Here is a 72,089-nt window from a genome sequence, read left to right as displayed (position 1 = left end):
GAGCACTTGGCTTAAAAGTTGCTGCCCTTCAAGCAAAACTTTCATGATGAGCTTGAACACTGCTCCTGCAGAAAAAAATACAGAATACTTCAGTCTTGTTTTTTTGATACTAAAGACTTCTGCTGCACTTCAGTTAGTTGTTTGTCCTGAGGGTTTTATGTGTGAGGTGGAAGACAGTGCACTATTTCAGGCTTGTATAATATCACCCTTTTGTAAAGACTTAAGGAGTTCTGTTCACTCTCCATGTTGAGTTTTGTTTATTTGAGTATATGTTGAAAGCTGGAAAACATATAGCACTTGTACTGAAGGTAAACCCTTTGCAGAATGGGACATCTACCCATGTTTAATCAAGTCAGAAAACTGGGAAAATTCCCAGCAGTAATTTCATTTAAGTTCTTAATTTTAGTCCTTTCCATTTTTGCCTGTTGCACATTGACTTTTTCAATGCAAATAAATGAACTTTTCAACTTCTACATATAAGGAAAAATCTAATGATGTATATCTAGGCACCACTGTTCATATTACTATTTGTCCATCAGCGGGTTTTTTAGCAAGAAAATAGAGCAAAGCACTCAGCATTCTACTTTACATACAAGAAATTGTTAAGAGGAAGTGGCTATTAATGCAAATGAAATAATTGAGGGTACAAAAATTGTTCTTGTTTCAAAATAAGACTCTCACGGAGATTTTATTCAAGCAGGTATTCAAATTTTTTTTTCTTGTAAATATTGCATCAAATCTGTCACTATATAGACACTTCTGAGAAGTATGGATGTACTAGGTGCAAAGGGATGGCTCTTGCCTTATCATCAAAACATTCAGGGAACAAGATGAGTTTACCAAGAAATTGCCACCACTGTGCATGTAGCTGAGTGTTGTAGATCTCAGTTTAAGTCTAAGTAGGTCCATTCTACCAGCCTGATATGAGAATACATATGTGCAGTCTTTTTGAGAACAGTGCCATAATTATAAATGATGTGTGTTTGAGGTGCATTCCAAAAGCCATTCTGCAAAAACACTACTTGAATTTTAAACCTCATGAGATTCAATTAAAGGAGATTAAGATTACCCCTAAAAAACTTGTAGCAGTTGAGTTTCCCTGAAATGTGCTCTCAAGGCTTATTATTCAAAAGATGGGTGACCTTAGATAATTCACTTTTTACTTTTTGCAAAGCACATTCATGTTTCTAAGTAGACTTTGCCTTGACGGTTTATTAAAGAACTAGTAATATTAGCAAATTCTGACAATTGGTGCTTAAAAGTATGTGTTTTCTGACCACAATGCTATGGTCACTTAAACTGCAGTATAAAATTTTAGAGTTCAGCACTCTGAACATGCAGTAAGTAGCTTAAAGTTCATTATGAGCAGCATGATAAAGAAATGGATCTTTCTTTCAACTAGAATGACTTCATAGCATCATCTGAAATTACTATTCCACAGCTACAAAATCTGCTAGTTTTCTGCAATATTACCTTCTGCAGGAAAATATTTCAGCTACTCTGGACTTGGAACCTTCCAGCTCTGTGCTGTAATGTCATAACTATTCAAGTCAGACTAACGTGTTCCCTTTGCCCAACTAGGAATTAGTACTGAAGATTTAGATAACCTTCTGTGGCTGATGAAAAATATAAATGTAGGAAATGCGAAGCTGTAGACCATGCCCTGGAAGGGTAGGGCAAGAGGGCTTACTAGCTGAAGATTTAGCTAAAAGTCAAGTGGAGTGAGGAAAGTGGCTGGAAGATGAAATAGTGAAATACTATCAAATTTTTCTGCATCCTTCAAGCTGAGGATCTCTGGCTGGTTAATAAACACTGACATCATTCTGAAGTGGGAAAAATTCCTTTAAAAGGACATTTTATGGAGAGAAATTTTGGATGTTGTTGCTGTCTTGATCCAAAATATCTCCCCTTTCACTGAGATTTGTGCTTAAAGCTTTGAGGGATGGGACAGTACTGGTTGGGTTAATATGTATGATGAAGTATAATTGGTTAATATAACAAAGAGAGGAGATTATGTGCATCAATAACTGGAAAATGTACTGGAATGTCGAATGTAGATTATATTATTCTTACATTAGTTCTTCATAAATTGTTATATTAAGCATGACTCTTGTCCTTTTTTGTCATGCCACATGCTTTACTACCCTGAATTTCAATTATCTAGTTGCATTAGAAGCTTTTTCATAGTTAGTCCCAATTTTCTTTCTGAAGGACTAATTCTGTGTGTTTACTAAACTTTGCAAAGTTACACTTTGTTCTTTATTGTAAGTCAAACATCTCTGCTTCTGGCACTGTGTAGCTCTTTTATTCCAGCCTGAATGGTCTATGTACTCTCTCCTCCCATTTATTTAAATACATTTATTTAAATAAATTTATTTAAATAAATGGGAGAGCTTTCTTTTCATCTGTGGTTACTACACTAATATAATATTCCCTTTGGCTTTTTTAATTAACTTCAGAAGGCTAAACTTTTATCTACCAGTTCTTTGGCTATCATGGGTTTTTTTTGTATTTGTCCTAAAATCTCTGGGAAAGCAGTATGAAAGCTGCAGTACTGGTATTTGAGTAAAATATTTGCTCACTGTCCTTTTTCCTAGCATTGATTTGAGTTTTATAAATTGTACAGTTCACATCAACAGTTTTGTAAAGCTAGTATAGGTGGTCAGCATGGAAGCTTCAGTTGCTGATGACTTCTGTAGGGGTGAAGGCTTTTTAACCTTCCTTTCATGTAAAATTTTATCTACGACTTCCAAAAATCTGAGTTACTCTCCAAGAAAAGCCAGTAACATTTACAGTGCATATACAGTTGTAATAGTCTCCAACTATGGCATGCCTATGCCTTGCATCATATGTATGCCTATAGTTGAACAAAACTATGAGGGTTCACATAGCAGAATAGTAGAATAATTCATAACATCAAAAATACCGTCTAGTTTTTGAAAAACTAAGGAGGCGGACTTTGATCTGTAGCTATTTTAAGTGTGTGAACACATGGGCTGAGATATTCTTATCTAATCATACTGGAGGTGATTTTCCAAGGGCAGTCACAAACTATTTCACATTGTTCTTAGCTAGAATGGACAGATCCTAGAAAAGATAGAGCGTAAAGGGTGGTAACAAAACTATTTGTCTCAGACGTGGGGATGAAAGTACTTAAGACAAGAGGTCACATTCTGTACAGAGAATTACTGTTTCTTGATAAGTCTGATTCTTGTTAGTGGCTCAGCTCTTAAAATAATCCTGGAAAGCAATGGGAACCAGAGCACTGTTGCAAAATTGATTTGGATGTGCTCTGCCGGTTATAGCAAATATACTGCAAAGGTAACCAAAAGTCACAGCAGAAGGCTCACATTCATTAATCCAGTTCTTTTTGTTAAAAAGACCTTTAAAAATAAAATAATCTAAACCCACAAAGATACAAATATGGAGAACACTGATCTCTTTATCCTACTTACAATTATAAAATACCAACTTTTGTAGCTTTTCCATGAGTATTAAGAAGGGCAGAGTTTTTTTAACATAGCACTGAACTTCTATTTGACAGATTTAATTAAGCCAATAGGGTATAGTAGACTGATTCTCAATAGCCCACTTTAATGTAGACCAAAGTTTTGTGATGGAAAGACAAAGACAGACCCTGGCCTTGAGAGAGAAATCTACATACGTGTAGTATTTGACCAGCTCAGACCCCTGCACTTATGATGCTGACAGGAAAATAGGAAGTACTGACATCACTCTGTTCAGACAGTCCTTTCTGTGGATCCAGCTGGACACTGGAGAGAGCCTGTTTTTATTTAGGGTAGTATGAATTTTAGTGTTAGAACAGAAAGGTTTATACAGTTGTATGAACTAGAGATTTTTATTGTAAGAGAGTTTAGAAACTGTTTAGTGAGACCAGCTTCAAACTTTAGAGCAAAACTTTACTAAATTCAAGCATTAACAAAAGAGTATGTTTTGCCTGTAATGATAATTCAACTACTGTATGCATCAAACTGGCCTTTGAGCACATCTTACGCTAGCTGCACATATACAATATCTGAGAATTGATGAGCTAGGTTCTTAGAGCTGGTGGTAGTTGTCCTTGATGCTCTTAATCAAGGAAGTCAATCAGGCTTTAATTCTGATAGAATTCAGAAATAGAGTGTATTTCTTTTTCTCCTCTTCATTCTTAGTTTTATACTTCTTGCTGTCCTATACAATGGAGGATATCACCTGCTCTTTGTCTTGTTTATGGATTTTTTTCAGACATTTTTCTTAGATATTTGGCAGGATATCCCACTTCTTTACAGTCCTGTGTACTTATCTTGTTCTGTATCTTGTAATTTTAACTCTAATGCCTCCAAAATGCAACTACATTGATGATCTGAACAATGGGATCAGGTGCACCCTCAGTCAGTTTGCAGACAACATCAAGCTGTGCGGGAATGTTGATCTGCTGGAAGGTGTGAAGGCTCTGCAGAAGAATCTGGACAGGTTGGATGAATGGGCTGAGGTCAGTGGTATGAGGTTGAGTAAGGGCGAATGCCAGGTGCTGCATTTGGGTCACAACAACCCTCTGCAGCAGTACAGTCTGGGGGCAGAGTGGCTGGGAAGTGGTACATCAGAGCCAGGACCTGAAGGTGCTGGTTGACAGCCAGCTGAACATGAGCCAGCAGTATGCCCAGGTAGCCAAGAAGGCCAATGGCATCCTGGCTTGTGTCAAAAATACTGTGGCCAGAAGGACCAGACTGTGATTTTCCCTCTTGGCACTGGTGAGGCCACACCTCAAGTCCTGTGTCCAGTTCTGGGCCCCTCACTACAAGAAAGTGCTGGAGTGAGGTGCTGGAGTGAGGTGCTGGAGTGAGTCCAGGCAAGGGGAAGGAAGCTGGTTGAAGAGTGTAGAGAGTGAGTCATATGAGCAGGGAGTGAGGGACATGGGGGTGTTTAGCCTGGAGAAAAGAAGGAGACCTTATTGTTCACTACAGCTACCTGAAAGGAGGTTGTAGCCTGGTGGAGGTCAGCCTCTTCTCCCAGACAACAAGTGACAAGAGGACATGGCCTCCAGCTGCACCTTGGGAGCTTCAGATTAGACATCAGGAAGAACATCTTCACAGAAAGGGTTGTAAAGCATTGGAATGGACCATCCAGGAAGATGCTGGAGTCACCTTCCCTGGAAGTGTTCAAGAAACAACTGGATGTGGCCTAGTTGACAAGGTGGTGATTGTTCAAAGGCTGGACTCGATGATCTTGGAGATCTATTCCAACCTAAATGGTTCTGTGATTCTATATATAATTTTATTTGCCCTTTTGATGGCCATATTGCCTGTAATTACATAAAACAGGGGGTTTTTGGCTACATTGTAATTTACAAGTTATTTGTGTGCTGTTTGCTATGGTTTCTGTAAAATTAACAGTAGCTTGCCTGAAATATAAATATTAAATATATCCCAATTGCATGTATTTACAGACATCACAGCCCTGTGCTTTTAGTTATGCAGGGAGAAATAGAAAACCTTCTGTATATTGAATGTAAGAATTCAATTAATTTGAATCTCACCCTAATAGTACTCAAGAGGAGAGCACTTCTCTCATAAAATGAAGGTGAATTCAATGATGTTTTGATGTAGTTGAATCACAACCCCAGATAAAGAGGAGAAATTGTAAAAACCATTAAAATAATACTCACTTGACAGGTTGGCTAGAAAGTAGATCAGGGCTTTTGATGAATAATTGATGAATAATGACCAGAACATGAACTCCCTGGATAATGTTGTGGTTAAAATCTTCATCTCCTTTTAAGTTCTAATAACAGCAGATGGGTTTACTTCTATGTGTTGCAAAGACCATGGAATGCTGTGCCTACATTTTCTGAAAGAACTGAAGTGTGAAGAGGTAACTAATATGCTTTAAAAACAAAGATTTCTCTCCAAGAGGATTTTTAAGTCCACTGCTAAACTGGGAAATAAGATAAAGCTCTGTCTTACTCAGAGCCTGTATATAATATCTAGGCTCAGGGAATTTGTATCTATATGGGCTCTGAACCGATATACACACCAAAATAATATGAAAATACCTGATAGTCACCTCATCAAAAATGCAAATTTCAAATTGTCTATTATGAGGAAAGTGTTAATTCATGTTTAAATGTCTTTATTAGTAGCTGTGGTCAACTTGCTTATGGAGAAGCTGCTGGCAAGAGGAAACTTAAACTCAAGACCAAATTATGACTATTTAAATATATACAAGCTCTTCTCATAGCAACTATTCCTGTTTTACATCACATGTATAATGAGATAATGCAAAAATTCAGTGAATTGAAGGTTAAATTCCCCTTTTAAAATATTTTGGCAGCAAGTGCCTCTGCTTCTTTTCTTCTGACATAGAATAGTAAGTGAAACAGTCAGCAAAACTGTGGGATGTCTTAATCCTTCCTTTGCAGTTATTAGAAATGTAACTTTAGTGTCAAACATAATGAAACTTGAAGGTGGCTATAATTTGCAAAATTATGCTTCCAATTACTTTTTTTTACAATTGATAACTTAAAGAAACAAACTCATACCTTCTTATACAAGACAAAAACAGGCACAAACATGCACGCATTTGACTGTTTTTCTATACTTTTCTACATGTACCACCTACTGGATATAATGTGCTATATAACTGAGAAAGTTTATATAAAGATTCAGCAAGCCTTAAGATATCTTCCACATGGGCAGATCAGAAGAGAAAAATTTTTTTGTGCTTTATATTTTAAATATTAAAATTAAAAAATTATGTAGTGATAGTTGTTTCATGAGACTTTTGTAAATACCTTGACATCTCCATACTGCTTCTTCTAGCATGTAGCAATTTAGAATTGTAGTCCTGTGATGCTAAAATCCATTACCTTAGAACTCTCTTGACAGCTTGTAATGGACAAGGTCAGCTAAATTTTGCCTATTTCAACAGTCAGTTAGACATACTTGATTCAGTCTTTCAAACCTGATTTTGAGGTTGTTTTTTGTTCTTCACACTGTTATGGAATCCAGTAAATTATGTGCACAAACATTTTCTTTGTTTTATCAATACTGTCATTTCAAAAATCCCACTAACGTTACAGCCATTTTTCAAATTTTCTTACAACTTTTCTAGTTCAGTGTCTGTTCAAGAATACTGAATATGTAAGACTATATCCTGAAGAAGGATGTAAATCAGGCTTTTTCTTGAAGCCATGATTTCTCTAATTAAGCACTGTTTTTTCTACACTGCTACAAAGAATCACTTGCCAAAACCCTTGGTCACAGAAACAGCAATTCTTAATTTCTAGGATAAACTGGATTTCTATTAAGGCAAGTTCTGTCTTCTCTATACAGATCAATATGATTATCTACACAAGGAGAATAGCCTTTCTAGGTCAGATTCACACTCAACAGAGCCAATAATAGAAGCATTTGCTGTGTCCTTGTTCTATTTAGGCCTGAGGAAATACAGCCTTTCCTTAGCTTTTAACACAAGTGAGGTGCATCAGGAGGGTGAGCAAAACAAGACAGACCTTGAAAGCCAAGCAGACAGTACGACTTAATTCTTTCTACGCACATACTGAAGTCAATTCTACAGCATATGCTAAAATAGATACCTATCAGCCAAAGAATCATGTAGCTTTCTTCAGTGAGGAAGAGCTACCCCAGGGAACACACTGAGGGCAGGACCATACTTGATTCCCTGCACTTCTGAGCAGAGAAAAATTCCATGTTTGTGACTTAGGTTTTTCTGGTAGTGTTCATTCAACTAATTTCAGTTAAATAATAAAACTTCTCCTTCTTGTATAGCAGCATGATAAAATATTAGGAAATTAAATAACTTGACTCAGTCTCCCCTTGCCATCAGTTTTAGTTCACTGTTTTGTCTTACACAATACTTTCATTGTTGTGTTTTGACTTCTGCAAGACAAGTTCTCCTTTCTGCGTTCAGGAAGATGGCCTTTCATGTTTCCACGGACCAGTGAAGGAACAAGAGCAAGGAAGGGCCTACCTGGAAGGGCCAGTCCCAGGCTTCAATCTGCTTGAAGGGCTGTGAATACATTGTAGCCTTGAATACTTGAGAGAATGCACACACTAAGCAGAACTCTCCAAGAGCCTGTGTCTAACCACTGAGCTGTTCTATACAGGCTGACATCTGAAGGCAGCGCTACTGTGCTGCGCTTTGGGACTCGAATTTCTGTGTATATCAGTGAGCCAACTGTCTCTAGCCCCAAGCTGATATGTGTGAAATTCAGTCTGAACACAAGAAAACTTCTGTAATGAGAGTGATTAAACACTGGAAAAGACTGCCCATAGAAGCTGAAAATCTCCATCCTTGTAGCTGTTAGACCCAACTGGCATAGAACAGAAAAACCTGCTCTAGCTGATCCCACTTGAGCAGGCTGCTGCTCTGGATGAGCTCCTAAAGTCCCTTCCAACCTCATTGTTGTTGTGATAACATGAATAAGTTATAGAGATCTTTGGGGTTGAAGAAGGAGTGGAAGGGAACTAAAAGAGAATGTAATGCATTCAAGAAGCGCAGTTCTTTCATATAGTTGCTCCTGTAGTTGCTTTTGCCCAAAATCTTAGTAGTGGTAGAAACAAAATTAGTACAGCTGATGTGAGAACAAAGCAAATATTCCAGTGTCCTCATCTGGGGATGAATTACCTGGTATTATTTGACACTTGTAACCACAAAACACCACTGTACTTACAACACTCTTAGGCATTGGAGGAAAATTTCTACAGTGACTTTTCATATTATGTTGGAATTTTGCAACTTGAAGATATCAAAAACAATTCTTAAAACATTAGGGAATGTAGTGTACTTTTTGAGTTGTAATTGGAGAGTATGCTCCAAGCTAAATTTTTTTCAGCTCAAACAAGATGTGGGCTTACTGAGGGAATATTCAATAGCAAAACTGTTGCTATCGAACAGAAAACTAAATTAAACCACTCTTCAGTTTTCTAGTCCTTTGAGCTCATGTTTTCAAATCATCTTGTCTAGCTTCTTCTAGCTATTTGAGTGCATAGTAGTGCCAAGCAGATGCTCTCTGTGTTGTCTCTAGTTTCTAGAGGCAGTACGGAATTTATGCAACAAATTTTAAAATATAATACTAATATGTATTTTTGACAATGTGTTTGATATGTTAGCACTTCTAAATAACATTGCGTGCCTCTTGCAGAAGGCACAAATCATTTGTTTTGTACAATAACAAGCATGCTCTTAGCACTTGGTAACCTGAATAAACCAAAAATTAAATAATCCTTAAGGATTCATGGTATAGAAAAGCTGGCAGTAGTATTATGTTCAAGCTTATATTATTTTAGAGCACTTGCGAGGATAGAAATAAATAATTTGAATTTATCTTCTGTACAGCGAATGTGCTTAGCACAACTGCGCTCTTTAAGTCACTCCTAATTTTACAAAGTACAATTTTAAAGGTATTTATATGTTAACAAATGTAGTTGGGTGTAGCTGTCTCTAAGGTGGCCCTGCTGCTATACTTAGGAAATGCTTTCTCCTGGAAATATAATCTAGATTTCTCATTTTTGCCACTGAGTAATTATGCATAATTACTTTAACTCCCAACTGTTTTTCTTGCCTAGTCTGTCCTTAAAAGAATAGCATTTCTCAGTTTTCAAAGGATGAAGTGTAACAGCTTACATACAAGTAGTAATTCCTGTGTGGATTATGAGGTTTCTGTAACAGCTAGGAAGGAAATACTGATGTGTGAAAAATTGAGTGACATAAGTATTCTCATGCCTTCCAGGTTTTTTCTGTCATCACTTTTTTCTCTTGGGCTGGCATCTCCTAATGTATGAGGCCTGAGTATATTGCTTGGCTGCGACAACTCTAAAAGTATAAGAACTAAATCTGGTTTAACTGTGATTATTTTCTCAAACTTTTAAAGAAAATAGAAGTATACCACACACCATCTATATTCCTGCTCCTAATGAGACAAAGTTCTTCAGGATTTACCAGAAATGGGATTTTCTGTACTTGTCATCTGAACAAATATAGTTATGGACTGAAGAATTCAATAGTACTATGTGTGTTCCTCCTAGGAAAGCTCTGCTTCTAGTTCATGAAGCCTAAATGCTTTAGCAAGGATGTAACAGGCTTTAAAAATGTAATTATCAAATGTCTCTCTTTGAGTGCGGTTGAAACGGCTCCCCAGTGAGGCAGCTACTTCTGTTGTGTTTGCTCATATTCCTGCACAGATTGCATACAAGCTCTTGCACACACTTGCACACTCGTGAGAACACTGACTGCACATACACTACAATCCACTGCCTGGGAGTAGGCAGGGGCTTGCTCAAACTCAGTACTTCCTCTGAGGTGGAGCTTTATGGTTATTTGTCTGAAGTGGCAGCTTTATTTCCACAGTTCAGAGAACTCAGAGGATCTTTTATTGCTACTGTTCATGCTGATTAGTGTAGCTAATTGAAATTTGTGTTAGTGACTTGAGCTTATTTAAAAAAAAAAATTCCCGTCCTCAGTTCATTAATCAGTTATGTCAATTTAATGTTTTCAGTAATGAACTCAAAAGCCCCAAAGCTTCTCTAGTAAATACCTGTAGTCTAATAGCACTTTTGTAGAAAGCAGGTTTTTTTCATTTCTTTGCTTTATGCTGAATCTTAAAATGAGACCTAGAAAATCTGACAAAATCCTAAGAAACAAGTCACTTGTAAAACTTGTACAACGGCAGCTAAAGTTATTGGTAGTATAATTAATTCCAAGGTTATATTTCCTTTTTTCTCTATTTTGCTTTAATTGAAAGGAACTGTATAGTAAAAGATACCAGATATGTACTGAAGCCTTTTAACTGCCTTAAGGTTTGTTAATTCTCTGTGGAGAACTGACAGTTACTTGGTATTAAGTGAATCTGCTCGCTCCCTCTGATACATAGATCACAGGCTGGAATGAACTTTGTGCTGCTTCTCGTAGGGACTCCCTGGAGAACACCTCTTTCCAGATTGGCTGAAACTCTATAGTGCTCTTACTATGGGAACTGAATTTATGTGCAATTTTATGTTATTAAGCTGTTGAGTGAAACCATCTAGTTATCCTATGCCTTGTATTTCAGATCAATATAGTATTTTTCATGAACTTGCGATGAATCCCAAATTGTGCTCTTAAGGAATGGCAGACGTAGTATGAGCTGGGGGATGTCTTGTAGGATCAGTGAGATAAGCTGGTTAATCTGTAGCCTAACCATGCAAAACCTACCGAGACTGAATCTGATGAACTTAGGTTCAGACCATGCTAGTACCAAGGCACTTTTTGCATAGCTTGAATCGTGCTGGTTTGCAGTATGCAACCTAAACATATTTCCTCTACTGACTGAGGACCATGGGCAAATGGTAGCAACAGAGAACATCAGGATTTTTCTCAAGGGTATGGTTGTGATTATATTGGTAATGGGTTGACAGTTGGACTAGATGATTTTAAAGGTTTCTTCCAACCTTGATTCCATGATTCTCTGTGATACCTCTGGTGCCAGACTACCCTGTTTTAAGCTGCCTTATTTGGCCTGCACATTCTATAAGATGTGTGAACAGCAAACTGATTCTAGAACATTAGGACCCTTTTGAAATTTCCCAACCTTTGCTTGAATATAGGAGATCAGGAGCGAAAAAAGCAAGAAAAAACAATCCAAAGTTCAAAATCAAAATCTTTTTACCTTTCAGTCAAATTCTAAAGCTCTGAGGAAGCTCAACAGAGTGAAAACAAACTATTCAAGCCTCCTTAAGAAAAAACCAAAAACCTCCCATATCTGGTTTCTAGAATTCAGACATTCTCTTGTTTTACCTTCTGCTTTTTCTTCCTAAATTGGGTTAAGGTATTCAGACCTAATCTTCTGTTGAGTAGTTTATTCTATTATGATAGTACAGGAAGAATGTAAATGATGAAAGTGCTCCAAGTGCCCTAATCCCGCACTCAGGGGTCACTTATCATGGGGACTCTACTAATAATGTGGATTCCTGGTGAGTAGTAATTGACATTTTATCAGTTTCCAGTAGCATTTGAGCATACCATATGAGTATGAATAAAAGAATATTTTCACATTTTAAACACTTATTAAGATTGTGCTCAGAAGTTACAAGACCTAATTAACTGTTTATCTCTGAACTGGAATATATTCCTGTAATGAAGAATCCTCTACCGAGTAAATTCCTATGGTTTTTGTAATTATACTGGGTATCCATTAGCCTAAAGGTGATCTTGACTGAGGTTACTCAAATGCATTGAACACTTCTCCCCCTATCTGCACCTAAAACTTGGTCAGTACAGCTTTAGCTGTCTTCCCTGGTGACATTTATCAACAGCACTCTGGTTTTGTTGTCTAATTTGTGTTCTGTGCGTTCTCACAATTCATAACTACTTTCTATTAATCCAAGTGAAGACTGCAGAAAAGATCTAGCTAGAAATTGCTCTCCAAACATGTAATACAAATACCACTTTGCTATTCTAAACTACTTGGAATGCCTTCCTCTTGAACAATGAAGTGGGCTGGGGCACTTGTATTGCATCTCGAAGTACCCTTCTATCTCATGTGAAATTAGTTCATTTACATTTTTTAAACTGCAAGGGTCAAAAATGCTTGTTTGAATATCAAGCTTCATCTAAGATATGTGGTCACAAATTTTTAAATAATTATTTTAGTACTTCAGGCTCAGAATTTTAAAAAAAGTTAAAGGCAGTGCTTCAACATCAGGTGACCCTTGAGGGTTTTTTGTGTGTTTTTTTGGTGTGGGTGATTTTTTGTTTTGGTTTTTTTTGTCCTTGGGCACATCCTATTTGCAATACAAGGAACATTATTTTAAAAAAAAAGAAAAACCACAAACAAAAACAAAACCAAAGACTTTTAACATGCTTGGGCAGATTAATCATAAAGTATTTGAAACCTTGAATTGTGACACAAATCAAAGTTAATGACAACTGGTGAATTCTAGGGTTTCTGGTTTAGTAGAAAGAGGACAGAATCATCTTCTGAAACTTCCCCTAAATCTGATTTATAGTTGATCTTGAAATAATTTCATTCTGTGAGAGAGGCCTATCTTTGGTTTTCTTTCTAATGTAAATAAAAAAAGAAGTGTAAAAATTGTTGGCTTTGCAGAACCGTTTTAGCTACATAATGCTGTATTGGGTGGCTATACAAAAGGAAAATCTGCCTGTGGAATATTAAAGGCAGTCTTATATTTCCTAGATTACTTCTGTGCAATATATGCTTGCTTTGTCAACTAAGATAAACACCTGTAAATCACAAAAGTTTGCAACAGGTGTAGTAAATTTAGGATTTATCTTGGTTTATTATCAGTTTGGTTAAAATGCCTGTCTTCTGCCACATCTCAAAACAGTTGTCTTGGAATACTTAACACTAAATAATGGGGCAGTGGTGCTCATCTTTTGGAAGTTCAGGACTTCTTGAGTGTTTAGTAGGTCCAGTTTGTTTCTTTCATTTCTGCATAGAAGATAGGTCTTGTACTTCAGTATTTACTAGTTTCTTAGAGGAAATGTTGAATTTTTTTGCTGTCAACATCACATAGTCCCTCTGCTTTTTGTCAGGTCTTGTCTGACCTCTCACTGGCCCGGACAATAAGGCAGTCCACTGGGGCTGTTGCTGTTGGGGGAATACCAGTCATTCGGGGCTTTCCAGGGCAGAGGACATTCCATAAAACTTGATCAGCACAATACAAGCCAAAGTAAATTTGGTGTGTTTTCTGTCAAAGCTTCAGTTGCCCAACTTGATGAATTACAGGATTGCAACATAACTGGCATTTAAAAAGACTTAGGGAGACTGTCTAGTCCAATCCACTCTGCTCAAAGCTGGATAAGCTGCAGCAGGTTGCTCAGAATCATGTCCAGACAGATTTTGAGCATCTCCAAGACTGGAGATTCCACAACCTCACTGGGCAACTTCTTCCAGTGCTCAATCACTGTAAAGTTTTAAAAAGGAATTCCTTGCTTCAATTTGTGCTTTTTGCTACTAAGACAAGGGGAAGGAACACTGCAACCATATACTTAGGGAGGTTTTACTCATTATTTTTCAAAACCATGCTTGTTACTTTTCTGTATTTTAATGGTCACTTACAGAATAAATGCTTCCAGTGCAGTGCTTTCTGTCTTGTAGACTCAGCTGACCATTTTATATCAGTGACACAGGCTTCACCTTTAGGATGTAGTACTTCAAATTTGGTAACTGTTTTGAGTTTTCTTGAGAGCAATGCCTGTGCTGTAATGCAGACTAACTTTTTCATCCACTGTCATAATGAAGGCCATTACTACCTTTTCTAGTGCAGACCCTAGGATGTAGATACTTTCGCATGTCATGAATCTCAGTTCTCATGGTATGGTCCTGAATTGTGAGTTCTTTACAGTTTGCAAGATTGCAATGCTCATGTCCGAATAGCTATGGGTACAATACATTTTGAGATTGCACACTGTTTAAAAATGACAGCCAAAACCTAAAAGCAAACAGAAAACTTGTATCACTGCAGGGAACCTCAGGGATGGACCTAGTAGATCATAAAATGGGTGTGCTGGTGTATTCATGTATTTTGTCCCTGCAATCTACCTTGCTATTTTGGTGCAAGTGAATGGAGTATATCATATCCAATAACTACTATGTAAAAAGAATTAGGATTTAGTATGCCAAAACAAGAAAGTATTCTTACTTTTTGAGAAACGCAGGCCACTACATCTTCTGTTATTAAAACTACCATTGCTCAATTTCTCACATTATCACTGAGGCAATTGCACATAGAAATACAGCCAGAGTATTTCAGATATGGGTGGCGTTTTCAGGATTGGGAGTAGAGATGTGGAGTTGCTGCCATGCCACTGACTACCTGCTGTGAAACCTGACATGCATTTGGCTTCATCCTTGGAACTGCTTCTGTAAAAGCTGTGCTTCTAAGAATGGTTGGAATGAGCTGCTCAGCCAGGAATGCTGATTTGCCCAGCATAGTGATATACTCCCAAGGAAAGCTTCTTTTGTGTTTAAGGGATGCAGATTAACACAGATAAGAATTTGTAGTAAGCCATCTAATACCAGTTGTCAGTTACTTACTTAAACATTTATTACATGAAAATGCAACACAAAAGGCTGGATATAATTATGGACTTTTGGGATCTACACATTTAAATTTCAGTCCTACAAAGCTGCTGTATCTTTCTCTATATGTGCTCTCTTCCCTCCATCCATATTAACTTCACTACTAGAAAGGATATTTCTCTTACCTCAAATATCCAAATAGCCTGTCTCTCCTCAAGACAAAACAGGTACTCTCTGTGTTCATATGTGTGATTGCTTGAGCATAAACAAACAGATTTTAGTGCATTTAAATTTCGTATTTCAGTGCTCTGAAATGACTATATTCTTTTAAAAATACATTTAGAATGGTATAATGTCATTGTGCAGTGGTGATTACTGAAAGCCTTCAGGATTGCTTAATTTCCATGTGCATCACTCAGCACTGGAAGCTTGCTGAGGCTGAACCTTGTTAGTAAGTGTAAATGTTTGTTAATGAGATTAACTTACAAATCGCAGCTATGGTTTACTAGAAAATGCTTCATAAAGCATTGCTTCTTAAATAAAGCTCTTAAAATATTAGCATGAGTGGAGGAAGACCACAAGGATCCATCTGGAATGAGGAAACTGCCAAGCATCTGCTATGTCAGAATTCCGGTTTATGATGCTTAGCCATAGACAAGGACTCTTGGCCATAATTTATGATATTGGTGGCTAGAGCTACCTGTCAGAAATTATGCCTTCAGTAATCCAATTACATCACTGAAGATAAGAGTCCATGGTCAGGGCAGTTTCCAGCTTAGGAAAGGCTCTTTCAATTTTTATGGCTTTTGCCAATAAAAGTTTTTCATGAAACATCATAAGTAAACAGCTTTGTGATGGATTGTACCAGTGTGGCTGTATCTGTAATCATAATACTGGGCATCCTGTAGTAAGACTTCAAGTCAGTAGAAGATGGAGCTCTCTTCTCATGGGAGGGGGCATGTTGTTGCTTCATTACTTTACACTGGAAAGACAGAACTCTGGAGGAGAGTTCCTTTTAAGCAGGACTAAGTGTAGTTGCGCACTTGAGGGTTTTTCTAGTGATGTTTTACATATAGTTTTTGAGCTTAGAGTCAAGACTAACTAGGTTGAAATAATCAGTGAGGGGGTGAATTACCTTTAGGCTTAAAGTTTTTCAAAGAGGAAAGAGGTTTTTTGCTACTCTTTCCCAGCCATATCCCGTTCCCTGAAGCAGAGTAGGTAGAGTGCACATAAAAGAAATGCTATATATTAATGTTGCCTGGTAATCTATTTGCTGTGCCAGAAATCATAGCACTAAAAGCTTTGTGGCATCTTATTTTTCTGACCCTTAACAGCTGCTGTACTGCTTGAAAAAAAAAAAAAAAAGAATTACAGTTCAAATTCTCAGTAATTTTGTACAGCTAAAAATGTTTGTCTTCTGTTAAGGTTTGGGAGCTGGCCTCTTGAGAGGGGCAGGGAAAAAAGAAAATTAGTTAATTGCTTTAAAGAGAATAATTAAATTCAGAGATGAAGTTTAGTGTTTATTTTCATCTCATGCTGAATGTGCAAGCTCTCCCAAAAATGAAGAATTGATACTTTATGCAGCAGGTAAGAGATGAAAAATACAAATCTAAATTCACTCATTGATTTAAAGTAATTAATTCATCTGGTTTTGTGGTGTTTCAGTAAATGTCATCATTGCTTTATTAATACATTTAGAATAATTTTTTCAGAGAGTATAATATATCCATACACTATTTTTTTGCAACAAGTACTTAATAGGCAATTGTTATACAGATTAAATACTCTCCCCATTTACACTTGTTGTTGAGCTATGAGTGTTGTGAGGGAGTGAATTTTTTCTGCATCTTAAATCAATTGATTAATTTGATTTCAGTAATACCTAGATCGACCTCACTACTTAAAATTGTACCTCTCATTACATGCAATTGGAAAAAAAAAAAAAAGAAAGCACTGGCTAAAGGCAGTGATTTTGCAGAGATGGGACCTGGGATGGTATTGGGCCTGTAGGATGTTTTCTGTGATCATGTGAATCTGTGTGACCATAATTCAAATCTCATTGTAAAATGAGACCTAGCCTTTTAGAAAATAAATGTACTGGTAAAATGTGGTGGAAGTCATCCAGAAAGAAAATGAAACTCTACAATGTTACTTTTACAAGCACTTTAATAACTCCTACCCTGGAGGAGTAGGCTAGATACCCAGTGAATGTTTTGCATTGTATTAACAATCCAGATATTTTTAATTAAAAGTGTAACTGTTTCAAGCGTGTATGTAATGATATTTAAGAAAATTAAATTATCTATTTGGAAAAGACAAGCTTCTTTCTAAGTTTGTTTTAGGATTGCATCAGCTTTCAGTTATGCCACAGCTTTTTATAGCTTGACCAGTGCTAATGATCTCATTCTCTTAACCTGATAATAATAATAATGGAATACCTTGATTAACTTGAATGGCAGCTGATATTTGATATGGTGGTTAAAATTAACCACACTGCAACAAGTTGCTTCCCTGTGCTTTTTCTTACCTTATACAACCAAATAACTAGAATAAGATGATTCTGGTAAAAACAAACAAACAAAAAAAAAAAATCTGGGAGTGTCATAATAGGGCTGTGTATAATTTCTTTAGAAAGAAATCTGCCCTCTTTGTTTTTCAGAACACTTAAAAATAAGTGAGACCAATCCAGTACAGACAACGTGGCCAAAAATACCATCAGTATTTTCACATCTCTCCACAGACCATGTATAGTGCAGGCAAGAGAAGCATTGCTGCTTTCAAGGATATCAGAACTCCCCTGAGAGGGAAAAGACTGGACAAATTTTTCTGTAAAGGCAAATTGCAAAATGGGTACACTGAAATGTGGATAACTCCTTCAAAGCAGATAAAATAGGTTTAGAGTTCTTAGAGGTCCTTTCTTTTGGCTGCCTTTAGCTTAGTTTGACATAGATGGGGAAAAGTTAATGTGCTCTTACCAGTTCTTCAGGTCTACTGCTTGCTCTGACGTCAGTTCCCTCCTGTTTCATGCCCCAACCCAACCAAAACAAACAGGCAGGACTTGTCAGATTGGTAAGCAGATACCTGCTTATGTTTCTGTATTTGCTGCATGCTTTGAAATGCTGGAAATGTAGTGTGCAAATATAAATTTATACCGTTAAATAGACAAGACACTATGAGAAGATATTGTTATGGCTAAGCTTCTTTTTAAAATGCTTTTCTGCACCTAAGTGTACTTTTTGCCATCAGTTCACTGGAGGATGAGGCCATTAAGAAGTGCAGACTCTTCAATAGCTTCTAGTAACTAGCAGAAGGAATCTTAACTGCATCATCTGCTATTTAACTACAGTCTAAGTATCCTTATAGTGATATGTAAATCAGCATGAAATTATGAAAGACAAATAAGATGGTAGCCTTTTAGAGTATCTGGAAAACTTGCAGGAAAGTGTAAAAGGAGACACTGATTTCTCTTGATGAAAGAGAAAATTCATGAGATCTCAATGATAAACATGAGTTAATACAATTCTGAAGTGTGTGAAACTTGAGGCTACTAAAACTGGTGCAAGACTTGCAGAAATTCAGAATAGGTTCTTTTGAGTTCAGCACATCAAACACTGACTTCTCATCATACAGTTTTCTATACACTGAGCTAGCTACTTACACAGTTAGGGCTCCTACCTACCACTTAACCAAATGTTAGTGCTAATTCTGGCATCTCCTGTAGGTGGAAGCCCCTCCAGTAGAAGAAGCTCAGTTGTTTTTCTGTTCTCTTCTGAGGTATGCTCTTAGCAAGCCAGTCTTTCAACAGACTATATATAAATTAAGCTGATGAGTCTCAGAAGTGCGCATATCACTCTGTTTATAGACCTTCAATGAATGCTAATTCATTGACAAAGTGTGAAAGTGTAACTTTACAGCTAAAAAGACTAGGAGTCAGCTCATTCGTTTGGAATGTACAGTATGTGATTATATAACTTCCTGAACTGGTGACATCACTGATGACCAATCAAAGAAACAATACTTCTGACTATTATTTCTATTTGTAATATTCCAAATATCAAAGATGAGACTAAATATTTGGCTTGGCATTTTTATGGTAGAGTTATAAACAAAAATTGCTTTGATGTTTCTGAATATGTCTGATTTGGGCAACTAAAAGTGCTGTAAAGTTTCGAAACTAAGTTCTGACTGCACTGGGCTTTCCGGACGAAACAGTAGGAAACTGTTTTAAAAAGTAACTATTCTCTGGAGTCTGAGTGCTTGGAAGCAGTGACACCTTTTAGCTCAGCTGATGTAATGGACACATACTACTCAGGATGTGGCCAGTAATGAATGGATGTTTTTCATAAGTATCTAGTGTTCTAAAATAACATCGGCGTGTGTCAAGCTACAGCAAGTGATAAAAAAATAAATAATTCAGCTAAGTTAGCCCTTCAGAACCTTGGAATTTTACTTTAGATTCTGGCTTCCTTGAAAACTCCTTATGTTTATCACTAGATTTAATGCTACTGTCATTTAAAACACTAGAGCTTTCCATTTGCTTAGACCACAGTAACAGATTTAGAGTTCCTTAGAAAGAAGGCATACAGCATCACTCAAATTTTATTTCCTCATTGTAGAATGCCTGTTGTAGTCCTAAAGACAAGGAACTAGCTCTGAATATTTTCCAGCTTTCAGTGGAAGTGTTGGAAGCCCACCTAGGTGCTGTGCTCCCACAAGTTTTTGGCTCATAGCAGCGTTCTCAAAGTGTATACATTACTGCAGTGTAAATCTTCAATTGCACAAAGCAGGTGGTTATAGGCAAGCTTGGTCATTGGGGTCCTGCTGGTAGTACCAAGGGCACGTGTTATTGGTACAATATGAAGGAGAAGAGATGGGATGGCTGTATCCACTACATACCTTTTGTGCAGGGTCTGATGCTAGCTGTTCCTCTTCAGGAAATAAGGAGCAAAGAGCTCATGTTAGGAAATACAGTGACTTCCCTGGCCTTCCTATGAGTGCATCTAAGTGAAAAGATTTCTCTCTTTCCAACATAATTTATCTTATTGTTTGGTGTGAGATCTCTCTCCTGTCATTTATCTGTCTTAAGGGATAGAATATGGCTAATGCATAGACACCAAACCATTTTGATGTGGCTTTATCCATAACAATTTATGTGCTTCAGGGTAGTCATGAAAGCTCCCTGATAATTCACTGTGGTGCAATTGTCTAGAGCATCCCCTGGCAAAGGCAGTTAACTCTCTTGTAAACTTGTTTTCAAATACTGCACAAGAGAGAAGTGCAAGTTCTCTGTTTTTTGAAAATTGTCTTGCATCAGTATGGAACAGTAGCTGAGTTTTATTTGGAGCCTGGGAATACACATACACCCACACAGCACTCCCTTGAAAGGTGTTAACTGTGCAGAATTAGAATAACTGCTCAGTTCAGAGTTACCAGTAATTCAATTGTAGCTGCTAATTGTGACTAATAGTTTTTATCAAGAGCTATGAAAGTTCACACAGCTACTCTTGTTGAACAGAGTTCACACTTACTTACTCTAGGAACACAAATCCTGACACCTTATGACAATATCTAGATCCTGTTATTTATTGTTATTCTGTGTCTATCACTTCACGTATTTCTGCTAATAGGTCTGATTAATAAAGGTATATAAAATGTAAAGGCAAATATAAAAAATGGGAGAAGAATCCTGAAAATCATGACCTGTTCCATATAATTTTTTTTCACATTACCTTATTGTGACACATATATGTTCACCTGTTAATTTACCAAGTGTAGGTACTTTAGAAAATAAATGTATATGAAGCAGTGAAAGAGTTTACTGTTCAAAATTTACTCATGTGATTTCTGAATGCTCTACTGAGGTTTCTTGTCACTTTTTAAAAAAATAATTTTATTACTATTCAGGAAATCAAATTACTAGAAATCAAGAAATTTAATGAAAATTTAGGAAAGAAAAAAGAAACCAAAACAAAAAGAGCCCAAACCAAGCCTGTCTGATTATTTAACAAGATGTACCCTTTACACATTTTGCTGCTTAAAATTTTTACTGTAGTAGGAAAACTTAGTTAAGGACCTGATGTCAATGCACAGATTTGGAATCTTGTTTTTTTAATTTTCCCCTCAAATATCTCCCTAAATTCTAAATCTGATAGAAGGAAGTCTTCAGGTTTATACAGTGAAACTCTACCTCCCTCCAGCTCTTGGAAATTGCTTTTCTCATAGTGAAATAAAAATCACCATACTATAACTTTGAATATTCTCTGTGCTGTGAATCATGCTTTTCAGATCCTTTTAGTAACAAAGAACTCTTTTTCTTTCAATAAAAATAATTGGTTCCACCTACATTTTCTTTGGGGACTCCGTGATTACTGTCAGAACAGAAACCTCAAGTGTATCTCAAGGTACACCTCAAATACTTTTTAAAAATAAACTCCATTAGTAATTAGCTGTAAGTAAAGTTACAGTGCCAACGTACTGAAAACGATTGGTTGTGAAATACGTTTTTCATTGCAATCTACAAAACTGTACTGAATGGATGAAAATGAAATTTTTTTTTTTTGGTGTGTTGTAAGACTGACTCAGTGCCACTTCTTTTCTTGATACTCCAGGTCTAAAATGGAAATTGACAAGAAAGTACATAAGCTGGCAACTGAGATTTGTCCTTATTCAAATCCCATTATTCATTCCATAGTCAATAAAATTTTCATTGTTCTTGAATTTTATTTTTGTATATATTTGCATCCCTCATCATTCATAGTATTAATTATGAAGTCTTACTTTTCCAGTTGTGTATTTAGTTATTCTTAGCAGGGATACTAGGTGTTGAGGAACAGTTCAGCTTTCACCACTATATTTTTATTCTGACAGAGCCATGGACACTCTGCACCAAAAAGATTACAAGATGGTTCTTACTATTAGGGGAGTTTTTTACTTTTTCTGAATTCTTATAGCTTGTTTCCCATGGTTGTAACTAGATCTTTAAATTTAGAAATAAGTTCTGGATGAACTCAGAGAAATAACATAAACTTACAGCCTTATGTGTCAGCATAACTGTCCTTTAAAAGCACATCAATTAGATGATCTAGTCTGGCCTGGACCAATTTGGTAGATTAGGATTTAATAAGTGGGAAGAGAATAATAAATCTGTGTAGAAAATGTGCATCCTGAGTTCTAGACTTCAAGAGTGGCTCTGGCTGTGGCCCTCCACCTTCAGGGCTTTCCTAGCCTAAGAGTAAGTGGCCTGGAACCATAAAGCTGTGGTTCAGGACCTAAAGTTGTGATACAGCTAAGGTACTGCTAACTTGGTAACCACCTGTGCCTTTGCAGTGAAAAAGTGGCAGTGTGACAGAGTCCTGTCATGTGATTTGTTGCTGCCACTGACAGAAGATTCAGTATTTGGGATTGGGCCTGGCTGCCAACTTCAGGGTCAGCAGTTACTGTACAATGCCTTTCTCCTTCCCCCTTCTGGAATGCTGACAAAAGGTGGACAAAATAAATGTTTTGTGTTTTCTGTGTATGGATAAAGGACTTGTACAGGCTGGAGGTGGACAGATAGCATGCCCAATCTTTTTCTTCTGTATCCTTGAATTTAGAGCCAGAACCTAGTAGTGTGAGGATTCGAACAGTGGAATTGGCACTAGGAGTGCACCTTACAGTCAATTGTGCAAATGCAAGTTGGCTATGTGCTCCTAACTGGGAAATGGAATTCTGTTTCAGTTTGGACTGATACACTAGAAATACCAGTTCTGTCTCACATATTTTCAAAACTCTGGGCTCTTGTTTCACTTAGAAGCTTGAACATTTCCTCAATTTTGACCTTGAGCAATGGAAAAAAAAACCCAGCTTGGTACTCGTAAAAAAAGTTGCTATTCAGAGTTTCTCTTCTTAAAATATATGCCACTGGAGAAGGAGAAAGTGATACGTTATTAAGTTTTCTGAAAATTCATTAAAAAGGAGGAATATATTTGGAATTATTCTTCACACCAAAATGCAATAAGATTTCTCCTGTCTGTTCCTGACTATTTGCTTTAGTCATGTTGAATACAAAATCAAGTTTATTGATTGTACATCGAAGTTTTCAAGTGGGAAGTTAAAATTCAAAAAGCTGCTACTGGAAGCAGTGATGGGTTTAGAGGAAAGCAACTGGGGCCAATTGATTAGGGCCTTGACCAAGCTAAAGGAGGTCATAGTGCAAATCATGTATCTCACCATGTGGACTGATGCAGGAACCTGGGGCTGCCACTGATGTGATGTCAGATCACAGGGAATCTCTGGGGAGCTGGGCAGAAGAATGGCAAAAAAATCAGGAAGGTGAGATTTCTTGATGTTGCAGCCATTGGCCCATAAGATGATTTTGGGCAGATTGCTTGTCTGTGCTTACTTACCTATCTCAAAAGTGGCAATATTTTTGTCTTTGAAGAGCTTCTTCATTGTTCTAACATTGTTCAGATTTTTTTCAGCTTCAGGTATTTTGAAGTTACTGAAAATATTTAGCTCTAGAAAAGTTGATCTGTTTTAATACTAGCTAGCTAGACACAAAAAAGGTTGAATGAATGTTGCAACTGAGTCCCAGACACTGATAATTATAAGTAGGTTGTGGATACATACATTTCACATCTAGTGAAACCCTTATACAGGATTGGTAAATTGAGTGTTACTGAGATCAGCCTGGCTCTGGTGAATTGGATGAGTAACAGCTGGATTTACAATTTCAGAGATGTTATAGAAACCTTGCACCCTCATCCTGATTGTCATTTCTCAATTTAAAGTCAGGTTTTTCTGTTAATTTTTGGCACTGCAACATCTTTCTATTCCTAAATAAAAGATTAGCTATTCAGAAAGGATACCAGGATTGTTATATTTCTTGTCTTGTTTTGTCACTCTGTGAGAAGACATAATAACCTCCTCCTTGTTCAGATACATTCAGGAGAAACCAGATGAAACATGGCATTTGCATGAGTTCTGGGTAAAGTTATAGGCCTGTCACAAAACAGTCATGTGATTCTGGGCCACTTTCCTGTAGTCAGTCAGAACGATTTGTTAACCTTCCTGCTTTTAAACTTTAAAGTTGTTTTACTGGAATTAAAAGTAGTTACTCTACCTGGTAAGCATGAGACTGCTGTTGGCTTACACTAAGCAAAGTGCTGTTAACTAAAGGTGGTCAGTTACAAATTAAAAGCAAAATAGGTTTTTTTAGTTTGCTTGTTGCAGTTATTGACCCTTGTGCTTCAAAATAGTTTTGGATTGATTCACAAATATCCTTGTGTTTCTGCTGAGGAGAACTAAGAAAAGTTTTGGTGTTTCCCTTTGTGAGTATCATGTTGCATACTACTGCTTACTAACTTCTGCAATACCAGGAGCCAGAGTTCGGTGTGCTTTGTGAAGCTTGAACAGCACAATTCTGCAGTGCACTTGGGCAAGAAAGGAAAGAAAGCTGACAACTGTTATGCACCAGGACTACTTGTCTGGATAACTATTTTTCTCCCTGTTTCGCTAGTCTAAAGTCTTACTAATCAAAACTACCATTATCTGGAGAGCCCAAGTGATCAATTTCTTTCCCTAACAAAATTTATTTATAGAAACATGACCCTGAAACATCTGAGGAAATTAGAAATTTTCCCCAGAACTGCTGCTTTGGCACGAAACTTTTGTAGTATTACTTAAAGAATTTCAGGGAATGGAAATGCCCAGGTGAGCTTTATAATCCCCTGGACATAGCATTCCTCAGCACCAAGAAGAGTGGTGGTGTCAGGATTCTCCACTGCAATCTCTCAATACTGTTTCACTACTGAATGTATGTACATGTAGGCAAAAGCTGGAGCTGATGGTATTTAAACTGACTGCTGCAGAACTGCCTATCATAACTGCAAATGAACTATTTATACTCCAACAAAATTAAGTTTATACATAACCTTAATAACTGACTGGTAATCACTGCAAAGCAAGGGCTTTTTGCTATTATAATGTATATATCTAAAATTGCATACAGTGAAGCCTCACTTAATTTGTTAACACTCTTTCATTTAGGGATTTTGTTTGAAAAAGCTAACTTCTTAAGTAGTAGTACATGGGTCTATGGATTTCTTCCATTATCAGAGTTCTGAGTTAAAATTTAAGGCAAGGCTGCTTGCAACTGACCTGCCTCATCCCTGTAAACTCCACTTTTTGAAAAGCCAGTAAGAGGATCTGAGTTGTGGAATTTTCATTTCACTTAATGCACAATAAAATTCTCAAGGGACATACTAAATAACAAACAACTTTTTTTCTTCGAGCACTGAGTATCCTGGTAACAAATCAGTTATCAGACAATATGTAACAGATCTCTGGTTGGATTTTTCAGCAAGAATAATAATTATAATATGGTATGATAATTTTCATCATTTAGAAGGGTATTTCATGAGACTCTGAGACAAAATTCACTAACTTTTGAGGTACTATATATTTTTAAACTACCCAATCTAACATTTATTTTCCAGATACCTTGACATAACTGTCTGTCTTACACCTTCTATGTGCAGTTTTTGTTCAATTGTTTTGTTTAGTGTATCAAATAAATTAAGTTACATGTCCTGTAGAAACTGAAAACTTTCTGAGGGAGTTCAAAACTGAGTTGGAATTTTGTGAAATAGTTGTTCTTTTTAGCTCTTCAAATGCAGAGAAGCTCATACTGCCAAGTCACCTATTAAGTGCTTAAACAGTAGCCTTTATCGACGTTTTCTCAGCATTGCAGACATCTAGCATTACACTATCTAATGCCTTACAATTTACCTATTTTAAAAAGACATCTGCTGTGCTGTGTTGTTGAACATTGCCAAGTTTGATTGCTAGCCAAGACCTGCTTGTCCTTTAGTCACTGACAAATTCGTGACTGTGTTCCAGAGATGTGACAGATAATCAGCTGCCTCACGGTGTTGGTAAAAGGTAACCCTGACCTTTCCTACAAATAATTAGTGTCAATTATACTCCCCACCTACATCCTTTGCACCACAGTGCCGGAAAAAAATCAGGCTTTTCCTTATTTTGTTCTAATAACAAAAGTAAAATTTAGCAATCCCGTGCCAGAATTTTCTGCATAATTTGAATATTGAAATATATCAATCTGGGAAACTACTGTAGATTTTATTTGCTTAGGTATTCTACCTCTTCTGTGGATGTTAGGATCCTGATTTCAAAAAAGATAAGGTACTTGAAAGAAATTTCAGATGAGGAACAAATCAACTGAAGTGGTCTTGGGTAGATGTCAACTTTACCTGTTCGTTATTGGCAGAACACTTGAAACTTATTATTACACCAAACCAAGTAGTTTGTACACTGAACTCATTTCATTTCACAGACATTAACTGAGTAGCTCTGAAGATCCCAAGAGCGTTGTTAGCACCCTTCTGAAACTTTGCGTCAGACTGACCTTTCCATGACGTTTCCTTTTTATGATAAGCAAGAATGTCTTTGCGATCCTACTCCTGAAAAGTCAGTTACAAAGGGCAGAAGGCTGGCACTTGTGATTCTGAATTCCTTTGGTTCGTGCCTCTGGACGTGTGTGAGGATGAAACTGCATACAGCTGTGCTACGTGGCTAATTAGCTCGAAACTGGATTTTGCCTCCCAAGTACCTTTTATGTGGTTGAAAACTCTGAAGTTGTTCTATATATCAGATGCAGCCTGATGTAGTATAGAAATATACAGTTCATAAGGCTTTTCTGCCATTGGTGCAAAAACCATTTATTGAGTACAGACAGCACTTAAATTGCAAGTTTATGTTATTTCATTTCTCAGAAATGGTGATAAAAGGAAGAATTGTGTACAGGGGTTTACTCCCTCAGTGGTCTTACGCCTTTCATTTACTATTTACTGTGAAAGAGACCAATTAAGGCCTTGATCCAGCAGAATCATAGTTCCACTTTCTATTACCAAGCATTTGTCCTCTATTAAATATTCTTTCTAGAACTGACATTGTCTTCCTTTGTCTTCTTTAAGCTCAAAAATACAAATTCTCTTCTTTGCCTGTATTTTTTTATGGAAAGGGTAATTATATCAACTCTGTCAACTGCATGGGCAAGAAGCTATAAAACATAAGCATTGCAAAACAATTGAGTTACCTGATTCAGCTTAGTGCAATGCATGCTCCTTCTTATCTACTTTATCCTGTCTTTCTTTGGAGTCACATAGGTCGTTTATTCTGACCAAGGAGGGAAATAACATTGGACACCACCTTTCACAGTGAGTGGTGAGTGCCCAAGGCACAACTGCGTTAACTGGTAGTGTAGCGTTAATCTTGGATTTAGCCTGCTAAAGAGTTGGAAGACAGGCTGTCAAGTACTAGGGGTGTTTCACTGTGCTGTTTTTACTCTTTCACACTTATTTTGTTAGTAGGGTAGTTTCATTGGATCTTGACTCCCTTAACAAGTGATACTTTTTGTTATAACTGTATAAATTCATCAGTCCAAACCTCAGATCATCAGTGGGTGGGCAGTATCTGCTTTTAATCTGTATGTGGTGCTGTCCTTTAAAATCCTCACCCTGTTTTTCCCCTGCTTTCAAGTATATTAGTTACTATGGAAACAACATCAGTGTTGTGAGCTTCTAAATCTTGAGTACATTTGAGTAGTCTTGTTTTCTTTCCTCTTGTTTATATACAGTGGTTCTTTTGCTCCCACACTATATCTACAGCTTATTTCAGAAAGTGGTGCTAAGCAAACTCTCCACTGCTGCTTTTAAACTTAAATTCTAGGAGTCTGTAGTATCCAACCATTCCCATATCAGAGATTCTGATGCTACTTTTTGTGTTTCTGCTGATATTAGTCTGATTCTATTCAGAGAAATCAAAGATCTAATTTTTTGTGCCAGAGAGTAATAAATACCTATAGTAATTGAAAAACAAAAACTTGGTCAATTGTTTTCTCTTGTATCACAAAATGGTTGAGGTTGGAAGGGACCTCTGGAGATTGTCTGGCCCAACCCCCCCGCTTTAGCAAGACCACTTAGAGCCAATTGTCCAGGATGATATCCAGAAGGCTTTCGAGTATCTTGTGTAACAGAGACACAACACCCACTGGGCAACTTGTGGCAGTGCTCAGTCACCCTCACATTAAAAAAGTGTTTTCTGATGTTCAGACAGACTTTTCTGTGTTTCGGTTTGTGCTCGTTGTCTCTGATCCTGGATACCACTGCATGCAACCTGCAGTCAGTGTGCACACCCTCCCTTCAGGTGTGTGCAGATAGATGAGATTCTGGCCCCGGCCCCCCACCAACCCTCTCCCAGCTGTCACTGGGCTAAACAGTCTCTCAGCTGTTCCTCCTAGGAGGGATGGCTCTCTGAGTCCATGGTATGGCCCTTTGCTGGAGTCTCTAGAGTGTCACCGGCTCCTTGTAAAGGGAAGCCCAGAACTGGACACAGTACTGCAGCTCTGCAGGGGTGGCCTCACCAGCACCGGACAGAGGAGAAGGATCACATTCCTATTTGAATATTTCACCTTTCCCCCTCTCTAGTGTGAAGTCTAGATGAAGTTTCTATGATAAACTCTTAATGTAAGTGAGGTACCTGACAGAAAACTGGCAGCAGACTTTTAAAAATAATCATGCTTCATAAGTTTATACCTATTGCTCGAACACTATTCAAGACCAAAACTTAAGACAGAGTTGAAAGTCACTTCAGGCCAAAAGGAAGTGAATGTTAAATTAAGTTTAAGAAGCCAAACCATGGCTTAAACTAGAAGACAATTGTAATCCAGAAATACTGTAACAAAAAAAAAGTTGATTCACTTCCTAGAATAAAGGATATATCTGGCAGGTGATCTGCTAAAGTTCCTAATGTGTTATGTTATACTCTAGAGAAAATAAGCTACCAAAAAAGTACAAACAGTTAACCTCTAAGTGGAGGTAGATGCTGCTGTTTGTTTAAGCAATTCTGGAATGCTTTGGCATTGTTTCACTTCCTAGCACAAAAGAAGAAATGACCTCTTCATGAAAAGAATGCTGTGGATAAGCTGGTTAGTACCTTATCAACTCTGCTATTGTAGTTATGCCAGCCAGACATGTTAGTGTGACTTAGACATACCCTGCTATGGTATTTATACTTTGTCAGAAGTGTTTTGAGATTGATTTGTGACCTCATCTGGCATAGAGAGATGCTGCCAAGTTCTCTGAATTGATAAAAATTAAGTCCACCTTCCAAGTTTATTTAAAACTTCCTGGCTTCAAAGAACTTGGAAAAATATGTGGGTTTGCTACCTTTATCATACTTATTTGCTGCTGATGTTCCCATTCATCTGCTCTTCCCGAATCTTATTGCTTCTCACAAATGATGATCTGAAATACCATAGCTACTGGCATTTCTTTCAGATACTTTTGAGCTTAGGTTTTAAACAGTAATTTTTCCCAGGGGATAGTGAAAATAAGAAAATGCTGCATTCAAGGTGTGTGGATTCTAACTGTAATGAAGGCCAGATCTTTAAATGTTCTCTGGTTAGCTCTGAGGAGAGTCAGAGACAGATAGGACTAGCCCAACATGGTCTCTATCACTTAATACGCCAATCTAATCAGGCAAGAACAACTCTTTTGAGATGAGAGCCACAAGTATGGTCATGTCTAGAGAAGTGTTCTCTATTTTTAGTAAGCTGATTCTCAGCATTGTGCAATGTTGAAAGTAATGGGTGGGAGAGCTGGAAAGTGATAATTTGGGGTTGATTTTTACTTAATTTCTTCTTTGTTTTTCCTATGCCAGATTGAACAAAATTAGATTGGTCAGAAGTAAATTAAAAAGCATACTTACTATTTTCTGGGTAGTAGTGCAAGGGGCAGAAAAACACAACAAAATACAGGTGGCTGAAAGGGATTGAGGCTATAGGGAAAAAGGAATATAGACAGGGACAAACAAATCTTTTTTTAAAAAAAGACCAACAACCCCCATCCTAATTATTAGCAATGACTCAGCTATTTCTAGACAGTTCAAGTTGTACAGAAATAGAACAGTTTGAATTGATTCTTGTTGGTTTGGGTCTTTGTGCCAAACAGGCCTGAGGTAGGATTCAAGAGGAGGTCTAGGTCAGTTGTAAAACTCTCTTGCAAGGTATTTGCAAGAACTGTGGGCAGCATGTGAAAATCAATGTTCCTGCCCCATCTTCCCACCAACAAACTCCTCTTCCTGCCATTTTTTTTCAATTTCTCACAACTGATATTGTATAAATGTAGTGATTAGATGTTAAGAATTGTTTCTCAAAATGGAGAAGAGGAATACATATCCTAATTACTAGAGCATGAAATAGCAGTCCATTAAAGTAGTTATAATAAGGGGTGGGAGACAAAGTGGTGTGAAGCAAGCTTTTGAAATGAAGGGACAGCAAATTGGGAATACAAGGGCCTGAGGCTTTCCAGCAGCTGCTCTCAAGGAGCTACAAAGCTGAAGCAGTGATTTAAGAAAGAGGAAGTGATGCCAGTGGAGAAGGTGCAGTTCAGCAGGACAGTGGCAATAGTCCAAGGATGTGGCTTTCGGTTTTAGGTAAGGAGAAGGTGGTGAAGGATCACAATAGAGGAGTAGGTAAAAGTTTCAGATTTATGCATTATAAATGGAGGAAAGAGGAGACTTGGAGACTGAAAGCTTATCTTTCTAAATATCTAAAAGTGATGTTTGAGAAATACTCACAAATTTGCAGCATAGAGGAGTTGGCTGTTGGTGTCTAAGCAGGGGCAATAACCATTGTCCTGGATATTTGTTTATTTGCTTCCTCTATAAATTGCAATATGTGAGGAACCTGTTATTGAGAAGTTAATAAAATTTTCACTTAAGAAATCTCTTTGCCCTACTCTCATAGAAGAGATGGGAAAACAGCTCCTTTTCATTATGTAGCTATCAATCTCAAATTTATACTTTTATACACAAGTGTAGAAAATGCAATAAGACTTCATAATATATACTGCCAAGTTTGGTTTTCCAATAAATTGGGAAGCAAAAAATTTCTAGCACTGTCAGCAATTCAGGCCTCTGAGCATTTTGACAGAGCATTGCTGCTGAGACTGGTATTTGATGTTCACAGGAACTCAGGCTTGTAGGGATCTCCAATTTATAATGGAGACGAAACTTGGTTTTTTTGGGTTCTGGAAACTAGGCGGCCTGGGGTGTTCTTCGAAACTTAATCTGAACTCTTGCTTAGGGCTATGAATTAATGTAGTTATTTAATAGAACAGTCAGTACATGACGCAATCAGGACTGGAAAACTTTCAAGTACAAATTGACAAGATAATCTATTAATTGTCTTGGCAATATCCTTGGCATTCTCTGTAAGCACAGTGCATTTCAGTAGCAGTTTCTCTTTTTTTGTTTTGCTTTAGGTCACAGAGGACCTCTTGGTGGTATTTCCAAAATTCTGAGGATAACTTTAAGACATTTCCTTTCTGTGCGTTAGTCTTGTTTTTGAAGGTTTGTTATTTTTTCTTAAAACTGCACATTTAAGCATTCATTTTTGGGAGAACCTTGAATATTATGTCTTTTTGAGCTCAAGGTCACATTTCTTCTCTCAAATACCATCCTAAAAATCTGAAAATGGAACATTTATCCATACTATAATTCTCCTGATTTAAAATCTACTCAATACATTGTAAAACTTGAGATGTTTTCTCGGGATAAGTGAAAAAAAAGTTGCATATGTGTTATGGTATATATATATGTATACGTATAACTTTTTAACTTATATAATATGTTAAATAATCCAATTTCATAGGCAAGCAAACAGAAAAGAAAAATAATGAGTCTATTTCAGATTCTATTTCATCTTACTTAAAATGCAGCAGAAATTAATCCAAAACTGTATGTCCAAACAGCTAAAAAGCAGCTTAATTTAATTTTATAATATTTTGTATTTTAAATTAGGCAGTTATACCTCCACTGTTGCCTTTTTACTAAATTATATCAGAAAGTAAAACACTAAATGTGGGATAGGAAATAGTGTGGAAATTGCTCCAGGAATTCAGCAGCATCTTTAACACTGGTGTAAAACATGAGGGATCTAGTCTTATTAGGTTAAGACTCTTTCATCTCTAATTAAAGGGCTTCAGGGTTTCCCTTTAAAGTTTTTAAATATTTGTTTTAAAGAAAATCAGTTACTTCTCTCTTCTCTCCTATGTTATGGCTGTACTACATATAATGAGGAATGTGTCTCAAAGGGCAACTGTGAATAAAACAATATACTTCCTGTGATAAGAATTTCCCAAATACACTCAAGAAATTGTTCCTGCAATGCTCTTGTGATTGTTTTATTTAAATGCATGACACACCTTAAATACTGAAATCAACTCATTGCTCTATTCAATCTAGATAGAATTCTCTGACAGCATCTTTGCCAAGTATCTGGTTGAATTCACAGTACAGAAAATTGGTCAGAGCTGTTATTGGTGAGAACCTGAAAATACAAAGCCAATAGCTAGAGTTGCCCTCAGTGTTCAGTAGCTGGAGGAGCTACAAACAAGTTTGACCCTGGACAAAAGTAACTCTTTCTGTCTGAATTCCGGTTCACTCTTCTACAGGTTGTGTCTCGGGCAGTTAATTATAGTAATGTCCTGGGAACTGGATATCGGAGCTTTTTTCATAGGCTTCTCATCACCTGGAACCTTGGAAAAACAATGTTAACTAGTCTGTACTTCAGCATACCCACCTACAAGTATTCATTGTGTTTATCTACTGCTTTGCATTTAAGCAAGTTGACCAAACAATATAAAAAAAATTAGTCTTTTTAAATTTGAGACCTTTGATAGATGATGATTTCTTTATTATTAGAACAGTCCAATTTGCCTTCATAAATCTTTTTCATTTCAATATATCATCAAGTGATTACAGAAATTGAATGAGGGTCAGAAAGATCTGTAATTGTTAATGATATTCAGGATTGCTGAACACTAGGTGTTTTCCTACTTGGATAGTTAATGTATGTAGGAATAATTGAAATGCAATGCAATAAATATAATGCTGATTTTAATACAGTAATCGCTTCTTAACTTAGGATCTGTTCTTTTGACATTTCCTGTCCAAGAGTGACAATGCTTTTTAATATTTATTATAGTTCATGCTTTTAAAACAGAGTTAGAATGCAAATTAATTATTCATAAACAAAGAATTTTTATTAATTGTATGCAAATCACAGTTCTTGGGTTGATTTAAGAATTAAATGTTGCCTTAATGGAGGTATATGTTTTATGGAGCTGGTTTGAGACAGCTGGAAACCACTTTGTGAAGGAAAATAGCAGGACAGGCTGAACTACAGTGGTGAACGATATGCCGATACAAGTATTGCAGATAAGGCTGAGAACAATGCTTGTTATTCCTGTCTCAAAACTGAAGATGGTTAGCAATGTTCTGGTGAAGAATTGGTGAATACTAGTTTTCTTTCAGCTCTGATCGTTCTGGTATGAGCATCTGTCCTCCAGGTACTACAAGTGGGATCACGAAGCTCATTTGAATTAACGTGGGAGTAGGATTTGAGCACAGATACCAAATGATGTGTTCTATTTTCGGCTCTGTTCTAACACAGCAGGCTAGTGGTTATCTTTAAGTGCTTAAATACTCACTGTAGGGTCAGTATGACTCTATGCCTTGCACTTAAATTTTTATGTAAGGGGAGCATGCTAGAAGCCACTATTTCAGCTGCCTGGTTCTGGAGCTTTCCTAGAAACACAGACATGCCAGTGTAACTGAGTCTTGGGGGACTACCAGAGACCATTCAGTCTCACAGCTTCACTGTGGGTTCAGTTCAAATCCTTTGATGTTATGATTTTAGTGAGTTTTGCCAGGAGAAATTTTATGACTGTGCAGAGCATGCATCAGAAACTGTTTCTAGGACTTCTGTGGAGCTTTTAGGTAAACTCAGGTTAGCTTCTCACAATTTGTGCTTTAACTGTTTGCTGAATTGGAGCCATAATCTGCACTTGGGTTAAGCCTCTTTTAATTTCTGCCTAATCACTTATGAAACTGCAGAGAAGAAAGGTTGCATGTATGTGTATATTGTTAATTGCTATGAGATACTGCAGGAAAAGCTCCATCACCCTTTTCTGGATAGAAGAGTACCTGCATTACAGACAGAGTTCTAGATCCCTAAATATTGAATTATGAACTTGTAATCTTAAAACAGGCTTTTATTAAAAAAAAAATTAAAACATTTTTATGAGTATACTTTCACTGTACTTTCAGGTGCCTGCACATGTACAGATATGGAGATGTGGACAAATATCCTGAAACCTTTCCAAGCTGTAACATATTGTTTAAAAACTCACGGCCTCTATGTTTCCAAAATCTATTTTAGCCTGCCTGTGGACAGTATTGTGATAGTAACCACACTTAGTGCAATAAAGTGATAGAAAACCTGTTTGTGTCTTCCCTTACTGAAAAGCATTTTTAGAGTTGTTGTTTTTTGTTTTTTTTAAGTTAGTGACTGTATCAATGCATTAAAAAAAAAAGACTGGATGTGCAGTCTGTTTCATGTTGCTTATTAACAAAAAAATGTTAGTGAACCAATCATGGTGAAATGGTATTCTTGCAATGCAGGCTGGTTTTGTTTTAATTCTTAGTATGTAAATAATTACTTCAGTAGTTTAATGTTTTCCAGGCAAAAGCTTCAGAATTGGGTTGCCAAATCAGCAGACATCCCTTTTTGATCATAAAGTACTGTTGAACAGTAGTCATGGCAGCAAAAGAATCTGTTTGAGTCACAGGAGCTAGGAGCACTTTCACCTGATGCTAGCACAGACTCAGCCCCAGCTCTAGTTTGAGAGATGTGAACATCCACAACCCTTTTTAAGAAGGCTAAGAGAAAAAGAAAGAAGACTAAACTAGCATTACTGTTGAAGCACCTATTTAAATATACTGGAATGTTTCAGCTCCAACACCTCAGAAATCTAAACAGAATTTACCTACTTGTCTCCTTGTGAGCCCCTCCCGCGTCACTTTCATAGAGCTCAATACTCACTTTCAGAGAAACTAGCACTTAGACAAGGAAAAGAGGGTAAAGATGCTGAGGGAAGAAATAAGTAAAATCCACCCAAGTGGACCTTAGTTCTCTGCCCAGGACTCCACAGTGACACCACTGCCTTTGGACCCTGAGAGCAGCAAATTCACTTGGAGTGGTGGAGCAGCAGAGCTTTGTCTACAAATTGTACTCAGACGCGAAAAGTCTGCTGTAGCTCTAGGAAAGTATAACTGAACAAGGAAATGCAATTATTTCATGTATGTAGTACATCAATCCCTGCTAACAACTGGGAAGTTCTGACCAATACTCAGAACTCTGGTGTATGAAATGCAGTATGCTTGCTTAGATACATTTAATGCTTCTAAATGACTTTTTGAGAACTTCAGGTTGATGGCTGCTGCTTGTGCTCTCTAGCTTTTATTCCCGACTCCTTAGGCAGCTGAGATATGAGTTAATGACAGGTCTTGAAGAGTGGAAATTTTTATAAGCAGTTTTAAATTGCTCACAAATGTCTCCTTTTCTTCCTACTTCTAACTGAAAGGAAGGAAGTGTTATTCTAAATAGGATAAAATTGGTTTACATGGTGATTGCAATGTACAAGCTTTGAAAGTCATCTAACAAGCAGCAACATTTAAGATCAATCAATGTGTTTATGAACACTAGGAATTGTGATAATGTCAGGGGTTAGCTTATTGTGAATGAGTGGGGACTTAGGCTTTATTGTTGGAAAACTGGCTGACTATTGTACAATGGTTATCCCTAATGGTTATTTCCTAGGTAAGGACGATTATTTACCCCGACTGCTTACACAGTGCCCCGTCAATTTTGGCGCTTCACTTTGGCGCATCAGAGGCGCTTCCCTGACCGCGTTCACACGGTAATTTGCAGCCCCCGGGCCCGGGTCGCTCTCAGCGCCGCCTCATCCCCGCTCCGTGCGGGGGGCTCGGGGAGCGCGGGCGCGGCGGGCACTCCGCGGGCGCGGTGCCGGAGCCGCCGGGGCGGGCCGGGGCGGGCCGGGCCGCTGTTGGCTGTTGCCATGGCTCCGGCAAGCCGGGGGAGCCCAATGAGCGCTCTGCGGCGGTGCCGAGGGGACCAGCCATTTTGCTTATGGAAAACAATGTGACATATTATGCTGTGCTGTACCGGGGAATAAACAAAAATCCCGTCGGGGGACGCAGAAGAAACGGGCATATTAGTGAGTAATTCCGGCGGCAGAGCGGGCTCGCGGGCTGCCATTTTGACAGGCTGGCGGCTGCCGCTCCCGCCGCTGATCGGGGGAGGTGGAATGCGGGGCGATAATGCTGCATATCTGCTGTCAGGCAGCGGAGCGGGGGTTTGTCGTGTGAAGGCAGGGTTCCTCCGCAGTGCTGTCTCGGCATCTCGCTAGCCGCCGCTCGGAGCGGAGCCGGGGATCCAGGGGCAGGATCCAGGGGAAGGGAGCCGCCCCTGCTGCTGGCGCTCGGAGCGCGGCTGGCGCCGGGGCGCGGGCGCTGCGAGGCGCGGGCGCTGCCAGGAGCAGGTGTGCGGCTCGGCCCGGCGCCGCTGCAGCTCCCGGGCTGCTCCCGCCGGCCCGGCGGGCGAGCTGCTGCCGCCGGGCTCCGCCGCAAAAGGGAGCCGCTGTGCGCCTCGGCTGCTGCGAGAGAGGTACCTGGGCACGGGCTGGCGCGGGTCTGTGGCACAGCTGAGCACAACTTCGTGCGAGAAACAAGCTTCTCTTGGTATCTGTGCCTTGGAAGGTTGGCTTTGGTCTATGGCTGGTTTAGGGTGCTTGCTGAATTCACTGATCTGACTGCATTGTCCTTAAACATTTCGACGTGGTGTTCCATATGGTTGCTGATTCAGAAGGATGCTTCCAACAGATGATAAATTTTTTAGTAGATAATTCTGCTAAAAGGCTAGGATTATTTTTTTGTTTGGGTTGTCATTGTGTTTTTTATTCTCAGGATAGCGTGGGTGAAATAAAATATTACAGAACTCACGAGCATGTTTGAAAAGCCTTACATCACTGAGTTCATCACTAGTGGATTCCATGCATTGTGTTCAGTCTCAGTGTTAGATTTATATTGTCCAACTGCTGCTGTGCAGTATGTAGGTCATAATAAAAAGCAGCTTTTTCACTAGCTTTCAATGGACTGCATGCCCCAGTGCTGTGGTTGATTAGTTTGTGGTACTTGTGCTGTTAAGAGTAGTGGTATTAAAGCCAGCTCACACCTCCTTTTTAAAGATATCGCACGTTCCGTGCTAGACAGAGCACAACACGCCCATTGTGTCCCTCCGTTTGGTGTTCAATAAAAGGAAGGAAACGAACACTCCACATGGAGCACCAGCACATTAATAGCACAAGACGGTTAAACTTTTATTGAACAATCCCAGTGATTCTGAGATAATCTACTGAAGGTAGAGACAATAAAAACACTTAGACATATATAAGGAACTAATTGGAATGGGAGAGGTCTTCTAATAGGGAGTATGTGTTAATGCTGTAGATTTTCAATGCAAAATGAATTGTTCTGAATAGTTATTAATCACAACACATCTGCTGTAGTTAAACCTAGGTCAATAAAACCTCAATCCCTCAGGACAGATATAGTTTCTATTAAAAGTAGCATTTTCCAAACTACCAACTGTATTCTTATGCATTAATACAATTTCTGAATTAGATTATAATGCAATGCATTAAATTATTCTGACAATTGATCCAAATATTCCAATTCAGTTTGCATCTATAGAAAATGAGATGATATTTTGATCTTAGGTCTTCTTTAATAATTATGTGGATTTAAATCCCACTGAGATGAGCCATTTGTTTGGACAGTTGAGTGGGCATGAAATCAAGAATTTGAGGTCTGGTATCTTTATAGTTAAATTAGTAACCAGCACTCTGTAACTAGGAGCCAAATTCCAATGTGTTGTTTCTGTATATATCCTGCAAAGGCATTTGAACAAGCATGTTCAGCAACTATCCCCCAAATGAGACATTGAATTTGGAAGCAGCACTATGTAATTGAATTGCTACTATGTGTTCATCCCATTAGAAAAGCTCCATCTTACTTGAGCCATTTCAGGATTTTGTTTTGCGGTGAATGCACACAACAACTTCTTTCTCTGTACCTCTGTGTAGGGGTCACACAGTAAGTGGTTTCGATAACTGCCTTCATCTGTAATCTAGAAAGTGGAATGTGCCTTGATAGTGTGGTACTGCATGAATATTTATAATTGAGTCTGTAATTATGAAAATTATAAACAAGCAGAGCTACTATTTACTTTAAGATGTTGATAAGTCTTTAACAAAGAGGGAGCTTTTGTTACAGCAGTGAGAAACATGGATATAGCAGTATACAAAATGTGAAGGATCTGGCAGTTCAAGGTGGGTTGATTCTCACTGTGGATTCTTCTCACTATGAAGAATTTATGGTGTGAGGAAAACAAGTGAAGACTAGCAATGACTAATCACTAAACAGTGTGCACCCATTAGGTGCATCTTATTAGTCAGTATTATTTAAACCAATATTCTGTGCTGTTTCCATTCTGCTTTTCTCCTTTTGTTGTTTTTCTCATATCGATTCCCAGCTTCCCTCTGCATCCTTACTGTCTCTTTGGCAACATTTGATCCCATCAGAGCTATTTGTAAATCAAATCGGTGACTGTCAGTAATGGTCATGGAGGTGCTGCAATAGAATCTGATGCGGAGGAAGAATTTAAATGAGTTAGAAGTAAGAAACAGCAACCAAGTAATGAGCGTATCCAGTGCGAACTAATTCCACATGATGTAAGTTTTAAAGGCCTAGAATTGGGTCACTGGTGTAGAAATCAAATGGGCATGCATGGAGAGGGACATTTTTCATCTCATGGTGAATTGAAGTGTACTTTTAAACAGAAGGTTTACAAGGAGACCTTGTAAATAATATGACATAGGACAAATTGGAAAGTTTTGTATTAAAAATGGTAGTGTCAAGTTCTAGTTGAAGTCTAGAAGTTTTTCAGGTTTCAGTGGAACCACGGTTTTTATCAAGAGGTGATTATGCATTATTTGAAAGCCTGTAGGTTATCCAAAGTCAGGCTCTCTCTTGCTCAGCAGAGATGTAAATAATATCAGCTGTCATGCTTTAACATTACAGTCGCTTCAAACATTTTTTTAGACAGATGACCTTAGAAGGTGACTCTGGGTCCATGTGTAGCTCTTAAACAGAATACCAACAAAGCAAAAGCAGGCAGGTGAATCCTAAAATGCAGTTTCATTAGTAGCAGGTGCAAATAGTAATAGAAATAAGAGACCAGGATGTTCGGAGGAGGTAAAATCAAGTCATGTAGCAGCTTATTTGGTGTGCTGTTTGTTTAAAATAATCAGGTTTGAGCAAACAGTGATAAGCATCAACCAATCATGGGCTGTGTGGAGCATGGTAACCTTATAAGAGCTGGTGTGGAAATGTGTTACCTACCCTCAGCCTATGGACTCTTCTCGGTGTAGTTACATGCATGACCACCCTGTGAGCAGCAATGCAGATGGGATGTGCCCAGGGCAGACACTCAGGTATCGAGTTAGGGTACGTTGTATGATGTTACACTGTGGAATGGCTGAATGTCACTTCTGTACCGGAAGGATCAGGTATTGAATGTAACACATGGGTTATGGGGTTGTGTCTGGAGTGCACAACCTCCATTAGATGTGACCTTGCAACAGTATTTCTGCTCCAGTGAGGCTGTCTGCACAAAAATAGAAATAAAAATTGTCAATTTCTGCTTGTTTGTAAACTAGAAATGTACAAATGTGTACTTTGTTATTGTCCTACTGCTCTGATACCAGTCCTTTCTCATGTTATTATTTCCTATTGGATTAAGCATGTTAGTGTTGCCAGTCTGAACTTCCTTTCTTCACCATTGTATGTAATGTGCAGCTTCCTATTTAAGAGAAGACTGTGCCACAGATGCTCTGTGTTCATTTTTATTCAAATAGTCTGGTGTCTTTTCATGGAAGTGTTTTGACAAAAGCTGACCCTTCTGAAATTATGAAGCTTCTTAACATTTAAAAGCTAAAACAAAAGCTAAAAAGACTTTCAAAGGCAGTGATGTAATGGAAAATTTCATGTATGGGAGGTAAAAGGGAGAGAAGTAAGTACATAAAAGGGCAGCATGTATCTTTGAGTACAGGCATGCTGGATGACCACATTTTAGGTCTACTCCTGCTTTCAGTGTTTTTGAAGCATGTAATGTATTTTTCTGTTCAGATGTAGTGCTCCAAAACGGTGATACATCATACTTTACAGCTGCTGTAAAGTAGGAAATTCCAAAGGCGGACCCTTTTCTTCTGTTATTTCTAACTTCTTTCCCTAAATAGATTGATTTTTTTGGTCTTTCTGTACTGAATACAGATAGTGTTCTGACTCATCCACCCTTAAAAACCTCACCAACCACCATGAGGGGGTTGAATAGCACAGATGTAGTTCTGTGTTCTTAAGTAACCTGAGTAACATAGTGCAGTTTTGAAGAGGTGATGCTGAAGGTCCTGAGTTTCAAAGAATAGTGGGAAAAACACAGTTACAGGAAAAGCAAACATTCTTCTTCTCAATCATTGCTATGCTCAAGCTATGCACTAAACATTTTCATTAGCCTTTTCCTAAAATAGCTGTTAAATAATGCTGAGAGATAGAATAGTGAGAGCTTTACTTATTTTAAGGGTACTTGTCTTGCATTTTATGTACAAGTATTAAAGCTGTGTACAACTGAATTGTTTGATGGATACCTAAAGCTATCCTTAGTTCAGCAGCAGTGGCTGATCAACTAAATTTGTCCACAAGCATAGCGGCTTTATCTGTTTGCTTCTTCAGGACCCAAAAGAATATGCAGGGATGCATGATGAAACCAAATGGAAATGGAATCAGTAACTGCAGTTCTCACAGCTGAAAGTCAGATTCATTGAAGTTTATAAAAACAGTAAAATTCATTGCTTTCTAAGGGTTGCATTTGGTTGTAGGATCATCAGTTATGATAATCAGAAATCAGTAGTTGTGACTGAAGGTCAAAATAGGTGGAAGGGTCTTTGTGTTTTTTCGAACAGTTTAAAATCAACCTGTCTGGTTCCTTAATGTACTGTTGTTTTTGTGGTTTGGGTTTTTTTTTTTCTGAGCAGCACCAATAGGTGAAATCCCAGTTGAACTGCAGCAAGGCTGAAAGGTGACTGTAACCCTTCCTAAGAGGCTTAGGGTTGGATGGTGTAGCCTGTGATTAGAAGGGGTAGGGACTATGTCAAGAGCAGGGCAGCCGTAGAGTGTTCTTGTCAGCATGATGCCATGTTGCCTGAGGACTCCTAATTAACCATAGCCTGAATGTAAAGCTTCATCACCGTAGTGTACCTTGAGTGCTATCACGTTTCATAAAACCACGTCTCTCTCACTGGGATTAACTTGCTAATACTAATACTTTGTCAAAGTTTAGTTTTAGCAAATGGTGGTGTGGGGAAGGCTGTCCAAGATTCAGTTATCTGGATCAATTCTGATGTCTGAAAAATGCATAAACTGAAAATTACATGTTGCTACAGAGGGTCTGTGTGCATATGAACAGTATTTTCACTATTTGAGGTGACTACAGTGAAAAGCAGTGATTCAGGCAGTAGAACAAAGCATGGGGTAGATAAATTGGATGCTTTTACTGCTGTTTTTCTTTTAATGTTCATTTTTTCTTAATAATAAAAAATTAGACATGATGATAAAAAACCCTTCATTTTTTAAATATAAATAAACATATAAAAACATTTCTGTAAACATAAATGTAATTCAACATGTCATCAAGCAGGTGCAAAATGGCATTTTAAGATACTAAATGCCTGTTTCACATTGGATTTTGTATTCATTTGAGAACTTCACATTCTCTATTCTGTTGGTATGAGACCTTTTGTACTACCTTGGACTATGATAAATAAGGAAGAGTAAATAATTGGTATGAGGCAATTATTGATTGGTGAGAATTACAAAGGAATTTCAGAAAGGTTATTTAGTAAGTCTCTAGCACAGGGTGTTTTGCTCTCTCCAATGAAGCAGCCATAATGGACCTGCATAAGGAGTGGATTAATGGGTTAGATGGCCCAAGCTTGGCTTGGTATTTTAACAGCTGTTTGTAAACATCATGAAGCATCTATGTGTTTTGAATTTGAGACTTTTCAGCTCTTGAGAAAATCCTAAGATGTAGTGATTGGCCTAGATGAAGTATACAATAAATAATTCCCTTTTGAACATAAAGGTTACACTACTGACTTTTGTGTCTTTTGCGCTTTGCACTTGTTAAAATCTTAAGCAGTTACTGTCTGATTTAGGCATCAACCGTGTATTTTCTTTCTTCCTACTAATAGTAAAGATTTTAAAGAAAAACAAGCAGTAGCAACCCAAAGGGGTGCCAGTGCAAAACACTGGTTATGTTTCATTTAATTCATATATTGATCAGGTACATCACACTGCTCCTTCTAGCCAGTCATGCAGTTACACATTTTAATAAGCAGATTCTGACAGAAGACAGCAGTTGCCAGCACAAATTTAATTTAATTTAGTTTCTAGTGAATTTCTAATGAACAGGGAACTCTAAGCAGTGACATTCTCCAGATAATCAAATTCATGGTAATTGCAGTTTTTCTTTTGGAGAAATCTGTATTTGTTAGGAATCTGGAGGAAATAATTATTTCAGTGTGACTGGTGCAATCAAATGGTTTACTTTGAATAAGTAAAATATAAAAGAGGCTAATCAAATGAAGTGCTACTGTATGAGAGCAAAACAAAAGGCTGACAGGTTTGACAGTAGAATAAAGACCAAACCAAAGGCTTTGTTTTGACATACATGCAGATAATCAGGAAAATTCAAGTCTTTTAAGAGACCTCTTCTATAAGGGTCACTTTACAGATACGGATCATGTAATCTGAGCCTTGCAGATTATCATTCTACTTTTAAACAAGTACAAGAGAGAGGTTTTTAATTCCTTATTTGCATAGCTGTAGATTTACACATTCACATGCTTTTGCCATTGGCATTTGATTCGCAGATGACTGATTTATGGTCTTGAGCAAAGGCCAAATTCAGGACACACTTTTAACTGTCAGGACTGCAAACTCTACCAAAATTGTTTGAAAGACAGCACCTGTTGTAATTAACACATACAAAGCCAGTAGGAGGATGCCTTCCAGCTTGAGGAAATACTCCTCTTATGAGCAAGGCAATAATAATTGGAGAGAGATGGTATGCTAAATTAATTCAGGTGTGAATTTGTTTTTTGTTCTATTTATTAGTGTAATTACCTTAAACATAATTCTTGAAAATCAGTCACTGCTTAGATAAAAAACACAAATGAAAATAAACGTGTCAGTATGACTAAAAGAGCTACAGAAAGTAGAGCAGGGTCAAGTTCTCTTTGCAGTAGTGCTGAACATAAAAGATGGAAAAGGCCTGATGCAAAGGTAAACTGAAAAGTAGGTTTATTAACAGGTGGCTTTGACCACTGTTTGACTACAATAACAGTGGTTTCTTGATTTCCTGTAGCAGAAATGAAAATTTAAAAGGTGTCTGAGGAAGAAGCAAGTAGTAGCTTTGAAGATGAACTTGGGAAGTGTTCTTATGATGAAAGATTACTTTCTTATCTTATGAATGGATGAAATGTATGTGGGAAAATTTGAGCAGATACTGTGAAGAGACTTTTGGGAGTTGCAAGAGGAGACAGGAAGAGTATTACAAAACTGCTTGAAAGGGAAAAGGAGAAAGACAGATGTAATTGCTGCAGTGAAAATACAACGAGCCATCTATATGGACCCTCTATTCTGGTGCAGGGACAGCTACAGTGGCTTCAAAGAAAAAAAAATTAGACTGGTCTCATGGGGTGCATTTTGCATAGATCAGAACATGTTACTTAAAACTGTGGGTTCAGATACTGTAGTTAAATTGTATGTTGACAAGAGGCCTAAACAATAGCGTTCCTCATGGGGGACCAAAAAAAAAAAAGATAAATCAGGCTTCCAAAGTTCTGTGGAGAAATCAGTCAGCTCAGGAAAAGCTACAAACATGCTTAGAGTGAAGGGGAAACAGGTGTGAAGAAACATGAGCCAGCTCCTTGAGGAATTCACATACTTAAGTATTCAAGAAGTTTTTTGGGGGTTTTATTCAAAAAAAAGACCCCAAAAGGTCATGTTTGCATTCTAGTCAAATTCCAACCTATACACAGTGTGCCAGGGCAAGCTACAGATTTAATTTTTTAAATTGTTTTTTAGTCTTCATATGGACACATAGTAATTCCAATTAAAATTTTCAGATTTGAAAACAAATTTATCTCCTTCTGTGGTTTTATTCTTTGTGTTGTATTTCATTCTTGGGAGACCCAAATGGTTGAGTTCTGTCTGTTCATAAGCACTTTAGATGAAGCATTTGAAGTCTGTGTTTTCAATGTGACTGCCGATTATGGAAATGGGCTTCTCTCTAGCTGTCCTGCACCAGCAATGCAATAAAGCAGTTCCAAAGATGAGATCAGCTGCTAGGGAGCTCTAATTTCTGTCCCTTGGTTTTGTACCAAATTGTTTCAACTGGGACAAAATCTGTTAGAATGTTGGTGGGATATTTCGTGCATTTTGCTTTAGGTACAAGTGTATTAGGACTGTAAATTTTTTATGGAAAATGTCCGTTTCTCAGTGTACTGCTTGGTTTTAAAATTGTGGGCTGAGCTGGAGCTTGGAGGTGGCTTGAGTTCAAACATAGCTTGAAAGCATAATTATATTGCAAGCTTTCTTGTGTCTAGTCCTGTCAAATCTGTGTAATTCTACTGTCATCCTCAGTATTGTATATATTGTAGTTAGACTTCTCTTCCGAAACATATTGGAAGATAAAGTCCATAGCTTCTCTTTATAGTCATTAAAAGTGTGGGATTTTTTCTGAACTAATTGCAGATAATGCTGTGAAAAATTCACATTCAATACCTAAATTTGTCAAAACAAGCTAACAATATATGTGATTTAAATCTTCATAAAACAAACCACTTCTTTTGAATTTTAGACTTATTTTCTCTAGTGCTAACCTGTGGATAGTTTTTACTAAGTACTTTCTTAAAGAGCTAAAATAATTTTTAGCTTTGCTTGGCCCAAAAGCAGATAATTTTTTAAATGAACTTTTTTAGGGATAGGTTTGGAACTGTACTCTGAGGCCTCTACCCTTTTTGGTGGATACAATATACAATTGTAGAATTTTTACCCTTACTTTTACAAAACTGTGAAATCTTGTTTCTTGTTTCTCATAATCCGAAATTAGTGTCTTACACTGCAAGTGCTGAAATGATGATTCAAGTTTGGCCTTGTAAGAATGCAATCTGAATAACATTTTTAAAAGCAAGGGCATGACTTCAAGGCAGTTGTTCGTCTGTGACTTACCTTGAACCTGGGTGTATATAGTATTCTTTACAAAGACATATACTAAACAAGGAAATTAGAATTTATTTAAATGTTTGCTTGAAGAGGGCAGAGAGGAATTTAGCAAAATGACACAAATGAAATTAATATAGACTTCAGTATTTTTGAAAGTTCTTATTGATGTTTTCTCTCTTTGAATGCAATGGTAGGAATCCTCCCTGAATTAATTAAGTGTAGTTGCAGTAAATTTGTGTGCTTTTAGAATGGCTCTGAAAGGGCCTTAGCATCCAGCTTTTCATTATTCTAGTTTTAGTTTCAGCCCAAAGTGCCTGTAAAATTCTTTTGAAGACTACTGGAAAGATAGATACACGATGAAAAAGGTGTTGCACTTGAATCTGCATCCCTTGATACAATGATTTTCTGATTGTTATTACTTACACAGGCATTTCAGTCTTACTATCATTAGTACGATCTTGGCTGAAAAGGTTGGCACCGTCTTGAATGAACCTTCTAACCTTATTTACAGTGTATTTATTACTGGAAATGGTTTCACATGTTCATATACACAAATTTTACCATATTTGGGGAATGATCTGTTAGATAAATAGTCCTGCCTCTTAAAGCTTGATGAACATCAGAAGTTATGTTCAAATTATGCTGTGCATTTCAACTTGGGATCCTACAAATGCTAACCAGATTTGCAAATTAAGGTCAGTGCAGTTTTGACGTTTTTTCATGTTAAACTTTCTGTGCTGTCTGTATCAGACACACCTGTGAGTTTGAAATGTCACCATCGAAATCGAGGTTAGCCTCATGAAGAGGAGGAATCAGGAAATAGAGTGTCTTTGTGTTGTCATTTCAAAGGCAGCAATAATACTGCATCATAAAAAAATATTGTGTGTTGACTTCTTTCTGTGTGGATCACATAAAAGTTAGCGTAGAGGTTTGGTTTTTTTATATTTCAATGCTATTTCTCTTTTTAAAAGTACTATTAAAATGATTTAAACTACTCAACTTACAGACAGTTTAGACTTTGATCTTAACTCACGTGTTTCTAGTTCATGCCACCCATCTATCGTAAGCTGATTTTGTTATAAATAACCAAAAGCTGTACAGATACTATGTAAAACTATTAGTGATTTCCCCCCTCTGTTGTTGCACTCTGGTTTCAAACTCTAGTCTTCAGATAACTGTCAATCACATGTAATTTCTTTTCACCCTGCTCGTCAGAATGTAAAGGCAAAAAAATAACATAGAATGCTTTTCTAATGATCTCCTTATAGCAATTTGTTAAGTGCTGTAGGAATCAAATGTGCATGAACTTAAATTTTAAGTCAATGTGTTCAAACCAGAAGGGCAAACACGTCACATGCAGTTTAATGTGTTTTGAACACTACATTTGTAATAATTAAACTTCTGCTAAGATACGTCTACTCTACTTTTGATGTCTTTTTGTACAAGGCTGTAATTTGACAACTTTCTTATCTCTACCCTCTCTTTTGGGAAGTAAGATAGAAAACTGTGTGATTTAGCTATTCTGTATAAATTTTGTAGAGAAAATTTACCTTTCAACTTCTCAATTTTGTTTTTCCATATATGTGAAGCTTTCAAGGCACTTTAGAAGCACAGGATGCCACAAGTCACTGACTTCGTCCTTGAGGTTTTTTAAGTGCAAATGTTATTACTCTATTCTTGCTTGTAGTGATCATTGTCTAAGGGTTAGAACTGAACATTTCTGTTTCAAACAGTCATTTCATCAAGCTGATGAACAGTAAATAGCCTTGAGTGGAAAAGAGGGTCTTTTGAGCTGTTATTGCTAATAGGCAGATGAATTTGAAAAACAGAGGATGTTAAAGTTCTGAGGAAGTAAACAATTTCTAGGAAGGGAAATCCGCCTTTCCATGTGTTTATTTTTCAATGAGAGGAAACTACCTAATAAATGTAAAACTTCATGGATACAAAATAGGATATCTACTTCAGATTATATTCCCTTTGACTTCCAGTTCTCACGAATCTTAAGAACTCCCCTTCAAGCCTTCTTTTGTGCAACTTCAACTGCCATAGATTTATGGTATGACACAGGTGTTCCTTCCTCTACCCAATGTGCAAAATATGTATAGTCATACTGTTCCAGCTTGTAGTTTGTTGCTGTTGAAGAATATTTTTAAGGACCTTTTCTCGCCACCTTTCTAGGTGGCACTGGCCTTCGTTACATGAACTGAGGTCTCTTTAATGGCCTGATTTTCCTAAGGAGTATACATTGCATCTCATAAACAGAGATAGCAAAGAAGTCTTGTTTTAGAGTTGTGTCTGTAGACTTGTCTTCCTTGTGGAAGAATTTTTCCATTCAGGGAGAAAGTTTGTGGTGGAAAACATGGCTGCAGTTATGAATTTTTTATTACTGATGTTCACTGATCAGCAGTGAAGGTGTACTGATGAAGAAGAATTAGGAAATTTCTAAAAATCCTTTAAATAATGTTGCCCTTGGTGACTTTGCTCTTCTTGTCTCTGTTACTTGCCACCTAAACAAGGGTCAAGTTCTGTTAGCTGAAAAATTAGTTCTGACCTACACATAATTCAACACAGAGCAATTAACTGGCAACACAACTGTAACATCCTGTATTGCCTGAAATACAGCAAACATCAAATTGTCTTTCCTCAGCTAGGAAAAGCATGAATATAGCTCAAACAAGTGTTTCAAACTAACAGCCTGTTCTGCAATTAATGGTCCTGTAAAGAACACAAATAGCAAACAAAAACTGTGAACGAGCTCTCACTTTCACTTAGCTGAAGCAGTACATGATAAATGACTGCATTATAATGTGCCTCTGTTAACAAGAACACAAAACAAACACAAGCTCAGCACTGATTTTCTGAGCCATTCTCCTATTGGGCTAGGACTAAGTGGGGTATAGAGTATCCACTGGTGAGTGTTGGTATCATGCTATAACTTCACCTTTGGGAGATGAAGAACCTCCTGGAAACCAAAGTCCTCCTTTCCCTCCAAGCTTCTAGTGTGAGGACTTGTCAAATCTTTGGGGAGATTATGATCTTCAGGGAAAAAGGGATTTGAACAGGAAGGGATCAGTTTTCTGTTTTATGAGTTTCCTGTTGAGCGTGCTACCTCATACTGTAGAAAGGGGTTTTTTTGTAGGGAGCAGGAGCACGCTTGGTAGGCTCAGGCATTTTGGCAGCACCTTTTCTTGCTGAGAAGCAACATGAAGGTGGAGGAAGGTGTAGTGGAGGAGGAAGGAGGCAGTGTAGCTGCAAGTAGGTTGAATGTGCTGGTATCATGTACCTGAGCTCTTGAAATAGCTACCTTCTTTGCAGCCTGAAGAACTGATAATTGTCATGATTATGTGAAACTGTGAGCTGCAAAGAAAGAGTTTGCCAAAGCAATTGTATCTTTGTGGGCCTTGTCTGACTTCAGCTGTTTTTATTATGTCAGTAGCATATGTTGCTATTGACAAATGTTGGGTTTCTGAAAACCAGATATTGCCTTTGAAATCAGATTTGCAGGGGAAAAAAAGAACGAGGTAGCAGAAAAATTAGACCCTGGTGGTATTACCTTGTATTCTAAAATGCTGAAGAGTTATCTTGTATCTTTAGGTTGTGTTTTCAGTTGTTGGATCATTGTAGTGAAGTGAATAAACTGACTAAAGGAACAGTGATGGAAAGATGATTCTCTACACTGTTGTTTGACTTGTAGCGAGACGTTTTGTACTCATTTGAGGTGACAAGTGTTCACCCTAGGGTTCAGTGCCTGAAAGCTTCAGTTGCAGTAGCTTGGCTGTTTCCTACTTTCTATGCTATGAGTAGTAGTATTCAATTACTTAATTGGTAAAGCTAAGGACTGTTTTTCATATAGGTCCCTTATTTTTTCATTACTAGATTGGCAGCTTAGAAAATTGGCAGAAAACCATTGTGTTAATTATTGAGAAGCCTAAATTCCTTTGTGGATTTAGCCATGGTAATTGGAATAGAAGCTCAATACAGACTGTGGAGGTGTAAAGCTGGCCTGGCCATAATCTGGTGGTTTAAGAAAAAGCAGAGTGGCATTAGGCCTTGTGTGTTCTGTAACATAAGTCTTTGTGAAGCGGAAGGAAGGATTTGGGACTTGTGTTACTTCTGCGGATTTCTTTTGCCTTACACGGACCAGCAGCTTGAGAGTGGCAGCTGCACACAGGATCATGCATGGCCCCAGAGCCTGGTGCAGTTCTCCCTTGAGAAGTGAGCACAGTATTATCCATTGATAGCTCTGGGAAGGTGTTTACATTTCAGAGTGTATTGTTCAGATGTAAATATTTCAGAGTAACTGAAGGCAGTTGCTCAAACTCGCCTTTCTCCTAGGTAAGTTTTTTCTTTCTTAAGCAAATGACAGGGAGTCCAGTTCTTACTCTGCAAGCTACATGAATTACTCTATTCTACCACAATGAAAGAGGGCCAGTGTCCTCAAAAAACCAGACAATAGCATGACGCTTGGTATTGTGCCACGGAAGTGGAAGATGTGACTGTAAATCCTTCTGGAAGTTTAATCCAGGTTTTCCATATCCGGGGCAGATGTTTTAATGTCCATCAGCACAGTGTTTTTAAAAATAACGTGGTGGCGAAGCATCATCTTCCATGGTTTTGATAGAGAGTGAAAAAAACTTGAGAACATCTCTTGGATATTTGTGCCTCAGATTTAAGATTGATAAAACAAAGTTTGTACAGGACAGCTGTCACCAAAGTGGTTTCATTAAGTCAAGGCATTGCTTGCTTGGTCCAGGAGGAGAATTTTAGGTAACTGGCAACTTGACTGTTGAAAGACATACAGATGCTTAGAAATTTGGGTATATATAAAATAGGTGTTTTAAAAATGGTCACGTTTGATTTGGGCTCAAAAGACCCTGTTACTTGCATTGGTAAATCACAGGTTGAGAGTCCTAGCTTGTTTACATTTCTGAGGTTTAGGCCTTTAGGAAAACCCCACTCACTAATGCCCTCAGCACCCTCCCAAAACACAACCACAGTCTTACACAGTAGTTAAACACATTCTAGCAAAAAAAGGGCCTTAAGGACAAATAACTTTGTACCAAGGTCTTGAAACAATAGCATAACAATGTATATTAAGAGTGAGATTAACAATAAGCTTCTGTTCCCCATTTCCTGAAAAGGCCTTTTCATATTTATTTTCCTGATCATTTTTAACTGTTTGCTCTTGGAACAGAGGAAGTTAGTTTTACTAGCAGAATATTATCCTGTTGGTCCAGTTTCAGAGTGATAGCTGCAGTGCCTGTAGTCATTTTTCACATCATTATAAGAGCAGTTACATGGTTTGTACCCAGTTATATGGAATTGGCTGAAGTATTGGAATTGGTTGTAACAGATGACTACGAGGCTCTAAATATTTAGATAATATGCTTTCAATAGTTAGAGGGGTCTAAACGCATATGATTTCACTTCAAGGTTGAAAGTATCCTTATGTTTTAATGTAGTCACTTGGTGCTGATTTAAAGGTATAATAATTTTAATGGATTCTATATGATATAATGGTGTTATTAAACATAATAATAATTATAACATAGCTTCTCATTGTAACTGTAAAATGTCTTACCAAAAAAATTGGCTAGGGCTTTCAGTCTAACATAAATCTAAAGTCAAAAATGAGAACTCAATACAGCTAAGGACATTTGGTGTCTTTTAAAGAGAATACAGGTCTGCTGTTCTGGAGAACACAGAGTCAATTCTTCATCAAACATAAGCCATTTTGAAGACCAGTTCATGTTAATAACATGAGAGTGTGATTCTTTGTACATGCTGTCTTGATCCATGTGTTTCAAATGCAAGAGTTATCAGTAGAACACTTCTGTGACAAATTCAGAAGGCTGCTTCGATACTCTGTTTGAGTATAGGCATTCCTGGCAGTAATTTCAGTTAACACATGTTTATGCATTTTTACTTATATTACATTATATAGGGTCAACCACAAGTAATATTGTACATGAACTATGTGTAGCAAGGTATTCCATCCTGTCCGTGGCCACACTTCTTCATAGCTCCCTTGCTTTTCAACAGTGGAGGCTACTGAAAGCACATGTGACTTTGAAAAAATGTCTTATTTGTAAGATCCTTCAAGTTCATATATGTCTAAAACACTTTTGAGAGTAGCTGAAGTTGAGGATGAAGCATGTGAACCGCAGCTTTCCTTCTGTAGGTTTTTTTTCCTGTAATCTGGGAAATACTCATTTCAGAGATTGACCTAATCAGTTCTATGAATGAACACTCTCAAGGGAGACTTCTGAAAACACAGAGTACGTGTGTTTTGCTTCCATTCTCTAACATTAAATTCATTTGGTGTTATGTGTCATAGTTCAGATGAAATTCAAGAAATATGGATACTTGGGGGAAAAAAAAAAATGAACAAATGAAAGAAATCATATCCATACTCCTTGTTTCTTCCTGAGGCAGGTAACATGCAATTTACATAGCATTTAGACATACTATCATACTACTAGAAGGCATTGCATTAATATTAAAATATATTAATAGAATCATGTATAGAAAAATACAAGGAAAAAGGAGTCATTACACCTGGCTGTGCAGCATTCATCTGCATATCTTGAAATGTACAGGGACACTTCTCAAAAGGAGGATTTTTCTTCAGCCATTCCATATGAAGCTTCAATGACTCAACTGTGTTTGAAAGGTTAGACTTAGAAAAATCAACATTTTCTTTTATATGAATCGCAGGTATGCAAATATTGTCTCTCAGTATTTTGAACAACCTTCTGTATCTCTTACCCATCAAGATTCTTTCCTCTGGTTTATGAAAATCTCTGTCCTGTAGAGTCTGGCCATGGAGCACCTGGAGACTTGCATCAAGAACCTACATCAGCAGTGTGAACTGTACACTTTTTGGTCATGCTTGAATTCTTTAATACTAGAAATTGATTAAATCATGCTGCAGTGGGTCACTAAAGAAATTATATTCTTAATTTTAGTATTGCTGATAGCCATAAAAAGAAAGAGATTATTGTCAGTCTCTGAAATGCGTAAGGTGACAGTCGTGGTAGTAGTGATATATTTGTCTGTTTTACTAATAAACATACAGATACATTTGAGACCTAGATGATACATGTGATGTTTCTGACATCTCATGTTTCCTGTAGATGAAGATGATCTGATTTGTATCCAGTAGCTAAAGCATCTGAGTATATATTGAAACAGTGCTTATGTCATGTTTAGTAAATGCTATGAATACTAATAGGTAAGCTGTCATTTATTTATACAAATACGGTTGCAGAGAGTGTGTGAAGAAACAAGGTACCAAAGTGGGTTAAGTGCTGATGGTGACTCAGCTAATGGTAAATCTGCCTCCTGAGAAAATGCCTCTGAAAAGAAATGCTGAGCTGCAAAGTGTTGTGTATTAAATTATGTCAGTAGTAAATTGATACTGCTAATAATGACTTTAACACATAGTTCTAGTTTTGTATTTGTGTAGTATTAGTATCCAGCATGTGGATATTGATTGATTTAGCTTGTAACCATCAGATGAAAGCATTATGGATGGCAAGGTAATGTAGAATCTGACACTAGTGGTCTGGTAGATACAGATCTTGTATTTATTTAGAAACTATAATGCATGTTCCACCTGACCATCACAGCTCTCAAGCTGGCTATAACTCACACATTATCTGAAATTTAAGCTATTGGAGTCCTTGAATATCTTTGTGCATGAATCCGAACTTAAATATAAACTGAGCTTTTTATCTTCACTGAACTAGTTTTGCGGTAAAATGGTGGTCCTGAGCTAGACATTAGGAATGAAGTAGCAATAATGATTAATTTAACAGGTTGGTATTTAGAGTTTGTGGGTTTTGTTGTACCTGCTTTTAACTGCTGCAACTCTAAAAATAGCTGAGATCAAATGGAAAGGATGCTTTTGAGCTAATACAGAAAGAATTTGTGCTATATTTTTACACTTAGCAACTTTTTCATTATTAAGTGTTCTATAGCTAATGATTTTTGTACAAGTCTTTAGAAGCAAATGTGCTTTTCATGTTTGTTTATAACAATGAGCATTGCTTCACTCTTTTAATAGTTTACTAAATAGCTTGTGTCTGGCATCCTGTTTCATGTGTCAGTATAGCTTCCAAACAGCTCCTGTTCACGAATAAATCAGAAATTAAGCCTGTTTTAGGTTTTGAGCCGAGAGTAACTTTAAGTCTCATAACTTTTCCTTGAACAAAAGTAACAAAAATTTTCAGTGGCAGTACCTAACAGTGTGATGATGTTTGAGAAGTTTTTCTGAGGAAGCAAAACCAGGAACTGCTGAGATATATAGAGGGAAGTTATAGAGAGGGATATGTTGGAAGCTTTCTCCTTCTCCAGAAGAAGCTGCAAAAGTTAAATAACAGTGATGATTTTTCACTGACTTAGTTTATCTCTGTTTTCTTAAACTTCAAAGTAATTAGCTTTTATGTACCCATCAGGATGTTCAGGGTCTTTTCCTAGAGTCATTAATTTGTATTGATACTTTCTGTTTCCCACTATTTTTACATTATGGGAGGGTAAGTTGATTGGTTGGCAGTGTGACAGAGGAGGACAGGAAGATATTTATCGTGTCACTGAATGGCCCTGGTAGAAAAAAAATGGAGTGCCAGCAGCTTCAGGTCACTAGGCTTCCAAAATAGTACTGTTGCTGAAACTGGAAACTTAAGATGCAAACCAGAAACAAACTACTTGCTTCAGTCTTCATATACTAATTTGTCCTGTCCTTCGATGTGTATACCAGTCAGATATAATAGACTTAAATGCAAATAGAATTACTTCCATCTCAGATGAAACCTTGTGTTGAGAAGGCAAACCATCTTCAGAGATAACAAAACTCGATAGGTGTTTTTCACATTAAAAAATATTCATGGTGGTTCATTGTCTAAGCTAAAAGTTATAATTTTCAAGGTCCCTGATTTCCTTTTAACAGTAGTTTGGTTTGGTTTTTTGTCATCAACAGTGGTTGTTCCCTGCTCCTTCTGTTTCTTTAAATAAAAATTTGGACAATGAACAAAGTTTTTTTGCCATGGATTTCCTGATTTTTTTTTAGCATGGTTGGGAGGCTGCTTATTCTGTATTACACTTTCATTTTGATAGTAGGCAAGCCCATTGCTTCTGAAAACAGCTCAAATGTTCTTTGAAAAAAAATCTCAGTCAGCAGCTTAGACTTTTTCTCTTTTTCTTTTGCAGACTCTTGCATGTGAATTAAATTAATTTCTTGAGAGAAACCTTCATTAAGGGCTAAATAAACAAGGTCTACATATACAGAAGCTTCTTACTTCTGCTGCATTTGAGACACAGCCTAACTCATCTGTCTGGTAAGTTATACTTTCCTTAAGGACTTTTCTTTCTTCCTGCCCTTAGGACTTGCATTCTTGAGGTTCTAAGTAGTGTTCAGAGAAAACCAGCTTCGGCTTGCTGATAGTTCTGGTGCATTCTATATATGAAGTACAAAGACTAATCTCCAAAGGCATTACTGTGCTGCTTTTACAAACTTCAAAATAGTGTCTATGATTCTGTATGGTATTTCTGTATAGGTGGGGTTTAATCTTTTATCTAGTACTTTGTTCTCAGTTTGTTGTAATGAAGGCATTAAATGTTTTAAAGCAAAAGTGATAATTGTTCTGTCTTGGATTTACCTGTTTGAATGTTCCATATTTAATGAATTAACTTCAGAATTTTTATTGCAAAGTATATCCAGTGTCAAGTCAGAGTTTAAAAATATACTTTCCCAACGTTCATTCATGTCTCATTGATTGTTGGTTTCACCTTTTCTAGATAAAATAGCTTGAAGTTATTTAATACAATGCTTTATTTTTCTTGGTGTTGTGCCTATTTCATAGGACAGTAAGCATACTTATCAGTAGTCTTTATTTGATCATATAATTCTGTAACAGTTCTATTAAAGGTGTTTATGTCTTACAGTTTCTTTGGGTTTTGATTGTACAGCTTGAAACAATTTTTTTTTCCTTTGATTATGAAGTATTAACTGAGTTTGACCCAAACAAAAGAAAGTTTGTCCTCCACCTTCTATTTTTATTCTTCATTGCGATAAAATGAAGAAAGTTGTGGAAGAGCAGAAGAATTTTTGCTCTGTGCTGAGGTTTTCCTAAGCAGTTGGCTGGCATTAGATGGCACCCTATATATACCCAGTCCATCTGATCACTTATGCTGCAATGCTTTGGCTTACCACAATTACTGTGTACTTACATACTGCATGCCCTAGATCTGCACAGTTTGTTTTGCAGGCTTTGCTATAGCCCTAACATCAGTTTAGTTCAAAAAATATGTTGAAAACTCAATTTCATATTTAAAATATGTGTTATATTTAATGTAAAGCAATAATTATATATATTTTCATTAAAAAAAAAAAACACCCAAATAAAACAGATCAACACTCTAACATTAAAGCTGACTGGAGGCTTTTCAATTAATTTAAGTTTTAGTAAGAAGCTTGCCATCTTATTTTTGGATAAAAAGTTAAAAACTGGAATGGATGTATAGATTTCATAAAGAATATCTTACTTGTCTTACATTGATGGTTTTCATATAAAGAGAGTTTGTCACCTGAGAATTACTTCTCAAAAAGCTGAAGCTTCTGAAGGAACTTAAGACACTTTAGAGGTCATGCTGCAATTACTGTTTGTGCACTTTAGAAATATGTGATCCCTTAACAGGTCCAAAAACATAGCTGGATGAGAAATTACACATAAATAGGCTGCATAATAGATAAAAATATGAACCAATTATTTTCAAATAAAAACAGGGCCTGAACTGTTCAAAGTAAGGGCCAGAGGAACTTGTATCTGGCATGCTAGCACAACCCAAACTTTAGCTGAGTGAACTTGGCACAAGATTCAACTAAAGAGAGGAAATCTCAGGAGAGCAGTGGAATTCCTTTCATTGAATAACTATACCTCAGCATTCATGGGGAACAAATGGTAACATTTTGTGCAAGTTTCTGCTTTTGACAGTGTGTCTTTGTTCACTTCCCAAAAGGGGTGTCAAATACATTGAAAAAAAAAAAAAACTTTTATATTTGAATTTTTCATTTTACTTAATGATATGGTCCCAAGGAACCCATTAAATCTGGGATGGCCTAACGCCGTTGTTGATACCTCTTTGTTTATGTAGAAAAAAGGCTCAATTAGAACCGTTTTGGTTACACAATTGTGTTCCCTCCTTACTTCCTTTGTGAGCTCAAATAGAGGGGTGGTAGCCAGGTGTATCTATAAACATTTTATGATGGAATTATTTTATCAAAGTGTCTCAGAAAACATTTTCTTTTTGCTAATATAAGTGTTATCCAAACAATATATGATATTACTGAACTGTTACCTTGAGAAACAAAGGATCATGATAACTTAAATTTCTTGTTAAAAGCTTTGTGCTGAGAAAGACCTTAACTTAATATGCTGTTTAGTCATGATGCTGCTTCTGCAGTGTGGTCTTCAGTTCATTTACTGATGACAATGGGGTTTTATGGGAACTGTTCTGTATGGGGTTCTCATCTATGATCTAAGCATGTCAGCAGATCATTGTAATATGTTGAAACTGCATGGATTTAATATGTGATAGTGCTGGAGACAAAAAAGGTGTTTTGAATACTGGAAAGCAAGAACTGGTGATAGAGGAAATTAATCTGAGTAAAAGGCTATCATGCAGTCATCTCTTCCTTGCATTAACTGCAGACTGGGGGTATACCAAAATGGAGGTGCTGAGAACATTCATATGTGAGACCTGTGAGTTGTGCCTGCACTGGACTACCTGGCCATATGGTATTGTCAGATGGCCACAGATAGCTCTGGAAAAAATTCATGATGTGATGCTGTATGTAACCAGCTGCTTTAGAGGGTTGCAATTTTTATGGCATCCTGGTTATCTCGTGTCTGCAGGAGTGCAAAATTTCAATGCCTCTGTTGGCTTTGGAGCTTAGGCTATGGTTAACCTTTTGATTGATCCAAATGAAACAGGAACTGGCAGGATTCCCAGCTTCTCACAGTAGCCTCTGCTCATCATTAATCTGAGGTTTGGGGGAAGAGAGTTAATCACTTTATTAATACTCAAGCTCAGCAGTGAGCATCTTTTGTCAGAATAATTTTAACTGTAATGTCCAAGCTGTTGGTTGCTTAACTTTTCTAAAAAAATCACTGTCTTTTAGGTAAACATTTTCCATATTTTGCAACTTCAAAAGTATTCATTTTCCATCTTAAAAAAAAAAAAAAGTAACAGTTGACAGTCAAAAGCAAGTACTTTTGCATATGAAACAGTGAATAATTTTCACTTCTGCCCCAAGCCTTGAGTTTTATTTGATTCTAATTTGTGTATAAACTTGAAAAGTACTGATTTGGGAATAAAGTTGCGTGGTACACAGCAGAGAATTTACCTGTTTAGCCACAGAACCACAGAATGGGTAAGGTTGGAAGGAAGCACAGTGAGGTCATCTGGTCCAACATCCCTCCACTTGTTTGCTTGTACTTTAAAGAGAAAAGCATGCTTTTAAGCACTTTCTCTTCCTAAGTAATCTAATAAGTATGCTTTAATCTGTTTTCAAGGTGGCTCTCATCAGTCATTATCTGTTTATACTTGTATGTAAGACTGCATGTGTCTCTATGATATTAGTGTCTTAAGAATTGGTGTTTCCTTAGTGACTTGTATCCCTAAATGTTTCATGCTGTTAGAATGTTTAATGCTGTGTCATCTTTTGTGCTGGACGTAACTTGGGTACCTAGGCTGCTTCCACACTTGAGACTGCTAATGACTTGTTTCCCAGAAAGGTTCCCTGTAACCAAGTCATTTAGTACAAACACGTTTAGAAATGAACTATCCTGGTGCAAAGGAGACTTTTAGCATGTGTTCCTTCCCTAGTCTGTGCAAAAACAACAGGTGACAAATGTAGTAGCAGCTCCATTCTTTTGAAGCTGAAAGTCTGAGCGCCAAGTTCCTGTGTGCAAGTAGCCTCTCAACTTTGAAAGTGCTCCTTGAGGCACCTGTGTAGGATTCACTTACTTGTGTGATTTATCTTGATAGATCTAAGTGAGCTAAGACATGAGGTGCAGATGAACGCAGCAGGACTGTATGTGTGACCCTAAATCTCTGTGACGCCTCTGGACCTTCTGGAAAGCAGTGGATTTCTTCTCCAATGTCAAAAAAAATTGAAATAAGAACAACAGAGATAAACAGTTTATATATCTAATAATGTACTATTGTCTTATTTAATTCCTGGGAGGGAAGGAAGCAGAGGAGGTGCAAATGGGAAGGTAAGCTATGTCGCTCCTGTAAAGGGACAGTTGATTTGGAGAATGAGTCCTCTGTCTTGAAAAGATTTAGTCTTTCAGAACAGTCAAGCTCCGACTTGGATGGAATTTTTCAAGAGTTTTCCTAGCCTTCAGTTAGCTATTTCATCTTGCCACAGTGATGGTTAGTCAAATAAAGGCACTTGGAACTTGCTGTCAGAGGTCTGTTGGATCTCCAAATTTGTAAAATCACCTTCTGGTTCCTACTTGCCTTCTGGGTCCTGCACAGAGCTTTCCAGTGCTGAAAAGGGAAGCTGATGGCTGATTTTTGGAATGTTACAGCGAGGGCCCAAAGTAATAGTCTTAAAAGTGAGAATAAAACTCAGGTAAGACATGGTTATAAACAAGGATATGAAATGTGTGTGCATTAAACAAGAAATTCAGATGTTATGGCTTAAAGTCTGGGGACATTCTAATGTACTGAAAGATTCTGCTTTTTCCTGTGACAAAAACAGTGATTAAAAATGACCTTAGACTTCTGTAAACAGAACTAAGCTAGTATTGACAGTTTTTGAAAAATCTTCCTTAAAGTATGTCCCAACTTTATCTGCAGGCAGGTTCCTAAAAGCCTACCTGTAATGCAGCACCTGAATGTTTAAAGCTATATCACCGCTTCATAGTGATACCTCTTGGAGTAGCTAACAATAATACATTCACACAAATCATTTTACAGTAATGGCTTGGCATTAAAGGAAAGATTCTTTATTAAAATTGAGCAGATGTACAGTTTAATCTACTGTTTGAACTGGAATTCAATTTTGACTTGAGGGTGAAGCTTCTGAAAAGCACCATTATCAAGTGTCCTTTTTAAAAACAAAACCAAGACCAAACCAACAAACAAACAAATCCCCGAAACCTTGGAATTAAAAGGCTGAAAAATGTAACTAGGCAAACATCTGAATTCCTAAAAGGCGTATGGATGTATTGCAAATGGGCTGTCTGAATTACTTTGAACTTTAAGTCCTGTGTAGTTTGTATATGCTGGTGCAAAGGTTGCTATATTCTGGCCTCTCCACCCCTATCTGGATTTCCCTCCTCTATGTAAATAGAATAAGCATAAATCTACTGACTTGGAAAGAATTATATGGTTTCTTGCTTTGTAGCAGCTGACTGCATGGTGGTTTTCTAGCAAAACACTTAAGTGACAGGCGGCAGGTCAGCATGGTGTTGATCTGTCTTCCTGGGATCTAGGAAGTCTCATCCAAATGAGTTAGAGTGCTTAGATTTCTGTAGTGAGATGTGCCAAGTGTTTGGTTGTAAAACCAAATGATTAGTCAAGAGAATTTGCATTTTTCTAGATAGGTATTAAAATACATATATTAATAATAAGGAATGGGTAGAAGAGCTGAAATCAATGGAGTGCAGACTTCTAATCAGAATTTGAACAAAACCATTAAACTTCAGATTGAAAATACCGTTATGTGACATGGTAAGGAGCATGCTTTTGTTAAATTTTCAGATCTTCGTATACTTTGGGGCCCAGTAGAATGAAAAGCAATAGTGCGACAGTAATGCTCTAATATTTGCAGTCTGTTCTACTCTTAGCAATAATATTTAAATGCTTGACCAAAATGTTTGTTTAGAGTTGGAGAGCTGTTTCCAGTTGAAATCTGGGCTCCTTTGAGGAAGTAGTTTACAGGCCAGCAAACGCAATAGAGCAAGTTTGAAAGATCTTTGAGTCAGCCGGCTGAACAACTTACTACAAAATGTTTTTTCATTGAGTTTACTAACTTGTCTGTCAATTATCTGACAAACCAGAGTGGCGTGGACAAAGGTTGTTCATATTCTTAAGGCTTTAAAAGATTTGTGTATATGTCTGAGCCTGTTGAACTGTCACAAACAGCTGATACTCTGAACTTGCAGAATACTTGAGTATTCAGTGCCACAAGCTCTGTCTACCTATCTGTGCTAAAATCCATACCAAGATTGCTAGCATAACCATACAAGTCCCTGTCCTGCTGTGGGCAAGCGGAAACAAAGAAAACGACTTCAAAGTTCAGTATAAGACCATTGATTTAAGACCATGGTAGTTGGTTTGGCCCTTCAGATATAGCTGTGCTACTGGCATGAGCTGTGACATGTCAGACCTTAGGCTTTCAGTCAGTTCTTTGACAGCTACTTCATTTTATGCCGTTATTGGCAAAATGTCATTGCCTTTCACACTGGCATCAGTAAAAGTCACTGTGATTATTTTCTGTACAGCGTTTGCATGTTGTATTCACACATGGTTTGCAATAACAGCACTTTGGTCTATGTGAAGTCAGTTAAATGCTTTAGTCCATTTGACACAGGCAGTTCTCTGCTGGCAAAGCAGTATCTCCTGAGATGAGACCTTGTGTGTTCCAGTCTGGCCTGGCCTCTTCTGTGTCTGGAATGAGCAAGACATTTAAACTGCTCTATCTCTCTGTCACTACAGGGTCAGCCGAAGACATATTTATCAATTGACACTAGGATGGTTTTGGTTTTGCACTTCATTCCAAACATTTTTGGTGGAATAAATACTGGTTGTTTTTTTTTTTTTTCCTAGGCAACATATGAGGCATAATTACATCTCAAAATTCAAGTACATATTTGCAAGAAACATGTTTGACAAATTGTGACTAGGTAAACCTTCACACTAGATAAGCACTCTATTGGAAGATGTGCAGGTAAAGTTGGAGAATAAAGAATTAAACTGATGTGTCATACCTCAAAATTTGCAGTATAAAAGACCTCCTTTTGGATCAGATGTCTTTGGGCTTTTGTAAATAGGCTTATTTCTGACCATGATGTCCTGCATGAGAATTATCTGATTTCTGAATTATATCATAGATTTAGCTATGGATCTGAATTTGTGGGAAGAGAAAAGAACAACAAGCTATAACAACAACAACAACAAAACCCTTTTCCCTTTTTTCTCCATAAGAATGGACTTATCTTGGCACTTAATTCAGGCTGTTCATCAAATTTTATCTTCTTAGAATAATTTTGCCTTGATGACTGTGATAAATATAAAACTGACAAATACTGGATTTTTTTGTTTTTCTTGCCTTCTAATGGACTTCAGAATTTGATGACCTTTGCTGAAAATAACTTGGCTAGCTGGAGCCATAACAAGACACAACTTTTTAGTGCACATGGTAAAGGCTCAGCTGTTTGGATAGTATTTATCATTCCACAGATAGGATAGCTAAAGAAATAGAGGAAATAGAAAATCAGTCATGAGGGTGAAATATAAAATTTCTAAAAACTTCCTTAAATTATTTTTTCTAACTAATGATGAACTTGAGGGATATTTTCACTATTAAAATCCTGTTACTCAAGTGCATGTTGTGTTTTCTCATCTCTCCTGGGGGTGCATATTGCTACTTTTACACTTTGTTCTTTGTCTATGCTCATGCTGAGGAGTTGTGATAGGTCAAAATAGATGTCTACGTTTTCCAGTCTAGAGGCAAGTCAGAGTGCCCTGACTTTAGTGGTGACTTCCTCATATTCTCTCAGCATTATTGCTGAATGTTCAGTGACAGTTTCAGTCTTTGGGTTGCAAGTACATTGCTTTTTGCAATCCAGCTGTAAGTGAGGATATGGTTGTTACTGTTCATTTGATCCTTTAAAACGTTTTCTTCACTTTCATATTTGCTATGCCTGCCTGCTAAGATTCCAGTAAATTTTTTTTCTTGGAACCAGGAAAGATGTCATGCTGTACTAAAGAGTTCTACCAGAAATGGTACTGCTAGCTTTTTTTTAAATGTGGTAGACCACAGTCATGGTACAGTCAAACATATTCTGCTCATTAATTGCCAGGATGCAATTTCGTTGCTGAAAGGGTGGAGAAATTCAAAAGCTTGATTAAGACCTTTGGTACAGTCATCTGTTTTTCTCTGTTGATGTTTGCTGCCTGTGAGCTTGAAAGCTTCAGAGTGGCTTTCCAGAGCTGTGTCTTGGAGAACACTGGGGCACTACAAGCTGCCCTGCAAAGGTGAGGGAAGGGCAGCTCACTCAGTCAGTGGCTGTGGTGTGTGCTGCTGTGCCTCAGGATACAGGTGTATCCTCACACATAACCTTGTAGCAATACCAATAGCAATTCCTATAAATCCATCAGTAGGTGCAAAGCATAAAGTTTGTTATGTGTGAGGAAAGCCTAATTGAAGGAAAGGAAGGAAGCAGGAAGTTGTCTCAACTTTTTTAATGGTGCAAATAGTTCAGTGATTGTCAAATGGACATTTAACTCTATATGAACACAAGCCCTAAGCCAGCTTCAGTCTTGATTGAATTTACTTTTCTGAAAATAAGGGAATTTCAGCCTCGTGGTAGACAAGATATAGCTGAAGGAATTTGTTGGATGCTTCAGGGACGCTTGGGTGAATAGAGATGCTGTTGCAAAGTAGATTTTGTCAGTGTAAGCTTTCAGTAGCTTGGTTCTTGCAAATGCAGCATTCCCATTTTCTGCCTGGCCCTCTATTAGAAAATTGTTTTCAACAGTAGCATTTCACAGAACCCTTTCACATTGACAGATGCTTAATACTGGGAATTAAAATAGTCCTTGTGAGGAATTTATTCTGTTTAGACCAGGCAGCATACATGAACTCATTCTGTACTGCTAACACTGCAACTAAATTTCAAATTACCTTTTAAATTGGATCTTATTTGGTAACTTATTATATTTTGTGTTACTGTATTTTAGAGACTGGGAGTAGCTTTAATGCAGCAATGACACATTTTTAAGTCAATACTAATGGTGAAAAAGGTTTTTAAAACTTGCTACTCCTTGGGCTTTGCCCTTTTGATACAAAGCATAGTGTTTGTTACAGAAGAACAGACCATTCTTTTGAAATGACATTTTCTTCTGAGTATGACTGAGTAATATATTTTGTCCCTATTTCTAATGTCAGAATTTATTTAAATACCTTCGTTCACCTTTGTGGCCATTTCTTAATCTTCTCCTTTTGCTCTTACATAGTATTAGGAATATTACTGATGCCAGTGCCTAGAGCAATGTAAAGGTTATATAGCTAAGAGCAAAATCTTTCTTTTTTCTGTTTGTTTGAACCTGCAAGTTGCAGAGCATTATAGTATTACAAAAATTAGAATATTTTCAGGAGGCAGGAGACGCTGTAAGTAGAAATACTAAGAGAAACTGTCTTTCCAAATTATTCAGTGCTAGATCCCTGTGTAATGCAACTAATGTGGTTAATCAGTTGTCATTCCTTGGCTTCCTTAGTGTGCTAACTCTTTGGAATGATGAAGTTCTTCTGGCCTAGACAGAAGTACTAGTTTAGCAGCTGATACCAAGGTCTCAGATAAGCTTGTCTGACTAGTTGCTTGTTTTCAATGGTACAATTAAGGGCATTAGGCTAGAGATACAGTGAACTGTTAGTCTTGGAACCACCTTGCATACGAAGTCCATATGAACTGCAGGCCAGCTATGCCCACATTTTCAAAATAATTTTTAAATCAATATAACTTGCCTAGCTGAAAATGTATATGCAAAAGCATATGTTAGTATTTGGTCTTAGCTGCAGGATTAGTTCTTATATATCCCACGTCAAGTGTCCAGTAGACCTAACATGGAGAAAGCAGAAGTGACAGGGAAAGGAGATCACCACATGAAAGGTGCAAGGCAGGATTCCAGACTGAGCTGAACCAACTTTAGAACTGTGTAACTTCTCTTTGGTAGCCTTTGTAGGAAACTGGGGAAAATTACTGGTTTGCACACAACCTTCAAACGTAATATACGCTAGTAGTTTCAGATCAGTAAGTAGTCTTACCTTTGAATATAACCTTGAGTAGGTAAGATTCCTCTGAAATGTACAGTTTAACAGAATCTGCTTCCTGAGTAATAAAAATTAGATTCCAGTAGCATTTTTAAATAAGTCATACCATTAACTTTTATAGCAGAAGATCAGGATGGTATTAACAAATGATAACTCTATCCTTCTTGGGCCATTCCCCATGACTGCTTTAATATGTGACAGAACAGTGTTGTCAAAGGGCCAAGCAGGTTCTGATATTTGCCTGTCATTGCCTTCTAAAGAAAGCTTTGTTGGTCTCTTTCAATAGACAGGGATGAAACATGGGGAAATAAGCTGTCATCACTAAAAGTTAGCCTGAGTTACTTTGCCTTCATGCCACTGCATGGCGCACACATGTCTTTTTTTTTTTTTTCCTCTTTACCTCTGAAAGAACGGCTGACTTGAAGATTCAAAAAAATCACTGCTTTGTGCTATATGCTACCACAGCTGTCATGCAGAAAATACTAGGTTTGCCTGGATCCACACAACCATGTAAAGTTAAAATGTGTAATACAAAACCTCCTTGCATGTATGCAATAGTTTTCTTGTATATTTTAGTACCTGGACATGTTCAGTCTAAGAGGTGTTTTCTACACTGTTGGACACGGTACTGCATGAGGTTCTTCATAGCTGGCACGTGGCTTTGCAGCCATAGTGGTGCACCTTGCCTTGTCCCTCTACTTGGCACATGTCTGGATGACCTGGGGACTTAGAGCATTGCATGGAGAATGTGTCTTGTGCTGTAGAGACACTAACTTGAAAGCCAGGCTCTTCACTTTCCTTGAGATGTGGGATTCCTCTTATCTGAAGTCATTAGTGACTTCTGGTTAGTCCCAGGGGGTTTGGTTTGGTTTGGGATTTCTTTTCAACTAATGGCTGGAGCACATCTCCTATGAACACAGGCTTGGAGAACTGAGGCTGTTCAGCCAGGAGAACAGAAGGCTCTGACGACCTTGTAGCCTGTTCCAATACCTAAAGGGGGCTTACAAGGGTGGTGAGGCACTGGCACAGGCTGCCCAGAGAGGTTGTGGACTCCCCATCCCCGAAGGTGTTCAAGACCAGACTGAATGGGGCTCTGAGTAACCTGGTCTAATGGAAGGCTCCCAGCCATTGGAAGTAGATGATCTTTTAAGGTTCCTTCCAACCCTAACCATTTTGTGACTCCATGAAAAAAGTTTTAAAAGGCTGTTGCAAGGCTATACTTTATTTTTATCTTTTACCAAAGCTGTATTTAAATCTTCCTCTTTCCTCCATGCTTTTCACTTATGTTTCAAAAGTAATCATTCTTAATGTTAACATTTATCAGTAAAGGTTGGTTTTGCACAGAGTCACTGCTTGTGTAGTACTTTGAATGCAGCTCATTTCAGGGATAAGTTTATAACCTGATTTCATAAAAAGTTGTGTTACAGCAGTTAAGAAGGTGATGAATTCTAGAAGTGGAGTAGGAGTGACTGGGGAGGCAAACATCACCGCAGTAGTTTTTGTGCCAAAACAAGTTCATTATTTAACTATACCTTTTTTTCTTCTGCTCTGATTTTTTTCCCAAAGAACTGTACCTAAGGTATACAGTAAGTTGGTTTCATATAGAGTGTGTTTGTTCCTTTGTTCTTTTCAGGTAGGATCTAGTTGGATGTTGATGACCTCTACTGCTTGACCTACACATAAATAAAATTGCCAGCGCAACTCCTTTCTCTGTCTCAGTACAAGCAGCACCAAAGCAGTCACGAGGTACAGGATTACAGAAAGTCAGTAAAAGCACACTGAAGTAGAGAAATCTCCTAAATAAACCATATCTTCCCACACTCTTGAGCTGCCCTGTTTTTTCTTCTCTAATTGTAAATTAAAAGTGATCAAAGTGATTGTGTTTAATATGAAGTGCCTTTTTTGAGCTGCTCAGGTGAACTCTGAGTGAACTAATATGATGGAAGAAAACCTGGTCTAGACAGTCATCTTACATCAGTGCACTTGAAAATTTAGTAGACGTGGTCAGCAGTGGGGTATTCATCACAGCAGGTAGCAGATGATTGTCAGGTTTCCCAGTCCCTTGAGCAGAGATAAGTATCCATTTATGCTTCTGTCAAGGCAACTCTATACTACCCCGTATACTAGGTTATTTAAAAGGCTGCTGTTTAGTCATAAATGTGACTGTTCTTATGCTGCCTCCTTAACAACAAAATTTTAGCTGGATTTTGTATAAAATTCTGAAATAGTTATGCAAAAACAGTCTTTAGCTGTATAGTTTCTTGATATATAGCTCACTAATGTGATAGGTTACCCATTACTTTCTTAAAAAAAAAAAAAAAAATCACCCCCATGCCTTCTACCACCCTAAAAAGCAGAATTGGTTAAATATGAACTTAAACCACAGAGATAGTAGTACATTTCAAATCCCGAATTAAATTGTACTATACAGCAAAAACTGGAGAACAAACAGATGCAAATTACTGTTTTAATAATTTTGCACTGGAATTTTAAAAATCAAGAGTGTTCCCAGAATATAAAATATTCACAGCTTTTATGGAATTTTCATAACCCCTTACATTTGGTGCATCTCAAGTTTTACTGTACTTTGCTTTGTTCATTAAACATTAAAGTGTCTTCATATAATTGACTTCACACATCATCTTTAATGTCAGATACTGATAATCTGAACTTTTAAAACTTGTACTACGCATGTGGAATTTGCTTATTGATATCTGTCATAATAGTTGCTGCATGCTTAAATCCTGGGGAGTGTAGAAACTTTGGATGCAGTAAGTAGGAAATCTGTCAGGTTCTGCAAGCCGGTGAAAGATTTGATGTGATGGCAGTGTTGGTAATGTTAAATCATAATGCAGTACTAAAGACTGGATATTAGGAAGTCTTTACAGAAGGGGTGGGCAAGCATTGGAACAGGCTGCCCAGGGAAGTGTTAGAATCACCATCCCTGGAAATATTAAAAAAATGTGTCAATGTGTCCCTCGCAGTCATAGTTTAGCGATGAACACAGTGGTGCAAGGTTAATGGTTGGACTCAACAATCTCAGAGGTCTTTTCCAGACATAGTGATTCTATGATCATAAGGATTCTATGATTCTAACGTAAGGGATTTCCTCCACTGTTATTCCAGCTTGTTCCTTGATTTCACCATAGAACGGTATCCATGATGATTTGTATCCCATCAGGATCTCAGGTGTATCTAGCAAGAGGGAATAGACTAGGATTTCAGTGCAGAATCTGCACATCAGTAGTTGTTTTGGAGGCGGTTTTTGTTTAGTGAAAACTAACTAGAATTTTCAATTTTATAGAGAAAAAAGAAGAATTGGGACTCTGTAGCATAGACAACTTGTGTATATCCTAGGGGCAAGACCTGCTTTTTCTGTATTCTGGCCTATAAACACTTAGACTGTTGTCCAAGAGATGGTCTCAGCTGTTCTCTTAAAAGAAGTCTCACAAAATTGATCTCTTGATAGTTCCTGTGTCTTAAAGGATAAAGATTAATTACATGCCTCCCTTCTTCGTATTGGTTTTGGAAGTACAAATAACTGCTGTAATTACTTTTTTAATTTCAATACCTCATTTCATGTGTGAACTGCAGCAGCACTACTGGTGTTATAATAGCTTCTACCTTATAAATTCCTTTTTCAGATTGTTTCCATTTATTAGCAAAAGACCTTCCTGTACGAATTTAAGTGGTTATGTTTTTGTTTTAAGGTCTTGCTCTGAACAGAATTCATGGTTCTGAAAGTTACACTATGTCTTAGATGTGTAGTCCTGCTGCAGCTGAGCTCCTTAGGCACAAAACAACCTTATTCCCTGTGCACAAGGAGGCAAGTGCATCTGGATTTTCCTATGCTATGCAGGCTGGCATAACATTTATCCATGTCCAGCATTTCTGTCAGAAGATTATCAGCAAAACCAACAATGCCCTTATTTAGGTTTTTATAAAAAACAACATTCTGTCTAGGAAAGTGAAATAGGGAGGTAGATGGTGTCATGAAATATTTTTTTTACTGTCAGTTAGAAAGGTACAGGTGTTCAGGGAGAACTAAGGCAAAGACTTCAAATTCTCCTGCTGGAAATCTGACAGTAATCAAGTGATGTAGAAACGTGAAACCTGTTGTATTAACTCTTCAAAGAATGTAAACTCTTCAAGAATCAGATCATAATGGTAATATGCATTCAGGCTTGGGGCCTGATGCGCAGTAGGACTTCAAAAGCATTAAAGCCTGTAACTCAAGCCATTACAATGGGCAGAGATGCTCCTTGGAAAGGGACTGACAATCCTGTAAAGTAACATTTTTAAATTACACACCTGAAATTCAGTATTTCAGCAAGACTCAGGTTGGACCCACTGAACTTTAGGCTCCGTATGGGTTTCCATATGGAGTCAACAGCAGCTCAGTCAAAAGGAAATTTGATTTGGAATAGATTTAATCACCCCTTGAAAGTACTCATGGGGCTTGCTCAAGTAAATAGGAGTTCCAAAGGAAATTATTCAACTTTAAGTAAATGCAGTGAATCTAGCCCATTAGTCTCTCTTGCCATCTCTTCTCACTTTATGCACAAGTGTTAGTGTGCCATGAAGTCTCACTTCTGTATCTCCTGAAAATTTCAACTTTGCTTAAATTTGAAATATCTTCCCAAAGCTTGAAAAGACATTCTAGTTGTCCTCAAATCAGAAAGTAGGTTAGCTCTAGGTACAGAAGATACAGTATTTCTTTTTAATTTCCTTTTTAAATTTTTATTTTGAAGTTTTTAACTGCCTTGGCCTAAATCACTGATACTGTGGATACTGCTGAAATGCCGTGTTTCTGCAGCTGCTAAATTGCATGCGTTAAAATAAATTAGGATTCCTGCCGGTGTCTGATGAAACAATTTAGAATGTGTAGTTTAAACTAGTTCTAAGCACCCACTTCTGCCAGTATTACTCTATATAAGTGATTTAGATTCTAATTTTCATTTATGGGCTCAGCTTGAGGGAGGAATGTTTGCCTCTGCTATTTTTCCTTGCTTGGCTGGAGGAAAACCTGTGAAATACACCCTCTTGGAAGAGACTGAGTCCCAAATAAAAGTTTTCTTGGGCAGCACCAGAGTTCACAGAAGCATGTGCTGCATTTCCCTTGGCATGACACAGCTAGGGAGCACGTCTCGGGAAGCTTTTTATGTGCTGAGGCCACCATTGGTGCCAAATGAGGTGGCAATTCTGTAAATAGTAAATAAGCCATGTACAGACAAATCCATTCTACACTTTGAAAAATTGTGAATACTTTAAAGTGAGGGAGGTATCAGTAATTGCTCAAAATGAGAAGTTCTGAACCTGACTGTGAGGTGTAAAATAACAGCAAAGGAAATACTGTGAAATTAGCTTAATACATGACAGAATACTTTACTCGTTGGAATATATTTGACTTCAGGGTGCCAGAACCATCCGTGAGAGATGTTCAAAACAGTGTCTTAAGATTTCTTTTGACAGAAGAAAGAGCTTTAGGCCTTGGAATTCTTTTCTCCACTGCTATGTCCAACAAGCAGTGCAGGCCACCCTAAATCATGTGTGTATGGCTTGGTTGAATGAGCTTCTTCCTGATGGTAACCTTCCTACACCTAAGGGATAACAGGTGAATTTTGACAAAGCTGGAACAAAGTTTTTCATTTAAAAAACAAACAAGCAAACAAAAAATGTTATGGAGTGTGCTGGTTTTAAAGAAAATTCGAAAATCCTTTTTATGCAGTGGTATAAATCTTTCAAAAGAAAACCTCGCTAATATCCTGATAGAACAGAACACTGAAAATTGCAAGTGAACAGAAAAATAAACATGTAAACTCCAGCATTTCTTCCTTATTCACAGAAAAAAACCTGGCAAAACACCTTAAAATAACGAGCTGTGTCTTCAGTTGTAAATGTGTAATCAAGTATAGAATATGCTGAGGATTTATTCTGTGTATGAATACTTAGATTTCCAGTGGCTCTGGAGTGCTGAGTGGCTTTTCGTTATCAGTTACAGTTTTTTGGTAACAGCAATGTATCTAATTTAGTCATCTGGGAAGCAACGCAGTTTGAATAACCAACTTTCTGCTTTTAGAATCTCTTGATAGAGAAAACACATTTTTTTCCATGTTCACTCATTTTTGAGGGGAATTCATACCAGGTTCTCAGAATTTTGCTTTTAAATCAAGTATTGTGCTAAAAAAAGTTGATGTGCAGCACCATCTCAGAAGCAGAGAAAATCATTAGGTTTAATTAGGATCAAATATTTGTTAAGCCCTGGTAGATTAATTGAGTCTATTCAGTAATAGAGAAATTGTTTGTGGGTAATTTGCTGTAGTACTAACACGTGAGGCATGCATGATTGAATAAACCTTCACAGAGATCTTTTTCCTTGTGAGTTGTTTTTCATTTAGAGCAGCAGTTTTATTTATGTAGCGTATGATTTTTCCATGATTCTTAGATATCTGAATCAAAATTTTTTTTGAAGCCTCACTTGTTGAATTGGTAGGTTGAAGTACCTAGAGGTATTATATCTCCTCATACATTATTAAGTATAATTTTTCACTGGTAGAAAATGCAACTATGGGAAAATTGGTAAGTGTGATGATGAGAAACCCATGAAGAGTTTGTGCAATGCATTTTTTTTGTCTGAGTATACTATTTTGTGATAATGTAACAAACAAGAAGTGTCTAAGAACCCGGGTAAGAAAACTGAATATGAATTATAGCCTAGGCTTTTTGTACTGCAGCCTATTGGCTAAATTCTGGGCCTGTCAATAAGATACAGTTCTTGTTGATTTACTGGAAATCAGTCACTATTGAGAATAAAAAACTTCATTCTGTAGCTTCAAGGTGCAACCTTGAGTGTTTACACCAAGCTATCTTACTAAGGACCTTCTTATTGAGGTCTACAGTTATGACTCAGGTTCAGAGTTGTCTCATTTTGAAGCTACAGTGCTTTATTTTGTCTTTAGTAGAGACAAATAGGTAAAACCAAGCGTAAATGCACAGGGTTGTATGGATAAGCTGAACGGAGGAAATAATTCAGCCAGCAGTGGTCTGGACTTATTTATCAGCTGTATGACCTTCTCTACATATATGCTAAAGCTTTACCTATGTTACAGGATTTCAGAAGGAAGAATTACAATCAATTTTTTGTTGAGTCCCAATTCTAGAGTAGAATATCAAGATTCATAAGAGTAAGCAGTGATCCTAGGGCAATCTGACTTCTTTTTAGAACGAAATTTTAAAATTAGGGCTGATCTCTTCCAAAAACCAAGAAGCACTGCTCAAAGGGAGTTCATTTCTGCGCTTAGTCTCTAAACCCCAAAGAAATTATCTTTGCAAACTAATGAAGATAAAATTAAGCACTGTAGCCTGTGGCACCTCCTTCAGAGCTTTAAAAGTAAACGTAAGGGTTGGAATTAGGTCAACCATTTTCTGGATATATTTTTCTAATAGTGCTTAGTATACTTCTGAAACTGTGGAGAGCAGTCTTTCTGCCTCTGTAAAATTGTCGAGGAGCAGTGGAAGGAGAAGGTTGTTTGGGAGTGGCCTCATGGCTTTGAGTGCAGCATGTTGATGGCATTTCAGTTCCAGTATCTTAGTTGTCATTAAAAAACGTGATGGAGTAGTTTTATCCCTGCTAATAAAGTGGTGAGTTTGAAAATG

At 37.4% G+C, this 72,089-nt stretch overlaps 1 long non-coding RNA gene across 2 annotated transcripts; it reads left to right on the top strand.

The window, feature by feature from the left end:
* The first annotated feature begins 36,013 nt into the window (after positions 1 to 36,013).
* On the top strand, positions 36,014 to 66,242 carry LOC121676762. 2 transcript variants are annotated; one of them, XR_006020582.1, is made up of 3 exons: positions 36,014 to 36,180; positions 54,575 to 54,702; positions 58,415 to 58,438. It is a non-coding gene; the product is annotated as an uncharacterized LOC121676762 (long non-coding RNA). The 2 variants fall into 2 exon arrangements; XR_006020581.1 differs by lacking the exon at positions 58,415 to 58,438 and adding an exon at positions 66,067 to 66,242 and having other exon boundaries at positions 36,015 to 36,180.
* Positions 66,243 to 72,089: the final 5,847 nt, after the last annotated feature.

Source organism: Corvus kubaryi, unplaced genomic scaffold (genome assembly GCF_017639235.1).
Source record: "Corvus kubaryi isolate FWS band 111438036 unplaced genomic scaffold, C.kubaryi_AGA036_p1.0 split1-131, whole genome shotgun sequence".
NCBI lineage: Eukaryota > Metazoa > Chordata > Aves > Passeriformes > Corvidae > Corvus > Corvus kubaryi.
Note: the sequence above shows the minus strand (reverse complement) of the source record. Positions and strands in the feature narration are given on the sequence as shown.